Source organism: Saccopteryx leptura, chromosome 1 (genome assembly GCF_036850995.1).
Source record: "Saccopteryx leptura isolate mSacLep1 chromosome 1, mSacLep1_pri_phased_curated, whole genome shotgun sequence".
Lineage (NCBI taxonomy): Eukaryota > Metazoa > Chordata > Mammalia > Chiroptera > Emballonuridae > Saccopteryx > Saccopteryx leptura.
In genome coordinates, this window is record NC_089503.1 from 60,209,429 (window position 1) to 60,281,517 (window position 72,089).

The 72,089-nt window shown below is 39.6% G+C and overlaps 1 protein-coding gene and 1 pseudogene across 1 annotated transcript; both read right to left on the reverse strand.

The window, feature by feature from the left end:
- Nucleotides 1-39,787: 39,787 nt before the first annotated feature.
- LOC136388054 (olfactory receptor 2AT4-like) lies at nucleotides 39,788-45,182 on the reverse strand (annotated as a pseudogene).
- Nucleotides 45,183-50,450: 5,268 nt separating this feature from the next.
- OR2AT4 (olfactory receptor family 2 subfamily AT member 4) lies at nucleotides 50,451-51,422 on the reverse strand. Its single transcript, XM_066360095.1, has one exon. The coding sequence runs from the start codon at nucleotides 51,411-51,413 to the stop codon at nucleotides 50,451-50,453; it is 963 nt and encodes a 320-aa protein (XP_066216192.1). The 5' UTR covers nucleotides 51,414-51,422.
- Nucleotides 51,423-72,089: the final 20,667 nt, after the last annotated feature.

A 72,089-nucleotide genomic window follows, 5' to 3' on the forward strand; every position in this document is an offset into this window, starting at 1 on the left:
CTCGGGGATCAACTCCCTGGCACCTCCTAGAGCATGTGGGAAAGGAGGAAGGATGTCCCTAGGCGCTGCTGATGAGGAGAGGATCATTAACAGCCCTCAAGGGCTCAGCACTTTACTCCAGTGCTATGGCCTTCATTCTCATTATGAATCTGACTGATATACCTGGGATGGATCACCTTGTCTACCTGACTTTGCTTCTTCTTGATGATTTTGGAGAGCTTTTCTGCCATGAATGCTCTTTGGTAAATAGTTACATGGGACACAAATATCTTCATAATTTGTACCCATTCTGAGAGATCAAGCACCTTAACTCTTCTCCAGATTTTCTCTCTACCAGTCCAGTTTCCTTCCTATTACAGAAAAAACCATCAAGTGTTGCCCATAAACTTGTATAGATTCATATCTCTTTTCATTTCATCTTCTAAACCTATCAGACAAAAAGCCAGACAGACGCATTGCCCAAGATTTTTCCCACTGCCCACTGACGGGATTTACCTTCTTTATTTAAAATTTTAATTTTTTGATTGATTTTAGAGAGAGAGGGAAGGAGAAAGGGAGAGAGAGAGAGATGAGAACATTGATCTGTTCTTGTATGTGCCTCATCCAGGGATTGAACTGATGACCTTTGTGTATGGAGGCAATGCTCTAACAAACGGAGCTATCCAGCCTGAGCAAGGCAAGATTTACCTTCTTTTTTTTTTTTTACACAGAGACAGAGAGAGAGTCAGAGAGAGGGACAGACAGATAGGAATGTAGAGAGATGAGAAGCATCCATCATCAGTTTTTCATTGCGACACCTTAGTTGTTCATTGATTGCTTTCTCATATGTGCCTTGACCGCGGGCCTTCAGAAGACCGAGCAACCCCTTGCTCGAGCCAGCGACCCTGGGTCCAAGCTGGTGAGCTTTTGCTCAAACTAGATGAGCCCGTGCTCAAGCTGGCAACCTCGGGATCTCGAACCTGGGTCCTCCGCATCCCAGTCCGATGCTCTATCCACTGCACCACCGCCTGGTCAGGCAAGATTTACCTTCTTGTTGATTATTCAGGGCTCTCCTGAACAGGGCTGTAATGAGCAGCAGTCTACTTTTGCGTGGTCTCAGTATGTTTTGAAAAACTACTTGTAAATCAGGGCTGAATTTTTTTCTTCCTGGGGGGGGGGGGTTGATTATAGGACACATCCTGTAAGGCTGCATATTAGAGTCGACGGAAAGGTGTCAGTGTAGCAAGACTGTGTGTTATGGGAGTCTAAGCCAACTGCTCATGCAATTTACTTGTGCCTTTAGGATCTGCTTGACCTAATATAACATTGCAATTGATGACTGGATGTTTCTGTACATGGCCAATTTTATATTTTGTTGTTCAAATTAATAAATACATAAGGAACAGCCTAAGACCCATAGTCATTGAGAATTCCCTGGTTAGGCATTCAGTCTGCACCAGGATCATAAACTATTTCTCAGAAGGATAACAGTTGTCTACAGAAAAATATATGGTCTGACCAGGAGGTAGTGCAATGGATAGAGTGTCAGACTGGGATGCAGATGACCCAGGTTTGAAATGCCAAGGTCACCAGCTTCAGTCCGGGCTCATCTGCTTTGAGCAAGGCTCACCAGCTTGAGCCCAAGGTCACTGGCTTGAGCAAGGGGTCACTTGGTCTGCTGAAGGCCCATGGTCAAGGCACATATGAAAAAGCAATCAATGAACAACTAAGGTGCCACAACAAAGAATTGATGCTTCTCACCTTTCTCCCTTCCTGTCCGTCTGTCCCTATCTGTCCCTCTCTCTGTCTCAAAAAAGAAAAAAAGTATGGGTTCATGCTAAAATTCTAGGACCAGTGCTGTGATTCTCCTATTCTAGTGTATGTTACCTCAAAAATTCAGATAGGACTTTAAAGTTTTGGCTATGACAGAATAGCTTGTTTGAACTAACCTTCTTGCTGAAAACAACTACAAAAGCTGGACAAAATATAAAAAAATTGTTTGGCCTGACCAGGCAGTGGCGCAGTGGATAGCATGTTGGCTTGGGATGCTGAGAACCTAGATTTGAAACCCTGAGGTCACCAGCTTGAGTGCAGGCTCACCAGCTTCAGCATGGGGTCGCCAGCTTGAGCATAGCATTATAGACATGACCCTATGGTCACTGGCTTGAGCTCAAGGTTTCTGGCTTGAGGAAGGGGTCACTGGCTTGGCTGGAGCCCCCTGGTCAAGGCACATATGAGAAAGCAATCAATGAACTAAGATGCCGCAACTACAAATTGATGCTTCTTATCTCTCTCCCATCCTGTCTGTCTGTCTGTCTCTGTCTATCCCTCTTTGTCTCTCACTAAAAAGTAAGTAAGTAAATAAGTAAATAAATAAAACAATTGTTTGAAGGCTTCAGAGAGCAACCAATGGCAGGTCCTGAAGAGCTGCAGTCTTTGGGAGAAGAAAGGCTTGAGAGGGGAGTTCCACATGACTCCAGCTTCTTACCTGAGGGCATTTCCCAATTTTCAGGACTGGGAAACAAAGCTGAATTAGAAAAGAGAAGGCTTCCTATGCTGAGGAGATCTAGTGTTGAAATGTGGGTAACCAAAGGCATGGACACTGAGGAGCAAAATCCTGGAGAGAAGGATACTGCAGAGCAAGAATATCACTCTGTGTACAAATTCCCTCCAGGTCTTGACCATCTTCTATGTTGTACATGGATAGGGAAAAACTTGGAGAATCTAGAAGAACACAATAGCCAGGAGGCTGCAGAGCTGCAGAAAGATGTGAGTAGCCACATGATTTTGGAGAGTCAGAAGGTAGAATCCATGTCCTGTCTCAATAGATGGACCTCAATATGTCCCCCAGGACTTCAGTTGAGACCCTGAAAATACCAGGCTGTAGGAGTAGTGGCTAAACTTTAAATATAAGGACCAAATTAGAGTAGATGAGGCATAGCACAGTCTACAACCAAGCCACAGCAAGGATAGGCCATTGGTATTCAGTTTGCTAGAAGAATATAACCCTTTTTTGGAGGATGATAAATCATTTAGACCTGTAAAATTTTGTCATCTTCAATGTCCAGTACCCAATCAAAAAGTGTGAGGCATGGTTAAAAAGCTCGATAAGACCAAATGAGAAAAAAACAGAGTAGAAACAGAGACCCAGATGATTCAGATATCACGATTAGCAATAGTCTCCCTCCTCCAAACAAAGAAAAAGACAAAATATAAGAAATGAGGGCCTGACCAGGCGGTGGCGCAGTGGATAGAGTGTCGGACTGGGATGCGGAGGACCCACGTTTGAGACCCCGAGGTCGCCAGCTTGAGTGCGGGATCATCTGGCTTGATCAAAAAAGTTCACTAGCTTGGACCCAAGGTCGCTGGCTCGAGAAGGGGTTACTCAGTCTACTGAAGACCCGCAGTAAAGGCACATATGAGAAAGCAATCAATGAACAACTAAGGTGTCGCAACGAAAAACTGATGATTGATGTTTCTCATCTCTCTTTGTTCCTGTCTATCTGTCCCTATCTATCCCTCTCTCTGACTCTCTCTCTGTCCCTGTAAAAAAAAAAAAAAAAGAAATGAGGGATTACAAGAGAGATTTGGAATCTATAAAAAGGAATAAACGAACATTTCAGAACTGAAAAATATAGTATGTGAACATAAAAACGTTTTGGTTAGCTATAAATAGGAAAGGATAAGAAAAGGAAGGCAGGGTAATAGAAAATAACCAAAGTGAATCATAGAGGAAAAAATAAAGAGAAAAATAAAAAGAACACAAATGATTGCGGTACCTGTTCAATAGATCTAACATGCATGCAAAAGTCCCAGAAGTAGAAGAGAAAAACAATAATGCAGAAACAATTTAAACTGAGATAATGTTGAGAAATCTTCAAAACTGGCAGCAAATCAGCCTACAGATTTAAGCTCAGCAAATCCCAAGCCAAAACACAAAAACTCACAAAGGAACTGCATTGCATCATAGTCAAACTTTTGAAAACCAGTTAAAGGGAAAAACTAAAAAAGTAGCCAGAGAAAGTAAAAGTTTTCTTTTAATGTAGCAACAATAGGACTGAGAGCTGTCTTTTCAATAGAAACTATGGAAACTGACAGACTATGGATGACATTTTAACAGCGCTAAAAGAAAAAATCTCCTAGCCTAGAATTTGATACTCACCAAAATATCCTATAAAAATAGAGTTCATATTAAAGTATCTCAGCAAAAATGGGATATAGAGAAGAACATCCTCAGGTTGATAAAGGGTATCTATGAAAAACCCACAGCTAACATATTTAATGGTATGAAACTGAATGCCTTCTACTGTAAGATCAGGAAATAGACGGCCTATCTGCTCTCAGCACTTTTATTCAATATTGTGCTGAATGTTTGAGCCAGTGCAAAAAGGCAAAAAAAAAAAAAAAAAAAAAAAAGAAAAAGAAAGATAAGGCGTAAATTTTGGAAAGGAATAAATAAAAGTTGTTATATATAAATGACTGATCATATATGTTAAAAACCCTAAGGAACCTAAAATAGCTAATAGAATTAATAAGTGAGTTTAGCAAGAAAATATATAAAATCACTATTCAAAATACCTATTTTATTTTTGTATACAAAATATAAACAATTGGAAATTAAAAATATATAAATGTCATTTGTAATGGTACCACAAATATAAAATAATTGGTGATAAATTTAATAAAATAGGCCCTGGCCGGTTGGCTCAGTGGTAGAGCGTCGGCCTGGCGTGCAGGAGTCCCGGGTTTGAATCCCGGCCAGGGCACATAGGAGAGGCTCCCATCTGCTTCTCCACCCCTCCTCCTCTCCTTCCTCTCTGTCTCTCTCTTCCCCTCCCGCAGCCGAGGCTCCATTGGAGCAAAGATGGCCCGGGCACTGGGGATGGCTCCTTGGCCTCTGCCCCAGGCGCTAGAGTGGCTCTGGTCACGACAGAGTGATGCCCCGGAGGGGCAGAGCATGGCCCCCTGGTGGGCGTGCCGGGTGGATCCCAGTCGGGCGCATGCGGGAGTCTGTCTGACTGCCTCCCCGTTTCCAGCTTCAGAAAAAAAAATACAAAAAAAATTTAATAAAATATATGCAAGACTATAAAACAGTGCTGAAAAAAATTAAAGGAGAATTAAATAAATGGAGAGATAAACCATAATTGTGGACTGAAAGTGTCAACATTGTTGAGAGGTCCAGTATGTCCAAATTACTCTATGGAATCAATGCAATCCTTATCAAATACAAGCAGACACCTTTCTAGACATTGCAGAGTCGATTCTAAATTTATATGGAAATGAAAGGACCTGGGATAGCCAGAACAATTTTGAAAAAGAAAAAGAAATTAGGCGAACATATGTTATATGATTTTCAAGATTCCATATAGAAAAAAGTAAAAATCCTTAGCTCAGACCATGTGAAAATATTAATTCAAAATGTAATGTAAACCTAAATGTTAAAAACTAAAACTATTAAACTTTTAAAAGAAAACACAGAAGATAAATCTTGAAAGCTTGAGGTAGACAAAGATTTCTTAAATAAGACCCTCAAAGCAAACTATGTAAGAGGAAAAAAAGGTGCTGCGTTTCTCCATGTATAAGACGCACCATAATTTTGGGGCCTGAAATTTGGAAAAAAAAATTACATAAAGTTATTGAACTCAAGTTTTATTCATCATAAAATTCATACCATTCCTCAACAAGCATGAAAAAGTGGGAAATGCAAGTAAAAAATCTACAATCACTATATAAGATGCACCTAGTTTTTAGACCCCAAATTTTTCAAAAAAGGGTTTATCTTATACATGAGAAAATACAGCAATTAGGTTTTATCAAAATTAAGAACTTCTACTCTTCAAATAACATCATTAAGAAAATGTAAAAACTGGGAGAAAATAGTATTTATACATATACATATATATATATATATATATATATACTTGTTTTAAAATATATGAAGAACTCATACAACTCATTAATTTTAAAAAACCCTTGTTTAAAAAAAATAGGCAAAATTTGATCAGACACTATGAAAACAAGGTATATGAATGGTCAATGAGTGCATAAAAAGATGGCCAACATTAGTTATCATGGAAATATGAAGAAACCATAATGATCTATGACTACACACTCATTAGAATAGATAGAATTAAAAAGACTGATCATGCAAAATGATGGTGAATATGTGAAGCAACTAGAATGATAATATGGTGATTGTGGAAATATAATGTTTTGAAAGCAGTGGCAGTTACTTTAAAATAAAAGAAACCTACTATATGACCCAGAAGTTTCATTCTTTGTTATTTTCCAACAGAAATTAAAGCTTATCTCCACACATATGCATAAAATTGTTCTTGTAAACTTTATTTATAATAGCCTCAAACTGGAAAAAACCCAAATGTCTATCAACCAGTGGATGAATATGTATATCCATACAATAAAATAATTCCTGTAATAAGAAACATGAAGTATTGATACATGCAATGAGATGAGTGACTTTTAAAATCAAAATGATCATTGCCTGACCCTGTGGTGGCCCCGTGGATAAAGCGTCAACCTGGAACACTGAGGTCGCTGGTTCAAAATCCTGAGCTTGCCTGGTCAAGGCACATATGGGAGTTGATGCTTTCTGCTCCTCCCCTGCTTCTCTCTCTCTCTCTTCTCTCTAAAATGAATAAACAAAATTGGAAAAAAACCATAATGAACAGAATCCAGACACAAACAATTATATACTGTGATTCCAATGATATGAAACTCATTTTTAATTGGGTTTAAAAATTTTTAAAAATTAGTTAATATTCAATATTAGTTTGTATTAGTTTCAAGTGTATAGCAGAGTGGTTAGACAAATACATACTTTATAAAGAGCTCTTCTGATATTTCCAGTACCCAGCTGGCACCACACATAGTTATTACAGTATTATTGACCAAATTTCCTATGCTGTACTTTGTTCACCCATGACTCTTTTGTAACTAACAATCTGTACTTCTCAATCCCTTCACCTTTTTCTTCTAGTCCCTCGACCTCCCTTTCCCCTGGCAACCATTATTCCGCTCTCTGTATCTAGAATTCTGTTTCTGTTTTGTTTATTCATTTATTTTATTCTTTAGATTCCACATATAAGTGAAATTACATGGTATTTGTTATTCTCTGACTGACGTAGCACAATACCCTTTAGGTCCATCCATTTTACTATTGTAAATAGTAAGATTTCCTTCTTTTTATGGCCTAGTAATATTCCACTGTGTAAATGTACCACAGCTTTTCTTATCCACTCATCTACTGATAGACACTTGGGTTACTTCCATGTCTTAGCTATTGTAAACAATGCTACAGTGCAGTGAACATAAGAAGCATATACTCTTTCAATTGAGTGTTTTGGTTTCTTTTTATATATATCCCATTAATGGAATCATTGGGTCATAAGGAAGTTCCATTTTTTATTTTTTTTATTTTTATTTTTTTTGTATTTTTCTGAAGCTGGAAACGGGGAGAGACAGACAGACTCCCGCATGCGCACAACCGGGATCCACCCGGCACGCCCACCAGGGGCAAGGCTCTGCCCACCAGGGGGCGATGCTCTGCCCCGACCAGAGCCACTCTAGCGCCTGGGGCAGAGGCCAAGGAGCCATCCCCAGCGCCCGGGCCATCTTTGCTCCAATGGAGCCTAGGCTGCGGGAGGGGAAGAGAGAGACAGAGAGGAAGGAGAGGGGGAGGGGTGGAGAAGCAGATGGGCGCTTCTCCTGTGTGCCCTGGCCGGGAATCGAACCCAGGACTCCTGCACGCCAGGCCGACGCTCTACCACTGAGCCAACCGGCCAGGGCCCATTTTTTATTTTTTGAGGATCCTCTATGGTGTTTTCCATAGTGGCTGCACCAGTCAGCATTTCCACATCAGTGCAGAAGTTCCCATTATCATTCTCTCACCAACACTTGTTTGTTTATTTATTGACTATAGTAATTCTGACAGGTGTGAGGTAATACCTCATTGTGGTTTTAATTGGCATTTCTCTGATAATTAGGGACATAGAGCATCTTTTCATGTCTATTGGTCATCTGTGTGTCCTCTTTGAAGAAGTGTCTGTTCAGGTCCTCTGCCCATTTTTTTTTTTTTTTTTTCTGAAGCTGGAAACGGGGAGAGACAGTCAGACAGACTCCCGCATGCGCCCGACCGGGATCCACCCCGCACGCCCACCAGGGGTGACGCTCTGCCCACCAGGGGGCGATGCTCTGCCCCTCCGGGGCATCGCTCTGCTGCGACCAGAGCCACTCTAGCGCCTGAGACAGAGGCCAAGGAGCCATCCCCAGCGCCCGGGCCATCTTTGCTCCAATGGAGCCTTGGCTGCGGGAGGGGAAGAGAGAGGCAGAGAGGAAGGAGGAGGGTGGTGGAGGAGCAAATGGGTGCTTCTCCTATGTGCCCTGGCCGGGAATCGAACCCGAGTCCCCCACACGCCAGGCTGACGCTCTACCGCTGAGCCAACCGGCCAGGGCCGTAATGTCCTTTTTTGTCTCTTATTATGGACTTTGTATTAAAGTCTCTTTTATCTGATTTAAGTATGCCACCCAAGCTTTTTTTTTTTTTTAAGTGAGAGTAGGGAAGATAGTGAGACAGACTCCCACATGGGCCCTGAACAGGATCTACCAAGTAACTCCTGTCCGTTGCTAATGCTCTGCCCATCTGGGGCGGCTCACAACTGAGCTACTGAAGCTTTTCTTTCTCATTTACATCTGCATGAAATATTTTATTTAATTTTTTTAATTTATTCATTTTAGAGAGGAGAGAGAGAGAGAGAGAGAGAGAGAGAGAGAGAGAGAGAAAGGGGAGAGGAGCAGGAAACTTCAACTCCCATATGTGCCTTAGACCAGGCGAGTGCAGGGTATTGAACTGGCAACCTCAGCATTCCAGGTCGATGCTTTATCCACTGTGCCACCACAGGTCAGGCTGAAATATATTTTTTCCATTCCTTTACTTTCAGTCTGTGTGTCTGTTTTTCTGAGGTGAGCCTCTTGTAGACGACGGATATGTGCATCTTGTTTTCTTATCCTTTCAGCTAACCTATGACTTTTGATTGAAACATTTAAGTTACTTACATTTAAAGTGATTATTGATAGGTATGCATTTATTGCCATTTTATTCTTTATTAGTGTGTTTCTCTCTTTTCTCTTTCTTTCTTTATTTTAAAGAAGACCTTTTAACATTTCTTGTAATACTGGTTTGGTGATAACAAACTCCTTTAACTTTATTTTTTCTGGGATGCTCTTTATTTCTCCTTCAATTTTAAATGATAGCCTTGCTGTGTAGAGTAGTCTTAGCTGTAGGTTCTTGCTTTCAACACTTTGAATATTTTGTGCCAATCCCTTCTGGCCTTAAATGTTTCAGTTGAAAAATCAGCTTACAGTCTTATTGAAGTTTCCTTGTTGTAACTAACTGTCTTTCTCTTGCTGCTTTTAAGGGTTTCTCTTTGTCTTTAATCTTTGCCATTTTAATGCTGCTATCTATTGGACTCTTTGGGTTCATGTTGTTTGGGACTCTCTGCAATTCCTGGATTTGTGTGTGTTTTTTTCCTTCACCAGGTTATGCAAGTTTTTAGTTATTATTTCTTCAAATAGGTTTCCAATCCCTTGCTCATTCTCTTCTTCTTGTACCCCTCTGATGTGGGGTACATTGTGCTTCATGTTGTCCTAAAGGTCCTTTAAAATATCATCATTTTTTAAAATTCTTTTTTCTTTTGCTGCTCAGTTTGGGTGTTTTCTGCTGCCTTGTCTTGCAAATCACTGATTTGAACCTCTGCTTCATCTAATGTACTGCTGATTCTTTCTAGTGTATTTTTTATTTCAGATGTTGCATTCTTCATTTCTGAGTGGTTTTTTTTATGGTTTTAATGATCTGTTTTATGCTGATTTCTCACTAAGTTCCTTAAGCATTTTTATAACCATTGTTTTGCACACTCTATCTAGTAGATTGTTTGCTTCCACTTCATTTAGTTCCTTTTCTGGAGATTTATCCTAGTCTTTCATTTGGGGCCTGTTTATTTTTTATCTTCCCATTTTGGCTGCCTCTCTGTGTTTGTTTCTGTGTACTAACTAGATTTGTTATGTCTCCCTGTCTTGGTAAAGTGGCCTAATGTAGTAGGTGTCTTGTGGGACCCAGTGGTACAGTTTTCCTGCTTATCTGAGCTGGTGCTCCAGGAATGTTCCTGTGTGGCTTATGTGAGCCCTCCTGCTGTAGTTGAGTGTTGATTGTGTTGCCCTATCCATGTGTGGGGTCGATCCTCAGGCTGGCTAACTTTGAGGATCAACCACAACCACAGCATATGAACTGCTGTGTGGATGCTGACCACATGAAGCAGAATTCACCTTAGCAGGGTCTGATGCTTGCCAAAATCTCTTTTTGGATGTGCTGATTTTGGAGGTAATTGGATCCTGCTCTGTTATTGTCTGAAGTCCGTCATCAGGTGTGTTAATTCCGGGGCCTCTTGGGAGGGACTCCAGTGCAGGTCAGTGTCAGAAGTTGCCAGTGACTGGTCTTGCACAACCTGTTGGGAGCCACAAAGTAGTCCACTTTTTGTGGCTACCTCTGTTGGGCTTGGGTGTATGTGGGAAGGGTCAGGTGCTCACCAAAGTCACCTTCCACCAGAACTAATCCCAAGGGCAAGCCAACAAAAGGCTCAAAGCACCTCTGTCTGCCTCTGCCTGCCAGCTGCCTATTAGCTCAGTCACTGAAAGAGCCTCTGACTGTTTGTGTGTTGAATGAGGTATGTTCTCACTAAGTCACAATGTAGGGACAAAGGATAGTCACCAGATTGATATATTGATAGACTGGAATTCAGTACCAGTTCTGAGGCTGACTCCACTTAGCAAAAGTCTCAGGGTACATCAAGGCCAGCTGCCATCCACTGGGTGTCTTCAAATAGTCATGTAGTGCAGAGTCTCAGGAAGTCATGAGAGAGAGGCTAGGAGAGCTTTTTAGGCCCAAGCAGAATAAGATTATGTTGTGTGAAGGGAGAATTTTGCATGGGTCAAGTGTGTGAGGGAAAAATAGTGCCTGTGATAGAGACACACAACTCAGTCTATCTTGGATTCTTCCTAGACCTCGTTGAGAGTCTGACCTTGCAGAGCTAGTCCACTGGGAGATGTGAAGAGTGGAGTTAATGTATCTCCAATTGGGGGAAGTTTCCAGTCAAGCTCACAGGAAGTGGGGAAGGGCCCCTGTCCAAGAGCTACACACCTCCATCTTCCTGCTTCTTTCCAGAACTCTACACCATGGGCCCAGGAAGCTGACTCCTACTGATGGTGTGAGCTTGGCAGAGAGTCAGGAGGGTAGGGCTATTGCATTGCCCCATGATAGATGCAGTATGGAAGGGATTGCTCAACCCAAGAATGATGGTGTGGGAGAAAGACACAGCTCAGGGACCCTGTCATTTTCCCCTTCAGTTCTCAGCCCAGAGTCATGCAACCTACCACTTTAGTCTGCTTGGATCTGAACCACCCTCCTTCTTCCAGGGGGCCCAGGTTGAATGACAGCAAATGAGATTTTGTATGCTGGCCCTTTAAGAGGACACTTGGATTTCACCAGACTCTTGTTTGTCTCTGGTAGACAGAATCCCTACTTATTTTCATAGCCAGATTTCATGTGACATTCTCTTCCTGGCTCTGGTGCTCTGGGCTAGGGAACCCAGTATGGTATTGAGAACCCCCTTCCTTAGGTGGAGAATCTTTGCAGCTGAGCTATCCCTTTGAATTAATAACCACTGCACATGATGAGGATCAGCCCTTTTTGCATCTCTGTCCTTCCTACCAGTTTCTATGTGGCTTCTTCTATAAATCCTTTATTATAAGACTTCTGTTCAGTTAGCCTTCAGTTGGTTTTCATGTTGATTGTTCTATATTTTAGTTATAATTCCAGTTTGGTCCTGGGAGGAGATGAGTTTATTTTCCACTTACATCTTGGATCTCCTCAAAACTCTTGAAAAAATAAATTTAATCTATAGCAATAGAAATCAGATTAGAGGTTGCCTGGCACTAAAACTAGGAAGAGAGATTGACTAGAAATGGGCAGAAGTAGATTTTGGGTTGATGGTGATAGCCTATTTGATTGTGATGCTGAGTACATGGGTATATACATTTTCTAGAATTTATAAAATTGTATATTTAAAACAGGTGCATTCTATTATTTGAATATTTTATCTCAATAAAGTTGACTTAAAAAATACATCTAGAGGGGAGAAAAGGGAGGTAAAAAAGTTAAGGGTATATTTGGTCTGGGTTATTGAGTGACTGTGGATAGAGTTAATGAGATTCTAAGGATGCAACACCCATAAATTAAGAGTATATGGTGATGAGATAACCTATTTGGCTATTGCCTATAGTCTTTGGGATTATATTCTTACCAAACAAAGATAAATCTTTGATAAGCCTGGTAGCTATTGTTAAACAAATTTCAAGGGAATAAAAAATATATTCAGAGAAATAAGAGTTGATTATTTCTTACAAAGTGCAATTAAAAATCTCCAATACTAGATTGGCCATCTGGAAGTAAATAAGAAACCATAGACCTGTCATTAAATGCTATAACAGAAGAACAGATTACCAGTCCAGAACGTTATAACAGCATTGTCAAATTGCAGCCTGATTGTACTCCCTAAATGTAGTGTGTTTATGGTCAGTGTTAATTTTGTAACTGGCAATCTGACTATTGGAATGTGGATATCTAAGAACAGTTAGAGGAGTTGAGAACACTTCACACTTTCAGCCTGTCTGAAATATATCCTATTCTTCTCTCCCACCTCTCTTATATACAATGCAATCCCAATAAATGCAATATTTTTCTTAGGGTGCCACTTCAGGAGCTATGGTTATAATGCAAAAGTGAGGGAGTAACAATGTGCAAAGAAATTTTAGGGAAGAAAGATGTCTGTTGCCACATCCCAAGAGTTTATTTCTCATCAGGATCTGCAACATTGGCCATTAAGGAAATGACAGTCTCCATCTAGTTGTTTTAGCACTATTTCTTCTTCCTCAGTAAAAATTCTTTGTACCTTTTCTGAAAACTGGTAGTTTTCTGAAAGGAATAGCTATATTAATATCAGAAAAAGCAAGTTTCAGAATAAAGGAAATTTTAGGGATAAAGAAGAACATGATATAATCATAAATTGTGGAATTATGCAAAAAGACATAACAATCCTAAATATATCTGTTCCTACCAACAGAACTTCTAAGTACATGAGACAAAAAATAAAATGAGGGAGAAATAGACAAATCTACAATTATAATTATCTCCTTCTCAGTAATTGATAGAATAATTAGATAGAACATCAGTTAGGAAAGGAGGGCTAAACAGCACCATCAAACAACTAGACATTTATAGAATACTGCACATGGCAGCAGAATATACCTTCAAGTGGACATAAAACATCCACCAAGATAGAACATATTCTGAGCCATTAAGTAAACCTCAAAAGTTTTAAAAGAGTACAAATCATATGAAATATATTCTCAGACCACAATATTAACAGACTAACAGAAAAGTGTACTCAAATTTAAACCTAACAAAATATATGCAAGATCTGTAGGATTAAAAACTATAAAACCCGATGAATAAAATAAAAAAGATTCTAATTAAATGGAAAGATATACCATGTTGATAGAGTGGAAGACTCAATATTGTTGAAATATCAATTGTCCCAAATTTGATATGTAGATTCAACTAATGTGACCAATCATCCTGTTTTAGGGAGGACAGTCCTTCTTTTGTAAGTTCCATCCTCCCTCAAAAAGTGTCCTCCTACATGTTCTCCTTTTTGATATCGGAAGACTAATCTGTGAATTTGATTGATGCAGTTGATCCATTGCATGTGATGTGACATATTTGTATCTAAATGAGTACTTCTTTCTTATAATTATTATTAAAAATTAATAGGTGTGTAAGCATAATTACAATATAAAATATTACAAATGTTTTTATTATGCATTTATCATATTGTAGAGTATACTGTTGCAATGAATAAAATGTTTCTTTTATTTACAATATTGTTTTCTTCAATTTATTTTTGTCCTCTTTTTCATTGTAAAAAAGTTGGTCACCTTAATTCAACACAATCTCAATCAAAACCCCAGCAAGTTGGTTCTAAAATTGATATCAGGAACTAGAATAGCCAAAACAATTCTAAAAGAGAATAACAAATTTGGAGGATTCACACTATCAAATTTCAACACTAACTACCAAGTTACAGCAATCAATACAGTGTGGTATTAGTGAAAGGATAGACATATATATCAGTACAACAGAATACTGAGCCCAGAAATTGATACAAATATAGTCAACTTATATTGACAAAAGTGCAAAGGCAATTTAATAAATAAAGAATAGGCTTTATAACAACTGGATATGTATATGCAAAAATAAGTGAATCTCAACTCAAACTTTACACCTGATCCAAAAATTAACTCAGAATTTTTCTTAGATTAAAATGTAAAATATAAAATTATAAAACTCCTTGAAACTTTCTGTTTTCCATTGGGAAAAATCTGCATAATATTTTCCATGAATATTTAAATGTGATATCAAACAGTGTAATCCATAAATGAAAAGTTAATGAGTTGGGCTTTACCAAAATTAAAAACTTTTGCTTTACCAAAGACACTATTAAGAGAATGCAAAGACCAGCCACTTATTGGGAGATACTATTAGCATATCACATATCTGATAAAGGACTTGTATCTGGAATATATAAAGAACTCTTAATATTTCAACAGTAGAAAAACCAACAATCCAGTTAAAAAACTGGCAAAAAAGCTGAACAGATCTCACCAACAAAGATATTGAGATGGAACATGAGCAACCAAAAGATGTCCAGTATCATTAGTCATAGAGAAACATAATTAAATTAAATTACAATCACAATGAGATGCCACTACATATCTATTAGTATAACTATACAGGGGGTCCTTGGATTACAACACTCCCAATATACCATGTTTTGAGTTTATGACACTCACTTCCATAAAAAACTTTAAAAAATTAAGACATGAGTGTTTTAGCTGTTATGTATGTCTTGTGATGCTATAGGCAGATTTTGGAAGAGAAGAATTCATCAACCTTTTAGGCTAGTCTGAAACAATTCTTTAAGAAGGTAGAGTGATGACATCAGAGAAATGACACCGTGAGGAGTGCTCCTGATATCTCTCCCTGAAACTTCAACAAATTCAACAACTAGAGACAGTAAAACAATCTTAAGAGCATCTGAAATACACATACCTCAAACAAAGGTATGATTGGGCAAAATGGTGGCTGAATACATAACCCACTCTGAAGGAAATAAGATGGAGAACGAAGTATTCTGCTTTCCTCACTGACTGAGCAAGGGCTGCTTTCACTTGGAACTGAAAGAAAGCGAGGGCTGGGGGCACGGAAAAAGCTGGGCTAGGGCAGAGACATTCAAGCCGAAGAGAGAGTGTGCCCGCGGCTCATCCCATGTGGAGCTAACACCAGCGGCAGACCCTAGCAGAGGTGGGCGAGAAGTTGCCTTGTTTACTCCTGGCATCCCAGTCAGCCAGCGTGGGCAGTGTGCGAGTGGATTCACTTGGCACTTCGGGCATGGGTGCCCACATTCCCAGATGGAGGGGCTGGATCAGAGACCATCAGTAGTGACCCTCTGTGTGGGCTGTGACCAGAGTTTTTGAATAATCCCAGCTTCCCAAACAACAGCGTGTGAGAAGAGCACAAAAGCTGGCTTCCCTAGACTCGGACCTGTCTGGGCGCAGCACCTACGCCAGCCATACAGGCTAACAAAGCACACTCCTGGGGAAGAGAACTGCAGAAGTGGTGGGGGGAAGGGTGCACAGGCAGCTTGCAGACAGCCTCTGGAGAGCAGACCTGCAGAGTGCTGAGGCATACTAGACATGCCCAGAGGCTCATAGAAAGACACCTGAAAGGCAATCAGCTCCCAGCCCTGCCTGATTATACTGGCAGCTGTGGCTGGCAAAGCCTTACCCAGAACCCTGCATTGAGTAGGGATAGAGGGGGGGATTTGGCAGCTCTTAGAGCCTTTTGCTCTCCAGGCAGTGGCTGGGGCAACTTCACAGCTGGGTCCCAGGCTGCTGGTTCAGGAAGGAGAGATTTGGGGAGAAGCTCTGGGAAAATGGACTCTCCCATTGTCAGAACCTGCAAATGCTAACAAGCCCCACCTACCAACAGGACTGAGGCCTAGTTTATGTCATCACCATAGCGACACAACAGAAAATCTCTGCCTAAGAGTGCCACAGGGGCAGAACCTGGGGTGCAGCGCCACTGGCCAAAAAGAGAGAGAAGAAAAAGGAAGAAGATAACTTCTCAAAACCAGGAAAAATCCAGTCTTTATAACTTTTTCCATTTTTTTCTTGTATATTTTATCTTTTTCTTTTTCCTTCCACCTTGGTCATTTTATCCTCTTTCCATTTTATTCTTTTCTTTTCATTTTGAATGTTATTACCCATAGGTGTTACATTTTCCATTCTTTTTTTTTTCTATGAGTGTTACATTCCAAAAAACTTAACTCATTTTTTTTCTCTCTCTCTTTTTGTTTCTTCTTTTCTCTTTCACTTTTTCTCTCATTTGAATCTGACCTGCAAACAAATTATTTTATTCTGGATTCAAATTTTTTCTTTGTGGCATTTTATGTGCTTTTTACTTCACTTTTTATCTCTTTAGCATTTCCCCAAACTCCAGCTCTCCATTCTATAGTTTTTGTGCCACTTAATACAATAGAATTTTCATTTTTTACTGTATTTTTTCTTTTTTATCTTTTTCTTTTTTTCTTTTCTCTTACACTATTTCTCTCATTTGACCATTATTTACAAACTAATTATTTTATTCTTGATCCAAATTTTTTCCTTGTGGCATTTTGTGGGTTCTTGCCTCATTTTTTGCCTCTTTGTAACTCCCCCCAACCCAGGCCCTCCATTCTATGTATTTTTTTCCACTTAACACAATAGAATTTTCGGTTTTTCACTGCATTTTCTCAAAAAACTATTTTTAATCAACTATTATTAGTGTTATTAACAATACCACTTTCAAATTCCATTAAAGAAAAAGAAATAGAATATCATGGATACAAAAGACAGTGATGTAGCTCAGATAGATGAGGAAAAATCTATAAAAAATTTTCAATAGCTTAGAAACCTTAGAATTAAATGACAGAGAATTTAAAATTGAAGTCCTAAAAATACTCAGGGATATACAAGAAAGCACAGAAAGGCAATTTAGGGAGCTCAAAAACAATTCAATGAACAGAAAGAATACTTCACCAAGGAAATTGAAACTATGAAAACGAATCAAACAGAGATGAAAAACTCAATTCATGAACTGAAAAACAAGGTAACAAGCTTAGCCAATAGAACAGGCCAGATAGAGGAGAGAATTCGTGACATAGAAGACAGGCAACTATAGGTACTACAGAGAGAAGAGGAGAGAGACTCATGAATTAAACAAAATGAGATAGCCCTATAGGAATTGTCTGACTCCATTAGAAAGAGCAACATAAGAATAATGGGTATATCAGAAGGAGAAGAGAGAGAAAATGGAATGGAAAACATATTCAAACAAATAATAGACGAGAACTTCCCAAGCCTGTGGAAAGAACTAAAGCCTCGAATTCAAGAAGCAAACAGAACACCGAGTTATCTTAACCCTAACAAACCTACTCCAAGGCACATCATAATAAAATTGGCACAAACTAATGACAAAGAAAAAATTCTCAAGGGAGCCAGGGAAAAGAAGAATACAACATATAAAGGAAGGCCCATTAGATTATCAATAGATTTCTCAGCAGAAACTCTACAAGCTAGAAGACAGTGGACCCCAATATTTAAAGTTCTGAAAGAGAGGAACTTCCAGCTAAGAATACTATATCCATCAAAGCTATCCTTCAAATATAAAGGAGAAATAAAAACATTCACAGATACAGAAAAGATGAGGGAATTTATCACCAGAAAACCCCTACTTCAGGAAATACTAAAGGGGGTTTTCTGACCAGACACAAAAAAACAAAACAAAACAAAACAAAACTACAAGTAAAAGCTCCATCAAGATCTCAATAAAAACAAGATTAATCTGTGACAAAGAAACAAAAAAGGAGAGAAGAAAAAGATTAACAGTAGCAAAGGAGGATGGAGTGCAGAAGCAATCATGAGATAATGTACTACAATGAAGATGATGTGTATGCTTTCCATTACTTAATGGTAACTACCCCTGAAAAAACCAACACAGAAGTACATGGCTTGAAAAAAGAAGTAACAGAGAAAAGAAGTATGAATTACAACCAAACAAAAACAAATGATAGAAAAATAAAAGAGTAGAACCAAACAAGATACAAAACTATCAGAAAGCAATATATAAAATGGCAATAAGATACCCTCAAATGTCAATAATTACACTAAACGTAAATGGATTGGACTCACTAATCAAAAGACACAGAGTAGCAGAATGGATTAAAAAAGAAATTCAACTGTATGCTGCCTACAAGAAACACATCTAAGCTACAAGGATAAAAACAAATTCAAAGTGAAAGGTTGGAAAACAATACCTCAAGCAAATAACATCCAAAAAAACTCAGATGTAATAATACTCATATCTAATAATGCTGACTACAAGATATCAAAGGTAATCAGAGACAAAAACAGTCATTTCATAATGATAAAGGGGACACTGAATCAAGAAGACATAACACTTAATATATATGCACCAAACTAAGGAGCACCAAAATATATAAGACAGCTACTGACTGACCTAAAAACAAAAACTGACAAAAATACAATCATACTTGGAGACCTCAATACACCGCTGACAGCTCTAGATCATTTATCCAAACAGAAAATCAATAAAGAAATATTGGCCTTAAATGAAACACTAGAACAATTGGATATGATAGACATCTACAGGACATTTCATCCCAAAGTGCCAGAGTATACATTTTTCTCTAGTGTACATGGAACATTCTCAAGAATTGACCATATGTTGGTCCACAAAAATAACATCAACAAATTCAGAAAGATTAAAATTATACCAAGCATATTTTCTGATCATAAAGACTTGAAACTAGAACTCAACTGCAAAAAAAGAGGTAAACAAACCCACAAAAATGTGGAAACTAAACAACATACTTTTAAAAAATGAGTGAGTCAAAGAAGAAATAAGTGCAGAGATCAAAAGATACATACAGGCAAATGAAAATAACAATACAACATATCAGAATCTCTGGGATGCAGCAAAAGCAGTAATAAGAGGGAAGTTCATATCACTACAGGCCTATATGAACAAACAAGAGAGAGTCCAAGTAAACCACTTAACATCACATCTTAAGGAACTAGAAAAAGAAGAACAAAGACAACCCAAAACCAGCAGAAGAAAGGAAATAATAAAAATCAGAGCAGAAACAAAGTAGAGAACAGAAAAACTATAGAAAAAATTAATAAAACAAGGAACTGGTTCTTTGAAAAGATCAACAAAATTGACAAACCCTTGGCAAGACTCACCAAGGAAAAAAGAGAAAGGATTCATATAAACAAAATTTAAAATGAAAGAAGAGAAATCACCACAGATATCATAGATATACAAAGAACTATTGTAGAATACTATGAAAAACTATATGCCACCAAATTTAACAATCTAGAAGAAATGGATAAATTCCTAGAACAATACAATCTTCCTAGACTGAGTCGTGAAGAAACAGAAAGCCTAAACAGACCCACAAGCAGGGAGGAAATAGAAACAACTATTAAAAAACCTCCCCAAAAATAAAAATCCAGGGCCAGACGGCTATACTAGTGAATTCTATCAAACATTCAAAGAAGACTTGGTTCCTATTCTACTCAAAGTCTTCCAAAAAATTGAAGAAGAAGCAATACTGCCAAACATATTTTATGAGGTCAACATAACCCTCATACCAAAACCTGGCAAGGACAACACACACACACAAAAACTACAGACTAATATCTCTAATGAATACAGATGCTAAAATACTAAACAAAAGACAAGCAAATTGAATACAACACATTAAAAAAATAATTCATCATGATCAAGTGGGATTCATCCCAGGATTGCAAGGATGGTTCAACATACATAAAATCGCTAACGTAATACACCATATCAACAAAACAAAGAACAAAAACCATATGATCTTATCAATAAATGCAGAAAAGGCATTCGATAAAATACAGCATCATTTTATGTTTAAAACACTTAACAAAATGGGTATAGAAGGAAAATATCTCAACATAATAAAGGCCATCTATGATAAACCATCAGCTAACATCATATGAAATGGCATAAAACTGAGGACTTTTCCCCTAAAATCAGGAACAAGACAAGGGTGTCCACTCTCTCCACTTTTATTCAACGTAATGCTGGAAGTTCTGGCCAGAGCAATCAGACAAGAGAAAGAAATAAAAGGCATTTATATTGGGAAAGAAGAAATAAAGCTTTTACTTTTTGCAGATGATATGATCCTGTACATCGAAAACCCCAAAGACTCCACAAAAAGACTACTAGAATAAACCAATACAGTAAGGTCACAGATACAAAATTAATATACAAAAGTCCATTGCCTTCCTATATGCCAACAATGAAACATCAGAAAATGAGGTAAAAAAACCAATCCCCTTTATGGTTTCAACAACAACAGCAAAAAATACCTAGGGATAAACATAACAAAGAATGTAAAGGACCTATATAATGAAAACTATAAAGTATTATTAAGGGAAATCGAAAAAGATATAATGAAATGGAAAAATATTTCTTGTTCTTGGATAGGAAGAATAAATATAGTCAAAATGACTATATTACCCAAAGCAATGACAAATTTAATGCAATTCCCATCAAAATTTCAATGTCATTTTTGAAAGAAATGTAACAAAAAATCATCAGGTTTATATGGAACTATAAAAAAAACCCAAATAGTCAAAGCAATCCTAAGGAAAAAGAACGAAGCTGGGGGCATTACAATACCTGACTTCAAATTATATTATAGAGCCACGATAATCAAAACAGCATGGTATTGGCAGAAAAATAGACACTCAGACCAATGGAACAGAATAGAAAGCCCAGAAATAAAACCATGTGTAATGGTCAAATAATTTTTGATAAAGGAGCCAACAACACACAATGGAGAAAAGAAAGCCTCTTCAACAATGGTGCTGGAAAAACTGGAAAGCCACATACAAAAGAATGAAACTCGACTACAGTTTGTCCCCTTGTACTAAAATTAATTCAAAATAGATCAAAGACCTAAATATGAGACCTGAAACAATAAATTACATAGAAGAAAACATAGGTACTAAACTCATGGCCCTTGGTTACAAAGAGCACTTTATGAATTTGACTCCAAAGGCAAGGGAAGTGAAGGCAAAGATAAATGAATGGGACTACATCAGACTAAGAAGCTTTTGCACAGCAAAAGAAACTGACAACAAAACAAACAGACAGCCAACTAAATGGGAGATGATATTTTTAAACAACAGCATAGATAAGGGCCTAATATCCAAAATATACAAAGAACTCATAAAACTCAACAACAAACAAGCAAACAATCCAATAAAAACTGAGAAGAGGACATGAACAGACACTTCTTTCAGGAAGAAATACAAATGGCCAACAGATATATGAAAAGATGCTCATCTTCATTAGCTATTAGAGAAATGCAAATCAAAACTACAATGAGACACCACTCATACCTGTTAGATTAGCTATTATCAACAAGACAGGTAATAACAAGTGTTGGAGAGGCTGTGGAGAAAAAGGAACCCTCATACACTGTTGGTGGGAATGTCAAGTAGTATAACCATTATGGAAGAAAGTATGGTGGTTCTTCAAAAAATTAAAAATAGAACTACCATATGACCCAGCAATCCCTCTACTGGGAATATACCCCATAACTCAAAAACACTGGCATGTAAAGACACATGCAGCCCCATGTTCATTGAAGCATTCTTCACAGTGGCCAAGACATGGAAACAACCAAAAAGCCCTTCAATAGATGACTGGATAAAGAAGATATGGCACATATACACTATGGAATACTACTTAGTCATAAGAAATGATGATATCGGATCATTTACAACAACATGGATGGACCTTGATAACATTATACTGAGTGAAATAAGTAAATTAGAAAAAGCTAAGAACTATATGATTCCATACATAGGTGGGACATAAAAATGAGACTCAGGGACATGGACAAGAGTGTGGTGGTTACGGGAGTGGGGGTGAGAGAGGGGGGGAGAGGAGGTGCACAAAGAAAACCAGATAGAAGATGACGGAAGAGTATATAACTTTGGGTGATGGGTATGCAACATAATCAAATGTTTTCTCTAAACCTATGTACCCTGATTGATTAATGTTACCCCATTAAAATTTAAAAAATTAAGGAACAAAAAAAAAAAAGAAGAAGGTAGAGAGGCCAGCAACAGATCCTGTACCCTCTACATCAGCTGCTTCTTTAGATGAAACACCTATGGTACAAGTAGAATCATCTTCTGCATGTTCCTTAGGCAATCCTGATTCATCTGACCCAGTATCTCCAGCACCTTCTGCAGGTTCCCCTGCCTCTCCAGTTTCCTCCTCCCAATAGGTCACTCTCTCCCACCTTGCAGTGCCCCTTCCAGTGCGCAAGCCAACCACAGGAATAAAGGTAAGGAATTTTTTTACATTCATTTTTTGTCATTATTTCTGTTACTACACTTCAGTGTACAGTACAGTATATTTATGTCCTTTTCCTTTTTTTGTAGCTTAGTTGTGTTTTTATGTTCTAGATTATGATTTTACAACTGTGTTAGGATAGGTAAGTGACTTAATTATGCTAGGGTATGTTTCGACTTACACCAAAATTCAGGTTACATCACTGTCATAGAAATGAAACTGTGTTGTAACCCAAGGACCCTCTGTAATCACACAATTAAATTGACAATTCTAATCACTGGCAAAGATGCCTAACAACAGGGACTCTTCTTCATTGCTGGTAGGAGTGCAAACTAGTATGGCATCTTGATAAACAGTTTATCGGGACATCTGTATGCCAGGCCAATGCTCTATCCACTGAGCCACCAGCCAGGGTCAGCTGATTGCTTTCTTATTGAGCTAAACATACACTAACACAATACGCAGCAATAAGTTATACTGATATCATTTACCCACTAATGCAATTTGGTAAGGAGGGCACATTACCTCAGTCAACTCAAGACCTACAACCTCAGTCCATTCATGATAAAGTTTCAGACAGTTCAAATTGGGGAATATTCTATAAAATACATATCACCTTTGAAAAAAAGTAAAATCTTTATATTATTAAAAATATAAAAAAATATTTTTATTGCATATATTAAAAAATTAAAAATCTTTAATTCTTAAGCAGTTTTAGGCTCACAGCAAAATTGAGCAAGAATTCCCATATTTTCTCTATACTTTCCAACACACACAACTGCCCCACTGTTGACCTCCTGTGCCACAGTGGTACATGGGTTACAGTCTACGAACCTATGTGACAAATCATAATTATCTGAAGTCCATACTTTACATAAGGGTTCACTCTTGGTGCTTGCTGTACATTCTGTGGGATTAGACATGTATTCACTACTACAGTATCATACAGAATAGTTTCACTGTTCTAATATCCTCACTGCTCCACCTATTTATTCATCCCTCCCCTGGTGACCACTGATCACTTTTTTACTACTTTAAAAAACTCTTTTTTTAGTTATAAAGGTGGTATACAATAGTACATTAGTTCCAGGTATACAATATAGTGGTTCAATTTATATACCTTACAATGTGATCACTACAATAAGTCCACTAACCATCTGTCACCAAACCACTGATCACCATAGCTTGGCCTTCTTCAGAATTTCATTGAAGTTTACTATTACTCTTCAAAAGTGTCAGTCATGAAAGACAAAGTGTGGGGAAGCTGGTATCCCTAGAATTGATAAACAGCCTGCACAAGATGGAGTCAGTGTGTGGACAGGTCTGCTCTGTCAGATCTGGCCATGCATGACTAAGGGAGACAGGCAGGGACAGTATGGATGCTTGCCCACCTTATGTAACCTTCACTTATGTGACCTGTCTGTAATCATGGCTTGGTGCCACTTTTGTGTGATTCACTATAAAACTACTGTGCACTGTGTCAAGCTGCAGCTGCCATACTGCATTTGGCTGTCATCGCTGCTCAATAAAGCACATATCATCTGCCTACAGTTCCGCGTGTTTTCTTTCAGCTCCTGGACCCTTGCACCCCTCCATTCCTTGCCTCTGAACTTGGACCTAACACAAGGAAGGACTAAGAAAATGTCAACTAAGGAAGTATGATAATTAAATGCAATGTGGTATGCTGGATTAGACAGATAAAAGAAAATAGAATGGAACAAGGACATTAATGGAAAAACTGGAGAAATTTGAATCAAGTCTGAATTTAGTTAATAGTATTTAATGTTAATTTCTTAGTTTTGAAAATATACCATGGTTATGTAAGATGTTAACATTGTAGTAAGCTGGTTGAGGGGTAAACATACACTCTCTGTACATCTTTGCAACTCTCTGTAAATAAAATATCATTCAAATAAAATGTTTAAAATGGTCCTGGTTATAGAAATGTGTAATTTAAATCAAACCTATTTTAAGGAAATAAAACTATACCATATTTTTAAAAAGACTACTCAATGAAGTTTAAGGTGTTGTTATAATTTTTCTTGTTTATATCCCTGTTAGGATGTATAGTTAAAGCACTGTTTTCAAGTCACTTGTAATTTTCCACATGGTCGTGCATTAATGTGATAGTCAGCCAGGGCCAAGTGTTTCTGTTTGTTTTAAATATGGGAGAATTGTTTATTTTTCTTTTTGATTTTGTTGAATTCTATAAAAACTGTACAGTCTAAAGTCAGACTGCACATTTAAGTTCATCTAGCTTCCATTCTTGTCTACTCCACCCTGTTTCCTCCAACTCCTTATAGGCAAAATGTCTCATTAGTTCAGAGGTTTAAGTCTTCTAGTTTTTCCTAAAATTTCTGACAAATTAGCTACTTTCTTACAAAAACACTGTTTTGCAGCTTGTTTTTCTCACTTAACCACATGTTCTAGGGATGACACCATATCAGTATATAGACAACTTCTTCATTTCCTTTTTATAGCTGCATTGTACGTTTTTATAGCTTGTTCAATCAGTCCCTAGTGAGTAGCCTGATGAGTTATTGCCAGTGTATCTTTGCAATAGATTCCTGGATGAGATTACTCCAAGGGTAAGTGCATATGTCCTTTTGGTCAGTATTGTGGTAGTTCTGCGCCAATTTGCATTCTCTCAAGCAAGTTATGAGAGCTCTGATTTTCCACATGCATTGTCAACATATTAGATTTTACTAATCTGATTAGATGAAAAAGGACATTTCAGAATAGTTTAAAATTTTACTCTTTTTGTACAATAGACTGAATATCTTTTCATTGTTTAAAGACCATTGCAGTTTTTGGTAACACTGGGGAATAATTTTTTTTTTAAATTTTCTGTTGCATGAGGTTTTAGAACTGTTTCTATATATTTCTGCATCACTGATTCCAAATCTGAAATCCATTTTTTTTGGTGCATGCTCTAGCTTTTATGCAATTTTAATTTCTTTTTGTTACAGTAAATGGCATGCATTATTTTTTAAAATATTTTTTATTTATTCATTTAAGAGAGGGAAGAGAGAGAGAGAGAGAGAGAGAGAGAAGGGAGGAGGAGCAAGAAGCATCAACTCCCATATGTGTCTTGACCGGGCAAGCCCAGGATTTGAACTGGCGACCTCAGTGTTTCCAGGTCGATGCTTTATCCACTGCTCCACCACAGGTCAGGCTGCATTGGTTTTTAAATTGGAGTTAAAGGGCAATGACTCTTGGATTGAACAGCACCACAAGGCAATTAATGTTTTACAAACATTACTTTTACATAATTGTAGTTGTTTTTAAATGTAAAAAATTATCTGATAAAAGCACCTTCTTATTTTGTTTTAAGATTGAATCATGGCTTCTTTGAGTAGGCGTAAATGTAAGAATAGTCCTGACACCTTCTGTTATATATGTGACTGTTACACACTTCAATGTCAAAGGCACAATATTTCATCATTTGTGACACGTGCATATATTGCCTACTTTCAAGTTCCCCTTGGCGATCAAGACAAGAATTGGGCTCCTCATATTGTGTGTCATAATTGTGAGGAAATGCTTTGTGACTGGACAAAAGGAAAACGCAAAGGAATGCCTTTTGGTATTCCCATGGTTTGGCGTGAACCTAAGGACCACAGCAGTGACTGTTATTTCTGTCTGATCCATACAAAGAGCATTGGCAAGAAAAAACGGCATATGATCACATATCCTAATATTCCTTCAGCAATACGACCTATCCCATACTCTGAGATATTCCTGGTTCCAATAGTTTTATTTCTTCTAAGGATGAAGAAAGTGAACATGGTGATCAAGTGTATTTTGATAAGATGCATGAGGAAATGGTTGTAGAATCTGAAGGTCTTCTTCTGATGCCAAGCAGTCATTAACCCCTCAGCAGTTTAGCCAACCCGAAATGAATGACTTGGTAAGAGATTTGGGCCTATCAAAGAAAGCAGCTGAGTTATTAGCCTCCAGGCTTCAAGAAAGAATGTTCTTCACTGGTCAGCTAAAGTATCCCATTTCAGGAAGCATGAACAAATTTTTGTGGACTTTTTTTCCGAAGACAAACACTTTGTTTACTGTCATGATATCAGTAGTCTTCTCAGCCAGCTAGGTGTTACCACTTACAGTCCACCAGAATGGCAGCTATTTCTTGACAGAGTTTGAAATATGTTCTCCCACACAATGGTAATGTTTATGCAGCAGTTCCAATTGGTTACTCAACTCATCTGCAAAAAGATTATAATGACATAAAAATTGTCCTTGACTTTCTGAAGTATGAGGAAACTAGATCATTTGTGTAGATCTTAAAATGGTAAATTTCCTGCTAGGACAACAGAGAGTTTTCACAAGTTATCCTTGCTTTCTGTGTTTGTGGGACAGCTGAGTTCGGGAGAAACACTGGACACAGAAGGAGTGGCCAAAACGTGAAGCTCTGGAAGTAGGGATGCAAAATATTGTGAATGAACCTGTAGTTAATCGAGACAGGATCATTTTTCACCCACTTCACATCAACCTTGGCTTAATGAAGCAGTTTGTTCAGGCTTTGAATAGAGAAAGTGAATGCTTTCAACATATTATTTCTGCTTTTCCTGCCTTGTCTTTCAATAAGATAAAAGCAGGTGTATTCGATGGACCTCAAATTTGAACCCTCATACGTGATGAAGAATTTGTCAGGAAGACGAATAAGGAGGAGAAAGCAGCATGGCAATCTTTTGTGGCAGTTACAAAGAACTTCCTTGGCAACAAAAAAGCAGAAAACTATGAACTTCTGGTTCAAAGGATGCTGTTGGCTTTCCGCAACATTGGATGTAGCATGAACATTAAGATTAACTTCCTGAAAGACAAGATGGCGATGGAGTAGGCAGACATACCAATTTCCACCTCCCAGAATCAAAGTGGATTACAAACTAATTTTAAGAACCATCATCTGGAAAAACCAACTTTGGACTAAACTAAGAGGACTCTTCAACCAAGGAACCCTGAAGAAGGCACACTGAAACTGGTAGGAAAAGCAGAAACGTGAAGAGGGCTGCCCAGCTCCCTGGAGCGAATGGCAGCTGGGAGAGACTCGCGTGGTGGGAAGTGAGTTTAGCAGAGAAGGGAGGGTCCTGAGTCCCAGGAACAAAGCCCCAGCATGCAGCCCCAGAGCCTAGAAGAGGCATATGGACAGTATTTAGCTGGAAACAAGACAGGATACTGTTTGTGAGAAAGAAACTGATTTCGCAGACCCAGGATTCTTCTTAAATGGACGACGCAGAAAACCTCTCTCACAACCACTCACCCGGGGCTCCGGGGGACAGGGAGAGAGGAGAGGACTGGAGTACCAGGAAGAGAGTGTAATCTAGGAGGCACAGGGAGAAACACTTTGAGAGACAGCCACCCTAACCCCTGGGACGAGTCACTCCCCAAATCTGAAGTGAATATTTCCCCTGGAAACAGCAATACCAGCAAAGGGAAGAAGGACACCAGCCAAACAAGCTCTCTGAGGCACTCAGAGCAGAGTCGCTTAGAAGGAGGGAGCTTTCACGACTACAGTAGTGAGTGTTAGGGTCTGAGCTGCAGTGCCCCCACCCATATGGCTGAGGGCTCTCCCAAGGGCAGGCGGCAGCAGGATGTGAAAGTGCGGTTCTGTTGGTAAGGGCAGAAGCCAGCTGGGCACCACTGAGGCCCAGGTGTGAGCTTAGTCTTGCCTGGCTAAGGAGGAGGGGATGTGCAAAAATGGTCAAGCCCAGCTGCGGGCTGCCTGCAATTCAGCCTGTGGGGGAAGGGCAGGAGCCCCAGAAGGGGTGGAGACCCACCCTTGAGCAAAGGCACAGGAGCACAGCCTTGCCCCACCTGCGGAACCGAGGCTTGTGGCCTGACTTGGGAGCCGGCTCCTCCCACAGGGGTGGAGCCAAAGCCCAGAACAGGTGGAGTCCCACTACTGAGTGTGGGCATGCAGTCCTGCCCAGCCTTTGGAGCCAAGGCTTTCAGCTGTCCTATGAGTGGGCTCCTCCTGTGGGGGGGAGGGTGAAAGCCTGAAATCAGGCGGAGACCCGCAGCTGAGCAAAGGCTTTGTACACCCAAGCACGTGACCACAGCCACTCCCGTGAAGGAGAGGCGGAAACCACAGCAACAGCCCCAGTGGGCAGGCACCAGCAACGCCCATACCTGAACACCCTAGGCATCAACAGCAGAGGGGGTGGCGGACCTGCTGACAGACCACACCTAGGAAACACAGAGGCCACACCCAGTGGACTCCGGTGGCCAAAACCTTCTTTTACAAAGACAAAATGAGAAGGCAGAGAAATGCAACACAAATGAATCAAGAGAAAGCCCCAGAAAAAAACCTAAATGAGTCAGATATAACCAAATTACCAGATGCAGAGATTAAAATAATGATTGTTAGGATGCTCAAAGATAGTATAACAACAATAGATGGTCATTAAAAACACCTAAATAAATAGCAAATATAAAAAAGGACATTGAAATAATAAAAAAGAATCAGTCAGAAATGACAAATACAATATCAGAAATGAAGAACACAATGGAAGGAATTAAAAGCAGGATGGATGAAGCTGAGAATCGAATCAGCGAGTTAGAGAACAAGATAAATAAAGAAATGGAAGCAGAGCAGAAAAAAGAAAAGAGACTCAAAAAGTCTGAGGAAATTCTTAGAGAGCTCTGTGACAACATGAAGAAAAATAACATCTGCATCATAGGGGTTCCTGAAGAAGAAGAGAAAGAACAAGGGATAGAGACTTTGTTCAAGCATATCATAGCTAAAAACTTCCCTCAATTAAGACAGGAAAACATCTCACATGTTCAGGAAGCACAGAGAACTCCATTAAAGAGAAACCCAAAGAAATCAACTCCAAGACACATCATAATTAAAATACCAAAGCTAAGTGATAAAGAGAAAATATTAAAAGCTGCTAGAGAAAAAAAGACTATCAAATACAAAGGAGCCCCCCATAAGGATGACTTCCAACTTCTCAACAGAAACACTTGAGGCCAAAAGGGAATGGCAAGAAATATTCAAAGTAATGCAGAACAAGAGCCTACAACCTAGACTACTTTATCCAGCAAGGCTATCATTTAAAATTGAAGGAGAAATAAAAAGCTTTCCAGACAAAAAAAAAACCCTCAAGGAATTCACTACAACCAAACCAATGTTGCAAGAAATGCTAAGGGGCCTGTTGTAAACAAATCAAAGGAGAAAAAGAATATAGCAAAAGAGGAATACAGTTTTAAAGAATAGAACGACAATAAACAACTACATATCAATAATAACCTTAAATGTAAATGGATTAAATGATCCAATCAAAAGACATAGGGTAGCTGTGTGGATAAGAAAACACGACCCTTACATATGCTGTCTACAAGAGACACACCTTAAAACAAAAGATGCACATAGACTGAAGATAAAAGGATGGAAAATAATATTTCACACAAATGGAAATGAAAAAAAGCTGGGGTAGCAATACTTATATCAGAGAAAGTGGACTTTAAAACAAAGACTATAGTAAGAGATAAAGAAGGTCACTACATAATGATAAAGGGAGCAATCCAACAGAAAGATATAACCATTATAAATATCTACACACCTAATATAGGAGCACCTAGATATATAAAGCAGACTTTGATGGATTTAAAGGGCGAGATTAACAGCAATACTATAATAGTAGGGGATTTCAATACCCCACTAACATCACTAGATAGATCCTCAAGAAAGAAAATCAACAAAGAAACAGCAAACTTAAAGGACATACTAGATCAACTTGATTTAATAAATACCTTCAGAACCTTTCACCATAAAGCAGCAGATTACATATTCTTTTCAAGTGCTCATGGTACATTCTCTAGGATAGACCACATGTTAGGGCACAAAAGCGGTCTCAACAAATTTAAGAAGATTGAAATCATATCAAGTACTTTCTCTGATCACAATGGCATGAAACTAGAAATCAACCACAACAGAAAAACTAAAAAATTCTCAAATACTTGGAAACTAAATAGCATGTTATTAAATAACAAATGGGTTAACAATGAGATCAAGGAAGAAATAAAAAAAAATTCCTAGAAATGAATGATAACGAGCATACATCAACTTAAAATTTATGGGACACAGCAAAAGCAGTCCTGAGAGGGAAGTTCATAGCATTACAGGCTACCTTAAGAAGCTAGAAAAAGCTCAAATAAAAAACTTGACCCTGCATCTAAAAGAACTAGGAAAAAAACAGCAAGTAAAGCCCAGAGGTAGTAGAAGGAAGGAAATAATAAAAATCAGAGCAGAAATAAATGACATAGAGGCTAAAGAAACAATACAGAGGATCAATAAAACCAGGAGCTGGTTCTTTGAAAAAGTAAACAAGATTGATGAACCTTTAACCAGACTCACCAAGAAAAAAAGAGAGAGGACTCAAATAAATAAAATTAGAAATGAGAGTGAAGAAATAACAACTGACACAACAGAAATACAAAATATTGTAAGAAAATACTATGAAAAACTGTATGCCAAAAAACTAGACAACCTAGATGAAATAGACAAATTCCTTGAAACATACAATCTTCCAAAAATTAATCTAGAAGAATCAGAAAACCTAAACAGACCAATTACAACAAATGCGATTGAAACAGTTATTAAAAAACTCCCCCAAAAGAAAAGTCCTTGGCCTGATGGCTTCATACGTGGATTCTACCAAATATTCAAAGAAGAACTAACTCCTATCCTTCTCAAGCTATTTCAAAAAATTCAAGTGGAAGGAAGACTTCCAAGCTCCTTTTATGAGGCAAGTATAATTCTGATTCCAAAACCAGGCAAAGACAACACAAAGAAAGAAAATTATAGGCCAATATCCCTGATGAATTTAGATGCTAAAATTCTCAACAAAATATTAGCAAACCAGACCCAGCAATATATGAAAAAAAAATCATACACCATGATCAAGTGGGACTTATTCTCGAGAGGCAAGGCTGGTATAATATTTGCAAAACAATCAATGTGATTCATCACATAAACAAAAGGAAGGAGCAAAACAACATGATAGTTTCCATAGATGCAGAAAAAGCATTTGATAAAATCCAGCACCCATTCATGATCAAAACTCTCAACAAAGTGGGAATACAGGGAACATACCTCAACATGATAAAGGCCATCTATGATAAACCCACAGCCAACATCATAATCAGTGGGCAAAAATTAAAAGTAATCCCCTTAAGATCAGGAACAAGGCAGGGGTGCCCCCTTTCACCACTCTTATTCAACATAGTTCTGGAAGTCCTAGCCACAGCAATCAGACAAGAAAAAGAAATAAAAGGCATCCAAATTGGAAAAGAAGAAGTAAAGCTATCATTATTTGCAGATGATATGATATTGTATATAGAAAACCCTAAAGTCTCAGTCAAAAAACTACTGGACATGATAAATGAATTTAGCAAGGTGGCAGGATATAAAATTAATACTCAGAAGTCAGAGGCATTTTTATATACTAACAATGAACTGTCAGAAAGAGAAATTAAGGAAGCAATCCCCTTCACCATTGCAACCAAAAAAATAAAGTACCTAGGAATAAATTTAACCAGGGAGATTAAAGACTTGTACTCAGAAAATTATAAAACATTGATAAAAAAAATCAGGGAAGATACAAACAAGTGGAAGCATATACCATGCTCATGGTTAGGAAGAATAAACATCATTAACATGTCTATATTACCCAAAATGATTTATAAATTCAATGCAATACCAATTAAAATACCAATGACTTACTTCAAAGATATAGAACACATATTCCAAAAATTTATATGGAACCAAAAGAGAACAGGAATAGCCTCAGCAATCTTGGAAAGGAAGAATAAAGTGGGAGGTATAACACTTCTGGATATCAAGTTATACTACAAGGCCATTGTACTCAAAACAGCCTGGTATTGGCATAAGAACAGGCATATAGATCAATGGAACAGAACTGAAAACCCAGAAATAAACCCATACTTTTATGGACAACTGATATTTGACAAAGGAGGTAAGAGCATACATTAGAGTAAAGACAGCCTCTTCAACAAATGGTGTTGGGAAAATTGGAAAGCTACCTGCAAAAAAATGAAACTGGACCACCAACTTACACCATCCACAAAAATAAACTCAAAATGGATAAAAGACTTAAATGTAAGCCGTAAAACCATAAGCATCTTAGAAGAAAACATAGGCAGTAAGCTCTCTGACATCTCTCGCAGCAATATATTTGCCGACTTATCTCCACGGGCAAGTGAAATAAAAGATAGGATAAACAAATGGGACTATATCAAACTAAAAAGCTTTTGCACAGCTAAAGACAATAAAAATAGAATAAAAAGACAAACTACACAATGGGAGAATATATTTGACAATACGTCTGATAAGGGGTTAATAACCAAAATTTATAAAGAACTTGTAAAACTCAATACCAGGAAGACAAACAATCCAATCAAAAAATGGGTGAAAGAAATGAATAGACACTTCTCCAAAGACGATATACAGATGGCCAATAGGCATATGAAAAAATGCTCAACATCACTAATCATTAGAGAAATGCAAATTAAAACCACAATGAGATATCATCTCACACCAGTCAGAATGGCGCTCATCAACAAAACAATACAGAATAAGTGCTGGCGAGGATGTGGAGAAAAGGGAACCCTCCTGCACTGCTGGTGGGAATGCAGACTGGTGCAGCCCCTGTGGAAAACAGTATGGAGATTCCTCAAAAAATTAAAAATCGAACTGCCTTTTGACCCAACTATCCCACTTTTAGGAATATACCCCAAGAACACCATAGCACTGTTTGAAAAGAAGAAATGCACCCCCATGTTTATGGCAGCATTGTTCACAATAGCAAAGATCTGGAAACAGCCCAAGTGTCCATCAGTGGACGAGTGGATTAAAGAGCTTTGGGACATATATACTATGGAATACTACTCAGCCATAAGAAATGATGACATCGGATCATTTACAACAACATGGATGGACCTTGATAACATTATATTGAGCGAAATAAGTAAATCAGAAAAAACTAAGAACTATATGATTCCATACATAGGTGGGATATAAAAATGAGACTCAGAGACATGGACAAGAGTGTGGGGGTTACGGGATGAGGGGGAGGGGAGGGAGGAGGTTGGGGGAGGAGAAGGGCACAAAGAAAACAAGTTAGAAGGTGACGGAAGACAATTGGACTTTGGGTGATGGGAATGCAGCATAATCAAATGTCAAAATAACCTAGAGATGTTTTCTCTGAACATATGTACCCTGATTTATCAATGTCACCGCATTAAAATTAATTAAAAAAATTTTTTAATGAAAAAAAATTCACTTCCTGAACAGTCACCTTGATAAGTTTCCCAAAAATCTTGGAGCTGTTAGTGATGAGCAGACTACTGTTGGAGCATGAAACAAGATTGTCCTCAACAAGTACACAAACACAAGAGCTACAAACACAAATTTTTGCCTGAATAGAATTTAAATAAGTTTTGCGCAAATTTTATGATTAAAATAAGTGTTTTAATATGTTCTACTTTGAAATTGCAGACAAATTCTGATGCAATCATATCTTTTAGTGTATTAGTGTATTTACTGCATTATATAAATTATTATATTTTCACAAAGATAATACCCAAGAAGACATTCTAGTTCTTTATGTTAAACTAGATTTTGAAATTTTTACAATAAGATAAAAACCTAAAATCTTGAATTGCAAAAAAACTGTAGCTTACAGAGAAAAACTAATGTCAGATTTGAGATCAGCACACATGAATTAGGTAAGAACAAGTGTTTTTGTGGATGCAACAAAAATTTTGTTCCCCAATGTAATCTGTCTTTTTATATATTTTGTTCATTTTTATATTGGCATATTAGACTTGTTCTAAATTTTTAGGAACACTTTTTTTTTCTTAATTTAAAAAATTAAATTTAGCACGGTGACATTGAACCACAAGAGTACATAGGTTTCAGGTAAGCATTTCTATAGCATTTGAATAATTGATTATATTTTATACCTATGCACTCTTATCTATGTCCATGAGTCTCAGTTTTGTATCCTACCTATATGTGAAATCATAAAGTTCTTACTTAGCTTTTTCAGATTTACTTATTTGACTCAGTATAATGTTCCCAAGGTCATCCATGTTGTAAATGACACTATGTCATCATTTCTTATGGCTGAGTAGTATTCCATTGTATATGTGTACCACATCTTCTTCATCCAATCCTCTATTGAGGGACACTGGGTTGCTTCCATGTCGTGGCCACTGTGAATAACACTGCGATGAACATGAGGGTGCATGTGTCTTTAGGTACCAATGTTTTTTAGCTTTTTTGAGGTAGTTACCCAGTAGAGGGATTGCTGGGTCATATGGTAGTTCTAGTCTTAAGTTTTTGAGGAACCATCATACTTTCTTTCATAATGGTTGTACTAATTTGAATTCCCACAAACAGTGAATGAGGGTTCCTTTTTCTCCACAGCCTCTCCAACACTTGTTATTACCTGTCTTGTTGATAACAGCCAGTCTTACTGGTGTGAGATGGTATCTCATTGTAGTTTTGATTTGCATTTCTCAAATAGCTAGTGAAGATGAGCGTCTTTCATATATCTGTTGGCCATTGGTATGTCTTCTTGGAAGAAGTGTCTGTTCAGGCCCTCTTCCCATTTTTTTAATTGGATTGCTTGCTTGTTTGTTGCTGAGCTTTGTGAGTTCTTTATTGCCGGAGTCCCGCTCCAGCTGGTCCAGGGGTCCCCAAAGGAATGGATGGCATCAGTGAGAAATGAGTGAGAGAGCCAAACTCTTCAGTTCATCTGCCAGGCATCTCTGCCAATTGCTAGTATAGCTTTATTTTTATACACTAAGTTATAATCATATGTTATGCAGAATATATTGATTAATAGTTATTTTTGCTTTAATATGGATAAATATTCCAGGAAGAGGTTAGTACATTTCTTTAAGCTATAAATCAGGTGGTAAACCATTCTAAATACAGATATACAATACCTTGGGCAGCAACAACAATATTGGCATCAGCCTTACGCAAGCTTCTAAAAGATCACTATTGATTAATAACTCTGCTTTACCTAATGGCTTATTGTCTAGTAAAATTATGTTTGTCTACTACTTTCATCTACTAGTTAAGTTCTAACTTTATTTTTCTCAGAGCTCTCCACTACCTGAAGGCCAGGTATGTAAGAGGAACAGAAAGTTTTTCCATTCTTCCATAGTATGAAAAGGCTAGGGGGATTAAGCAATCAACCAGGTAAAGGCTGAAAGGTGCTTTTGTGTTTAGCCTCTGTTTTCCACCTATTCATAAGTCACAACCTATTTTCTCATAATGTGATTTTTTAGGAGGGAGTTTTTCTACAGACCTAGCCCTTTTCAGGGGATACCATAGCCAGCCTCCTATGTCTATGGGCTTAGGCAAGGGGGTTATATTCTTTTGCCGGGTTTCTTCAGGGAACTCCTGAGGGGAACAGCTTTGACCCACTGTCAAAGGACAGTTGCCTCTAGCTCTTGTTTTTGGGGTTGTTGGTAAATTATCTTAAAAGGAACACAGGGGGCTTGAGTGGTCAGGAGATATTTATGTGGTTCCTTTTAGAGTAATTCTGGAGGGGCATATTCACAGACTGGTTGACCTCAGGGTCTCAGTCAGCCTGGCAAAGTACAGTATTGTTGGAATCATATGTGGACCCGTCCCAATAGTGAATGCACATAACCCTAATAAGGAAAGAATTGTCAAAGGAAATACCCAGATACAACCCAAAAAACATATGCTGTGCAAATGCTTCTTTCCTGCTGCGACTGTGTCAGATAGCAAGGTTGGATCGGCCCCCAACAATTTATATATTTTGGATATTAATCTCTGATTGTAGCTGTTGTTTGTAAATATCATCTCTTATTTAGGTGGTTGTCTATTTGTTTTATTGTCAGTTTCTTTTGCTGTACAGAAGCTTTTTAATTTGATATAGTCCCATTCCTTTATTTTTGCCTTTACTTCCCTTGCCTTTGGGGTCAAATTCATAAATTGTTCTCTATGGCTAAGGTCCATGAGTTTAGTACCTTTGTTTTCTTCTATGCAATTTATTGTTTCAGCTTTTATATTGTTTTTAAATCTATTTTGAATTAATTTTTGTGCAGGTGGACAACTGTAGTCAAATTTCATTCTTTTGCATGTGGTTTTCCAATTTTCCCAGCACCATTTATTGAAGAGGCTATTTTTTTTTCCCATTCTGTGTTTTTGGTTTCTTTGTCAAAGATGATTTGTCCATATATATGTGGTTTTATTTCTGGACTCTCAATTCTGTTCCATTGGTCTGTAGTCTGTTTTTCTGGCAATACCATGCTGTTTTGATTATCATGACTCTATAGTATAATTTGAAGTCAGGTATTATAATGCTTCTGGCTTTGTTCCTTTTTCTCAGGATTGCTTTGGCTATTCTGGTTTCTTTTATGGTTCTATATAAACCTAGTGATTTTTTTGTTCCAGTTCTTTAAAAAATGACATTGGGATTTTGATGAGAATTGCATTAAATTTGTATATTATTTTTGGCAATATGGCCATTTTAACTATGTTGAGCCTTCCAATCCATGAACATGGAATATTTTTCCATTTCATTGTCTTTTTTAATTTCTTTTGATAATGTCTTATAGTTTTCAGTATTTAGACCCTTTACATCCTTTGTTAAGTGTATTCTTAAGTATTTTATTTTATTTATTTTTTGTTGCAACTGTAAAAGGGATTTTTTTAAAGTTCATTTTCTGAGATTTCATTGTTGGCATATAAAGCAATAAACTTTTGTATATCGATTTTGTATCCTGCAACCTTACTATATTGGTTTATTTTTTCTAATAGTTTTTCAGTGGAGTTTTTGAGGTTTTCTATATACAGGATCATGTCATCTGCAAAAGGTGATACCTTTACTTCTTCTTTCCCAATATGGATGCCTTTAATTTCTTTCTCTTTCCTGATCGCTCTGGCTAAAACTTCTAGCACTTATATTGAATAGAAGCGGAGAAAATGAACAGCCTTTTCTTGTTCCTGATTTTAGAGGGAAAGTTTTCAGTTTTTCACCATTTGGTATTATATTAGCTGATGGTTTGTCATATATGGCCTTTATTAAGTTGAGGTACTTTCCTATATACCCATTTTATTGAGTGTTTTAAACGTAAAGGAATGTTGTATCTTATCGAAAGCCTTTTCTGCATCTATTGATAGGATCATATGATTTCTGTTCTTTGCTTCGTTGATGTGGTGCATTACATTGATTGATTTACATATGTTGAACCATCCTTCTACTCCTGGAATAAATCTCACTTCATTGTGATGTATTTTTTTAAATGTATCATTGTATTCAATTTGCTAGTATTTTGTTTTGGATTTTTGCATCTGTATTCATTAGAGATGTGTTTTTAAATTTTTATTTATTTATTTAATTTTATTTTTTGTATTTTTATGAAGTGAGAAGCAGGGAGGCAGAGAGACAGACTCCATCATGCACCCAACCTGGATCCACCTGGCATACCCTCCAGGGGGGCGATGCTCTGCCCATCTGGGGCATTTCTCTGTTGCAACCAGAGTCATTCTAGTGCCTGAGGCAGAGGCCATGGAGCCATCTTCATCACCTGGGCCAACTTTGCTCCAATGGAGCCTTGGCTGCAGGAGGGGAAGAGAGAGAGAGAAAGTATAGGGGGAAGAGTGAAGAAGCAGATGTGCGCTTCTTCTGTGTGCCCTGGTCGGGAATCGAACCTGGGACTTCTTCATGCCTGGCCAATGTTCTACCACTGAGTGAACTGGCCAGAGCTCATGAGAGATATTGGTTTGTAGTTATTGTGTGTGTGTCTGTGTTGTGCTTGCCAGGTTTTGGTATGAGGGTTATATTGGCCTAATAAAATGTGTTAGGGAGTATTGCTTCTTCTTCTATTTTCTGGAAGACTTTGAGAAGAATTGGTACCAAATCTTTGAATGTTTGGTAGAATTCACTAGGGTAGCCATCTAGTCCTGGACTTTTGTTTTTTGGGACGTTTTTGATAGTTGTTTCTATTTCTTTCCTGCTCTTGGGTCTATTTAGGTTCTCTACCTCTTTGTGACTCAGTCTAGGAAGATTGTATAGTTCTAGGAACTTATCCATTTCTTCTATGTTGTAGAATTTGGTGGCATATAATCTTTCATAATGTTCTACTAGGATCCTTTGTATATCTATGATGTCTTTGGTCATTTCTGCTCTTTCATTTCAGATTTTGTTTATATGAGTCCTTCCTCTTTTTTCCTTAGTGAGCTTAGTCAAGGATTTGTCAATTTTACTGATCTTTTCTAAGATCCAACTTTTTTTTGTATTAATTTTTTCTATAGTTATTTTGTTCTCTGTTTTATTTAGTTCTGCTCTAATTTTTATTATTTTCTTTCTTCTGCTGACTTTGGGTTGCCTTTTTTCTTCTTTTTCTAGAAACTCTTTATATATTATAATTAATTTGGCTTTCTCTGTGACATGTCTTTAATTTGTTTTTTTTTACTTTGCTTATAAAAGTTTTTTGCCATGTTGATTTTTTTAAATTTTAGAAAGAGTTTCTTGAAATATTATGTAGTAAAATTATTATACAACAATTTAAGGTTTCTTATAAAGGTTAACATATTCCATTACACTAGGGGAGAAGCCCTGGACCAAAGTGTGAGAACCACTGTTGGAAATGTCTGCTTAACTGATTTTTCTTTTGCCATACTATATTAACTCATTCTTCTTTTTTTTTTTTTTTAATATGAGAGTAAGGGAGATAGAGAGACAAACTGCCACATGTGCTCTGACTGGGATTCACCCGGCAACCCTGTGGGCCGATGCTTGAATCAACCAGGCTATTTTCAGTACTTGAAGCTGACATGCTCAGACCAACCAAACTATCCTCAGCACCCGGGACCAAAGCTTGAACCAATCGAGCCACTGGCTGCAGGACAGGAAGAGGAAGAGAAAAAGGAGAGGGAGGGGGAGAGAAGCAGATGGTGGCTTCTCTTGGGTGCCCTGAGTGGAAATCAAAACTGGGGCTTCCATATGCCAGGCCAATGCTCTATGCACTGAGCAAACTGGCCAGGGCCTATATAAATTTATTCATTTCACAATATTTATAGAATTCCTAATATATGTTGGGCACTGTTACTTTGTGTACTGAAGGTAGGATTAGCTACATGTAAAGGCCAAGAACTCCTATCCCCAACATGGTCTTGAGATACGGCACTTTGGTAATGGCTGCTTTCACGTCCTTGTGTCTCAGAGTGTAAATGAGGGAGTTGAGAGCAGGTGTGAGGATGGTAAACACCACATTGCCCATGACATGGAAGCCCAGGGGCAGGTCAGCCCTGTAGGCCACATAGGCTATAACAATGGATGAGTAGGAGGTACCAACCACCAGGAGGTGGAAGCTGCAGGTGGAGAAGGCTTTAGAGCGTCCTTCTAGGGAGGACCGATGTGAAGCACCGAGGCCAGGATGCAGGCATAAGAGAGAAGCACCAGGAGAAGGGACAAGAAAAATACTACCATGGCGATGCCCATGAAGGTCTGGGGTGTGGTGTCAGAGCAGGAGGCCTGGACCACAGCTGAGTGGTCACAGAAGCAGTGGTAGGTGTGAGCAATGTTGTTATAAGCCATATGGGAGATTTTCACTACTGCTGGGGTGGGCAGGAAAAAGGCAGTGAACTGGGCAGTGAGCTAGGCTGGCTGCCAGTGCAGCATTGGTCTGTGAGGTTACATAAACAAGGTAGTGCAGTGGGTGGCAGATAGCCACATAGCAGTCATAGGCCACAACCACCAGGATAAAGGCTTCTGAGCATGTAAAGCTTCAGAAGAGGTACATCTGCAATAAGCAGGCAGGGAAGCTGAGGAAGTGGTCCCCAAACAGGAATAGGGACAGCATCTTGGGGACAGTGGTTGTGGTAAAGAGGATGTCCAGAGCAGAGAAAATGGTTAGAAAGAACTACATGGGCTTGTGGAGGCTGGGCTCTGTGACCACAGCCACTGGGATCAGGGCATTACCCATAAGGATGAGAAGATAGACCAGGAGGATAATAAAAAATTCAGGGAGAAAGAGAGACTCTGACAGAGAGGATATACCCACCAGGTAGAAGACTGGTGAGCCATGCACTCACTGATCCATTACAGATAGTGAGACAGAGCTGGATTTCTGGGAAATGGGCAGCTGGAACATCTGGATACTGGGAATATCTGAAAATCATAGAAACAAAGGATTTTAGAATGTGAATGAATAATATTTACTCGATAGTTCATATAAGCACAATTATTTACAACCAACTTTACAAGACTGATGATGGGCTATGGTATTGACTTCTACCATGTGAACCCCCAATTCCTACCTTTCTTCTTTGTTCAAATATTAACTATTAGTTAACTAGTAATCTGCCAAATGGAAGTCATTATACTGCATTCAGGTGACACACAGTGAAGAAAGTAAAGATGGCAGGTAAAGTTCCAACTTCTTGGAGTTTATATTTTACTGGGAAAAGTCAGATCTAAACAGTTGATTATTAAATTATGATGGTGAAGAGTGCTTTGGAAAAGTTTTTTGCTGGTCTTCACCCTAGCTGCTACTGCTCAGCAGGTGTTCCTAATGAACCACTAGCCTGTAGACTTCCCTTGTCCCAGCTGTGAAGGCACTACAGTCAGCTGGCATTGTAGGAGTCTTGTGAGCCAGTCTTCTTGTGACAAATGCCAAAAGCAAAATCTTCTCCCCCATCCCCATCAGAGGCTGTTTTTTTCTTGTCAAGGAAGAGGATATGTGTGCTTCTGTTCACCCACAGACCCAGAGGTCTTCAATTGAGAGAGAATGATGACCCCTCTCATCTAGGACAAAGTCTGTGGTCACGATCTGGAAGCAAGTCCATGGTCATGTTTGTGTCATTGCCTCAACCATGATGATTCTAAGAGTACTCCCTCTCTGATTTTTCTAGAACTGTCCTGTTTCTCTTACTTCTGATAAAACATTTCTCATGCCATTTAAGCAAAAAAAAATATCAAATCTGGAAATGTCCAGCCAGATTTTTTCTTTATAAACAAAAAGGGCAAGGACTTGCCTAAGATTACATGACCAGTCAGCCACAAAGCCTGGACTGGAACCCTGGTCACTGACTCCCAGACCAGGGCTCCTTCTCTATAGCACATTCCCTAGGAAATCTGGAAGCTTAAGTTTTCATGTGGGGAGAGATTGGGGCAAGGGCTTTCATTTTTACCTCTATTTCTAAGCTGATATTATCAGCAAAAACTATAAATTTTAATTTGTTCTTTAGTCTCTCAAGTATGGTGGGTGGCCTGGTTTCGCCTGGGGAGTGAAAGCTGGTAAGTGTCTTTCTAAAAAGACAGCTGGTGGAAATGCAGAATGGTGCAGCCACTATGGAAAGCAGTGTGGAGTTTCATCAAAAATTAAAAATAGAGCTGCTTTATGACCCAGTGATTCCACTGCTAGCGATATATTCAAAGAAACCCAAAAAACTAATTCAAAAATTATATGCACCCCCATGTTCATTGCAGCATATTTACAATAGCCAAGATTTGGAAACAGCACAAGTGCCCATCAGTAGATGAATGGATAGTAAAGCTGTGGTACATTTACACAATGGAATACTATAAAAAGGAAGGAAATCTTACCTTTTGCAATAGCATAGATGGATCTGGAGACTATTAAGCTAAATGAAATAAGCCAATTAGAGAAAGACAACTACCATCTGATGTAACTTTTATGAGGAGTCTAATGAACAAAATAATCTAACAAACAAAACAGAAATTGACTTATAGATACAGAAAAAAGATTGAGAGCTATCAGAGGGGAGAGGTGTTCAGGGCTGGGTAAAAGAGTGAAGGGATTAAGTAAAAAAAACTCTCATATACATAAACAATAGCATGGTGATTACAAGAGGGAAGGGGGTGTGGGGGAAGGTAGAAGAGGGTAAATGGGGAATAAATGCTGATGGAGCGAGGCTTGACTTGTACTGTGGTGAACACACAAAACAATATACAGATGATGTATTATAGAATTGTACATTGAAACTTACAATTTTATTAACCAATGTCACCCCAATAAATTCAATAAAAAAAATGAGACACATGGAACAGACCATTTTGTTGTGAATACTTCTTTGACAGGAAAACAATTGTTCTAGAGGCCAGCCCCCATTACCTAGGTAGGGAAGCAAAATGGTTGCATCTCAACTTAAAAGAATTAGCCCTCAGCTAATCAGACCCAACCTACCTAAGCTGATCATCAGGTTTTTCTCAAACCCACAATGATGCAAATGACATTTTTCTGCATGTTTTTAGAGCTCAAGAAGGTCGATTTTGGACTAAATATCATTGAGTTAAGCTGTCTTGGGGTTGAGGGGCAGCAGTTCAGACCTATCAAGTCCAGTTGTACCTTCCTCCTCCCTCCACTGCCCCACTTCTATTAAAGAGCAGGGAGACAGATGCTGAGTCTGAACTCCAGAAATAGAGTGTTTTCTCAGGTCAAACATGTTCATGGCGGAAGTGAGTCTTGAACTCTGTCCTGGCTTCCATCCAGTGTTCATAAGATTTTTCATGAGTGAAGATGACTGCTCAGCCTTCTTGCATTTTTCTTGCAGTCTGTTTCCCCTTGCTCTAGTCAAATGGCAACGTCTTGCTCTTGCGTATTCTGCCAAACTCAGCTGAAATATTCCCTCTTCCAAGGAGAAGCTCTTGGCTAGCTCAGGGGCCTTTTTTTCTGGCCTTTCCCAGTTTCTGTACTTTCCTTTGTCATTGCTATAATCATACTGGGCTGTCCCTGTCTATTTATGTGTTTATGTCTCCACCAGACAGGGAGCTCTCACAGGACTGCTATGGAGCCTGATCACTTCCATTTAACAACGCACTCAACCCTGTCCAGGACCTTGGTGCTCCAGAGGCAAGAGCCAGAATGCAGCTTTCCCAACAGGCCTCGTTTTGCTGCTGGAACATAAAATCAGAATGAAGGGGTCATTGGCAATTCAATATTTTTACTCTAATCTTGTCTTATGCAGATGGGGGACACAAAAGTGGGCTGTGATTTACCCAAGGTCACACAGTAAGTGGGCCACAGAACCAGAACTAGACTACTGGCCATACTGGGTTATCACCTTGAGCCCAGGATAACTCAGCAATGAGCCCAGGTTACCCCACTTACTTGGGGTCAAGGACAGAGCAACCAGCTGAGGTGTGTGTGCTTACCCTGTTCCTTTTCTAAACTCCTGCTTTGGCAGAGTGGGCTTATGTGACAGACAAAGCATGGGCTTGAGGGGGCAGCTAGATAGGAGCACTGAAACATTCTGAAAAGAATTTAGTATTCGATATTTTTTTAAAAGCATTGCTTTAGCATCATAGTAAAAATCAGAGTCTCTGGACTTCTTTATATTTATTTTGTGGTTTAGATTAACTGACTAATTTTAAACACATATTACAGGGGTGTTTTCAGTGCCTAAGGATACTATATTATTACTATATATTACTATAATACATTACTATATTATTGCCTTGGACAATTCTCCACCAGCCAGTTACAGTGCTGGTGGGGAACAACGACAGGAAAAATAGTCACCTGACTGTCCAACCTGATGCCACACTTGCTGTTATCACCTCCTCTCACCATCCAAACTGCCAGGGAGTGGTTAGGCCCTTGTTCAGAGCCATGGCTGGTGAGGGGTGAGAGCAGGGGTTGTTCTGGAGTCAGTCTACTGCAAACACAGCCCTGCCTGGCAACCAACAATCCTGGCTCCTGGACCAGCTGTGGTTTGGGGGCTCTGAGCCTCCATTTTCCCATCTGTAAAATGAGGGCTTTGGAAGAGATAATCTCTTCCAGCTCAATGAACATTTTAAAAATTGATTTTAGAGAGACAGAGAGAGGAATGGAGAGAAAGAGAGAGAGAGAGAGAGAGAGAGAGAGAAAGAAACATTTGTTGTTCCACTTAGTTGTGCGTTCATTGGTCTCTTCCTGTGTGTGCCCTGACCAGGGATTGACCTGCAGCCTTGGTTTCCAGGATGATGCACTAGTTGTTCTAGTGACTGAGCTAACCAGCCAGGGCCTTCAATAAACATTTTTCAGTGTCACTACTGTGCCTGGCCCAGTGAGGGGTGGGAGATGGATGTCTCATGGCCCAAGCCTCTAAGGAGACAGAGAGTGGCTCTCACATATATTACTTAATTAATTATTATTTAGTAATTTATTAATTACTGCATGCTTGGTTCCTCACAATCATTATGTCATTACACTTCACTACAACTCTCACGTCCATGCCATTTTCTCACAATATTTCTACCATGCTGTGCTGTTCCCCCAGAAAAGGAGCAGGATATGTGTGAATCACAGAGTTCAAGATTGTTAACTTTGGAATTAGAAAGAGCTTGTTTCCATTCTGGCTCCACTACCTTCCACATTCCCTCTCTAAATTGCACTTCCCTCATCTGTGACTCATAAAATTGACGGAGACCTCATTAAACATTCTCATTTCCTTTACTGTCATAGGCCTTACCTTCTTGAGAAAAACTCTCACAAACCCATCAGCCTCTTGCTTGTGACTGCACATCCTTGCCTGTCCTACCAGGGTGTCTGACCGAGGGTCACACAGACCATGTGTACACACTGGGACCCTGATGTTCACACAAACCATGTGTAATGCTGGTGGCTGAGGCCATGCAGGTTCGCACTGAATTCGTGCAGATGGTAGAGGAGCCGCAGAGCCAGACAGCGTCAGGCCATTACCCTTTTATTGGAGGCTCTCAGAGACAGGTGAGCAAACAAAGGAAAACCTGCTTTTTGTAGTGAAAGGACAAGGGATCAGGAAAACCGCACCTCGCAATGGTGGGAGAGTGGCCTGGGAGAATCACCCTCCAGGGAAAGAACCTGTAGTCTTACATAGAAGCACTTGTCAGGCAAGGTGTTTGCCCTGGTAAACCAGCGAGCAAGCCTAACACAGCTGTCTTCCCCACAGCATGTGCGCTCCTGAGATCTGTGCCATGGCGCTCCATGCCCCTCCTACCCTGAGCCTGTCTGTTAAAAGAAAAACAAAACAAAACCCCACACACACATACACACACATGCTTAGAGAAGATCTGGAAGGACCACACCAAATCAGTCAGAGTGATCACCTCTGGGGAGGGAAGGGAAAACAGTATATGAAAAATTTTAAATTGTTTAAATTTTACACATATTAGTGAAAGAGGGACAAAGTCAGAAAGAGAGCCCTGGGGCCATGGGAAAGAGTAAGAAAGAATGAGGCAGGAACCATCAGTGTAGGTAAGGCAGCTCAGTCTTTGCCTGCTTCTGGCCACTCCCTCCTCGGCCTGGCTCACCTGCCGAGCCTGATTGATCCACCTTGGTGTCCTCTGTGGAGTCACTGCATTTGGCCCTGGGGGAGGAGCCAGGTTGGGACTGAGACACAGCACATTAAACCCTGGAGCCAGGGTCTGCTGGGGCCCTCTCCTGCAAGCTGGCTCCTCCATGGGACCTCATGCTCACCCAGGAGCAATTTCCTAGGGTGGAGTTGGGATTGGGTCCTGGGCTTTGCAGATAATGAAAGCAGCATCATTAACAACCCTCCTGGGTTCCAGAACTTCGTCACTAATGAGGAAGTTGGATCTGTCTCACAACAGCCAGGGAAGACAAGCAGAGTCAAGATTGTTTCTTGTATTTGGCACTTAAGAAAACTAGGACCTAGAAGACTGGCCTGGCTTGCCTAAGGTCACGCGAGTGGCTAGAGGCAGAGCTGGGATTTAGACCAAAGGTCCCAGTTCTGGATCCACAGTTCAGCAGCACATGGTCTAATGGCTGAGAACTCAGGTTCTTTCCAGTCATGTCACTTTGGACAGATCCTGTAACTGCAATGAGCCTTCCTTTTCTTAGCTGTTAAACAGGCTTGAACAACGCTGCCGCTCTCACAGACACCTGGGAAGAGTCAGATGCTGTGCCTAGCACCTCCCACATAGTCAACATTTAATAAGCAAGAGCTGTTATTTTAATAAACCCAAATCGTAACCCCTGTTGCACAGATGGTTCCTGCCTCATTCTTTCTTACTCTTTCCCATGGCCCCAGGGCTCTCTTTCTGACTTTGTCCCTCTTTCACTAACATGTGTAAAATTTAAACAATTTAAAATTTTTCATATACTGTTTTCCCTTCCCTCCCCAGAGGCGATCACTCTGACTGATTTGGTGCGGTCCTTCCAGATCTTCTCTAAGCATGCGTGTGTATGTGTGTGGCGGGGTTTGTTTTGTTTTTCTTTTAACAGAAATTGAGTCATTTTGTACCTATTGTGTCCCTTACATTTTAACTTACTAAGTCTTGGAATTTTTCTATATCTGATCTACTTTATTCTTTTAATCTGTTTTTTGTTTGTTTGTTTTTTGGTATTTGATAGTATGGATATGATAGTTTGTCTAAAATTTCCCTGCTGATGGACATTTGAGTTGACTTCAATTATTGCTATTATGAATAATAATTAACATCTTTTAAACATGTGTTTTAGGGCACATGTGCTCAAATACTTCTCTGAGATAGAGCTTTAGAAGTAAATCTTCTGGGCCAAGCAGTGAGCCTTTATTTCAAGCAGAATGGGATGTGTATGTTCAGGGACCATCCCAGCTTCCAGCCGGGAGGCTTTGAGAACAGAGAACCACAGCAGTGACTGAGATGACCCTATCACAGCGAAACCTGATGCTGCACCCAGAACCAGGAATAAACCACACGGGAGAGATTCGTTTCAGCCCACAGTAGAGACTTCCATAATAGATCCCCACTGACCATAAATTTATGACTACAGGATGTGAGATGACAGCCTCTGCTAGCTGACTATGAAACTTCATGGAGACAAAAAACAGGTGGGGGAGACAGGAATGGAGGTGAGAATTCACTAAAAATGCCTTGTTTTATCATTTTGATTTAGAATTGTTATAATTGTGACTTTAACAGTCACGTACGGAGGCCCTCAGTACTATTTGCTGAAATACTCTCTGCTAATACCTTAACTTAAAGTTCTAAAGCTCTACAACTTTCTCACAATTTTCTAAGGAAGAATTTTCTTCCCTTTAATATATGCCGCTGCCGGCTCAGTCCACTTCTGAGAGTGGTTGTCCTTCTGCCTGTTTGGCAGGCACTGTAGTTCTGCCCAACCCTGACCCCTTTTTCACCCAGGGGATTCCTACAGGAGACTAGGTGTTAAAGGTCTTTGGTTTAATCGAGTGTGAACTCTATTTCTTGATGCTAAAAATTAATCCCTCCTGACAGGTAACAAAAGGATGCCACACCACATCCTGTCAGCGCTAGAATAATACCTCTCCTCCGGTGGTAACAGTGCAGGCATCCTTGTTCAATCAGTCCACATCCACCATGTTGTTAACTCCATGAGGACTCCCAAACAAACAGTAGCAGCTGTCGTAGATTAAAAATATTTTTGGAAGATGTTTTACCTTGAATTAAGTATCGTCCTCTGAGCTGGTACCAGGCCCTGTGCTTCCCTTTGAGATGGCACCCAGCACACTGCTGCTTCTGCCCGCATCTGTCTCCCTCACTAGACTGTGAACGAATTGAAGGCAGAGGCTGTCCTGATTTACCTCTATGTCTCTACCTTCTACTGCATGATCTAGCACCTCCCAAATCTTAGTAAGGACTTCTCCAATGAATGACCAAATGGAGAAAATTACACTCAGCAGTTTGTTGCTTACTATGAATGTGAAGACCACCACAATCCACAGTACCCATGGGAAGGCTTGGACCAAACATTCAGAATGACTACTGCAGATGTCCCTAAGAGAATGATGCTTTTTAAGAGTTTATTATGAAATATTATATTCATATAGAACAAAGAGCTATAAAGCCTACAAATTTAATTATAAAGCAAATATTTAATTATAAAGCAAACACCATGTCATCATCATTCAGGGGGAGAATGAGATATTGATGCTCCTTGATGACAATCCTCTCCCTCTCCTGCAGAAATAACCATGATTCTGGTTTTGTAGTAAATATGCCTTCTGTTTTATACATAGTTTATGACACCCACATGCATTAATAAAAGTATAGTGTAGCTTTGCCTGTTTTTACACTATGTATAACTGGAATCCTGCTATAGATATCTATTAGGGTCCTAATTTTCTTTTTTGCTTAAGCTGATGTGAGATTCCTCCATGTTGTTGCATGTATATGTAATTCCTTCATATTATATGGGCATATAGTGGTACATGTTATGAAAATTTCACAAATTGGAAAAATGCTGCTGAGCTAGATCGTAGAGTATGTGTATTACAAGAGACAGATATAGTATTTTCCAAAGTATTTGTACCAGCGAACACTCCCACTGTCAATGTATGAGCTCCAATGACCCACATCCTTGCCAACCTGAGTATCAACAGAACTGGACAGTTTAGCCAGTCTGATTACTTTCTGGTGGTATGTATTTGTTGTTGTAATTTGCACTTTTCTTATCACTAATGAAGTTGAACACTTTTTCCTATATTTGTTGGACATTTGTTTATTCTCTTTTACAACTATTTGGCTTGACTGTCATTTCTAGTTGATTTGGAGTGATTCTTTATACATTTGACTATAAATCCTGAATCCTTTAGTGGTTATCTGCATTGTAAATAACTTTTGTTCTGTAGCTTGTTTTTTCCCTCTTTCTTGTTTGTTTTTGGTATCTTTTGAGGAACAGGAATTCTACATAAAGCAGACAAACTTATACTTTCATTTTTTCTAGGTTTAGAGCTTAATTAAAAGATCTTGTTTAAGAAATAATTCCCCATCCCAAGATCAAGACCACAGTCTCATAGTTTTATAGTTTTACCTTTCCTATTTAGGTCTTTAATGAGATTGATTATGTTCACTTGATGTAAGAGACAAATTTCAGTATTTGACATGTGGATACCTGAGAGTACTGATACTATTTATTATATGTCCATCCTCCACACTGATTGCTGTGTCATTCTTTTTTTTTTTTTTTTTCTGAAGTGGGAAGCAGGGAGGCAGAGAGACAGACTCCCGCATGCACCTGACTGGGATCCACCTGGCATGCCCACTGTGGAGCGATGCTCTGCCCATCTGGGCCATTGCTCTGTTGCAACCTTAGCCATTCTAGTGCCTGAGGTAGAGGCCATGGAGTCATCCTCAGTACCTGGGCCAACTTTGCTCCAATGGAGCCTTGGCTGCAGGAGGGGAAGAGAGAGATAGAGAGAAAGGAGGAGGAGAAGGGTGGAGAAGCAGAGGGGCGCTTCTCCTGTGTGCCCTGGCTGGGAATCGAACCAGGATATCCACATGCCAGGCCAACACTCTACCACTGAGCCAACCGGCCAGGGCCTGCTGGGTCATTCTTTTGTGCATCAATTGTCCACATCCTTAAGGATCTGCTTCTGGGCTCTCTGTTCTGTTTCATTGACCTCTAAATCTATTCAGGACTAAATAACCTCACTGTGTTCTCATCGTTATTACCATTTAGCCTTATTAATATTGAAAAATCTATTCGAGACTTTTAAGAAGACACTTCTTATGTTTTATCTGACATTTTAACCAGTCTAAGTGGTTTCTAGTGGTATCTATTTGTTGTTGCAATTTGCACTTCTATTACTAAAGAGAGGTTGAGCACTTTATAAAATATATATTGGATATTTGTTTATTTGACATTTGTCTTTCTTTTCATAGAAGGATCGACTTCATAACCTAGCCTATCATTAATGGAAATTAAAGTCCCAATGGCATATCTTTGGCCCTGCTATATAAGTCATTCTTTCCCTCAAATAACGTTTTCATGTCATTCCCTGTTCTTAGTGCACTGGTATCCTGGGAGCAGAATTAACTACACTTAAGGTTCAAAGGTCTCCAGATGCCCTGACCCAGAGACATGCCATTTTGGCAATGCCTGTTTTGACATCCTTGTTTCTTAGAGTGTAGATGAGAGGGTTGAGGACAGGAGTGAGGATGGCAAACACCACATTGCCCACGATGTGGAAGTCTAGGGGCAGGTCAGCCCTGTAGGCCACGTAGGCCATGGCAATGGATGAGTAGTAGGTGCCAACCAACAGGAGGTGGGAGCTGCAGGTGGAGAAGGCTTTTGAGCGTCCTTCTCGGGAGCTGATGTGAAGCACCAAGGCCAGGATGCGGGCATAGGAGAGAAGCACCAGGAGAAGGGGCAGGAAGGATACCACCATGGCGATGCAGAAGCCCATGAAGGTCTGGGATGTGGTATCAGAGCAGGAGGCCTGGACCACAGCCAGGTGGTCGCAGAAGCAGTGGTAGATGTGAGCAATGTTGTCAAAAGCCATGTGGGATGTCTGCACCACTGCTGGGATGGGCAGGAGAAGGGCGGTGAGCCAGGCGCTGGCTGCCAGAGCAACATTGGTCTGTGGGGTCATGAGGACGGGGTAGTGCAGTGGGCGGCAGATAGCCACATAGCGGTCATAGGCCATGACCACCAGGATGAAGGCTTCAGAGCAAGAGAAACTGTGAAAGAGATACATCTGCAGGAAACAGGCAGGGAAGCTGAGGAAATGGTCCCCAAGTAAGAGTAGGGACAGCATCTTGGGGACAGTAGAAGTGGTGAGAAGGATGTCCAAGGCAGAGAGGTTGATCAGGAAAAAGTACATGGGCTTGTGGAGGCTGGGCTCTGTGACCACGGCCACCAGGATTAGGGTGTTACCTGCAAGGATGAGTAGGTAGAAGAACAGGAAGACGAAAAAGACAGGGATGAAGAGGAACTCCTGGAGAGAGGGGATGCCTACAAGGTAGAATAGGGGTGAAGAATCTTTTGACACATTACAGGCTGTGCCATCCATGGGGGAACAGAGCTGTGTGACAAGGTGACAGGCAGCCAGAGCACCTGGAAACCAGAGAAACCAGGAGTTTGGAGTGAGAATTCTGTACAGTTTAAATCATTTATGACCAAGTTTAGAGAACTGGTAATGCCCTCCAATATTGATTCTTCCAACTTAACACACTATTCACTCCTTCCTTCTCCTATTAGTCATTTAGGAAGTGCATAAAATGTGCAAGGCTGTGAGAAGGAGGACAAGGCATTCAAGGCCTCTGCTTAAAGCCCACTAAAGGATGGTATGTTTAAAAGCCAATCACACAGCTAATTGCCTAGTTACAACTGTGCTACATGCATTGAGAGAGCTTCTTCCTGGCCCGTGTCTGCTCCATGTCCCACACTATCTTTTGGGCATCAGACCTTAGATGAGCTCTTAAATCCTTACATTACTGTCTTTTCTTTTGCTCCTGCTTAAAGTTCTACTAAGTGATTTCACTATCACCACCAACGAATTGGGAAGGGTTGATTTTCCCAGGATTTTCTGTAACATGCTGCTGCTTGTCTACCCATTACCCGGGGAGTGATTCCTCTCTCATTTTCCAGGTGCAGCAGCTCTGCCTGCCTCTCTCCCTACTGCGTGGTCTGAGTGCTCTCCCACTCAGGTCTCAGTGGTGGGAGGGACAAATGCCTTCTTGTTCCAGGACAGCTCTCTTCCTGATGGAGACCCCAAGCCGCTGGTGGATCTTCCCACCACTCAGGGCACGCCCTGGGCCTATTGTCTTCCTTCCTCCTGGCTTCTACACCCCAGTGGGTGTTTTGTTTAGTTCTTTTATGCCCACTCTGCCCTTGGCTCCTCTAAATACCAACTCAGAATAAGCCAGAAGGAGCTGTCGTGAGAGCCACTGTTGCTAGGAAGGACCCAGAGACCTGAAAGCTGTAACTTCCCCAAAACTAAAGAACCTTAAAACAGAAATTGTCCACTGACTGCGCTGGGGTCAATGCCGTGACTGCTGGACTTGAGCCGAGGGAGTGCTGGCTAGTTCTGACCTCAGGATGACCGCCGATGCGTGGTCCAGGCGGCTTCCCACTTCCATCAGTGTCACTGCTGTTTGAACCCCAGTGATGCCATAAGCAGTTTCCTTTTGAATTCCTTAAAACTGCATCTATCTTCTTTCTTTTCTAGAGCAAATGAACAAAAACACAGCTCTTGTGTCCTAGAATCATGTAATTGCAGAACCAGAAAAAAAAGATATTTCAGTCTTTAATTCTAACCTAATTCCTCCCCCCGCCCCGGCCCCCACTTCCCCATCACCTTTTATAATTTTCCTGGTTTGCTCTGATATTGATTTGGATTGTGCAGTCTGGCTTCTAGATTTGGAAGTGGTGACTGGCAAATGCTTTGTCTAAAACGAGCACAGGAGACTCAACCAACCTGTGTGTGTGCTCCTTGCAGAAAAATCTCAGAACCTTCCCCCCGCCCATGACCTGGGCAAGAGGGTAAGTCTGATTCTCTCCATTTTACGAGGTTATCCCTTAGCTAACCAGAACGCCATTCCAACAGCTTCAGTCACTAGGTTTTTTCTCATATCTGAATGAATGCAAAGTGCACTGCCCTGGACCTTTGTGCTCTCAGAGAGGCAGTCACGGCTGATGGCCCCAGGCGAACGCAGAAACAGGACCAAAGCCAGAGGGGTCCTCAGGGGCCATCAACCTAGCTGCCCCTCTCCTGCCTCCTCTGTCCCACTGCTTTGCAGGTGGAGGTAGGGATGCTGAGACCCGGGTGGAGAGCTGACACGTGCTTTTCACTGCCAGGCAGACTGGCATGTGCTGGGTCACCACAAGGCAGGGGACACCAGCAATACTTCCTGAAAGAATTTCACGTTTGGTATTTCAAAGCACCATTCAACTGGATCAGAGCACATTATCTGAATTTGGCTTGATTTTCTTACACTTATTTTATAGGTTAGGGTCCTTTTTAAAAAAAATGACATCTGTGTAATGCAGCCCTGTGCTTAGGGACTAAAGGAGGCATTCAGTCTTTCTGAGTTCCTGACCCTGGCTCTATATGTCCCATCCCCACATCTTGTCCCTGTCTCTCCACTCTGGTCTTTGCTGAGATTTGGCACTTTACCCCCAGTCCACTCACTTGCCAAGCCCTGTCCACCTTGGTGTCTCCCATGGTGTCCCTTTTGTCTTTCAATCTGGCCTGACAGAGAAGAGCCAGGCAGGTGCTGAGCTGTGGCCCATCAAACCCTCTAACCCCTTCTTACAACTGGTTCTGCTGTGGCCCTCTCCCTCTACATGGGGCTCCTTGGGGACAGCACGTACCCCCCTACACACACATACACCTTCCCCCATCACCCCCCTGTCACCCTGGATCAACTTCTTGGTCTCTCCTAGAGCATCTCCTAATTAGGCTCTGGGATATGCTGATATGAGAACAGCATTGTTAACAACCCTCAGGGGCTCCAAAACTTACAATCAATAGGGCAGCTTCTATTGGCGTTATTCTATCGGTCCTCAGAACAGCCAGCGGAGACAGCAGCCCAAGAGGAGAAAAGTAAGATCCAGAGAAGTGAAATGACTCAGTGCTGACGCTGATGTTTAGATCAGAGCTGCAAGTCAAGGCTTAGTCCCAGGCCTGTGCTCGGCCGTATTTCATCGTGAGTAAGGGCAGAAGGTCTAAGGTAGGGTGTTGGATTTGAATACCAGTTTTAATATATTTTAGCTCTATCACCTTAGGTAATTTAGTTAACCTCTGAGTTTCTCCAGCTGTAAAATGGAACATAACAATATTACCTATCTCTGAGAGTTTTGGGGAGGATTTCATGAGGTAAGGGTACTTGGGGTGAAACATGATTATTTGGAAATGACGCCAGGAGTTTTGTTTGTATACGATATTACCTGGCAATAGCCAGAGGAGATAAACTTTTTGCTTATATTCAACTTCCCAGGGGACTGCGGGTGTCCATCTCCTGCACAAGAAGATGCAACTTTTATGGATTCTTATGGTCTCTAGATGCCAGACAGCAGGGTTACCAGGAACTGTAGTCAACAGCTGGCATCTAAGTTTGGACTGCTTAGTATCCAGTGGTTGGTTTGTCTGCTTATGAAGCTACTCTCCTTCTCCTTCTCCCCAAAAGGAAAGCAATAGGGCTCGTGCCGGTATACCTGTATCTCAGGATGTATGTGTGTGACTGTTAGCAGCCAACGCTCAGCTGCTGGAGGGCAGGCCACCAGCTGTGTCTACTACAGTCTATCCCTTGAACCTTTCAGATTCATTTACTTATCACAAGAAGTTCACTCCATTTGAACAGAGGGTTTTCACAATTTGAAGGCAAATCTCTAAAAGAAGGATTAATGGGATTAACTATTGCCCCTGATTCTACGGTCAGTTCCAAGGCTACAAATGATACTCATCGTCTCCACAACCCATTCTAGAGTGTTCCTCTTTCATTCCCCACTCAATCATTTGACTCAGTGTTCTTTGTTGCTAGATTTCCATTTATTTCCAAGAATGGGTTAAGCCGCTGCTGGGGCTCTCTGCCTGTCTCAGTCTAACCTGGGTACCCTGTGACCTGCCTTTGAATTCTGTCTTTTGGTCATATTTAAAGGCCAACCATCCTGACTTGCCCAGAACTGCCTAGTTTGAGCACTGAAAGTCCCATGTCCCAAGGAATCACTCAGTTTCTGACAAACCCAGATGTTGGTCACTATAGAAGGGTAGAGGTATTAATAGTACACGCCTTTAGTAGAAGGACTCATTTCCCAAATGGAATCCAAGTTGAAGATGGATTCTCCCCCTACTGGGAAGAAACACTCCTGGTACCTCCCATGTCACTCCACACATCCTCCCTTCGCCCGGTGGCTGTAGCTTGGCAGGTGCCACAGTTTAGCCATTTCATCCCCACATCCTGGAGCCTTGCTTCCTTGGCCCCAGCACAGAGGGCACCACAAAGGACTGAAAAGTCTCAGAACCAGCGTCAGGAGAGAGGGCCAAGCACTCTGCAGGGAGCTCCTCTGCTCCCAGAAGCTGGTGCAAGTCAGCATGCATCCATAGTGGTCCCAGACTCCCGAAGTGAGACTTTGCAACCCACAGAGCTGAGCTAAGGGAAGTGTTGACTTACTTTTTACATTGACTAAGCAATCCAGGGCCAGGTGACATTGACATTCAGATCACTGCCTCTCTGCCCCCACAAACCCTGGAGCTGTTCTGTTTGGTTCTTCAAAGCCACCTCCAGGGTCACCCTCTTCTAACAAAATCCTTCTTATATCTCAGAATGTGAAAGAATGGAAATGGCCCTGTGGAGAGTTCAGGCCATGAGTCTTTCTTCACAAATGAAGAATCAGGCCAGGTTGGGGATGGGGGACAGCCCCGGGTCAGCAGCAGGCCAGAAACCAGCCTCCTGGCTCTGGCCTGGGACTCCTCCCGCCAAGCCAGGCCACCTGGACAATTCGGAAACTCTGGTTTCCACCTGGGGAAAAATTAGACCAAAGCTTTTATTTTCTGTTCTCCATTTCTTATGCTGATGCCAGATACAACTACAAATTTCTGTTTTGTTCTGAGGGTGTTTTCAAATAGTTTCAGATTGACTGGCTGCTAAATAGAAGTTCTCATGGCTAGAGAAAAAATTAATGTTCCTTTCAAGAAATGACTTAAAGCAAAGATGGGTTGGGCGCATCTGCATGGAACACGGTCATGGCAGCCAGGCCCACGTGCCGGGCAGCAATGTTGTACACCTGCTGCCCGGTGAACCCAGCTCATAATGAACCCTCAACAAACACGTTTAAGTAAGTGAATTAAGGAATGAATGAGTTAACCTAAGTTAAACTGGACTTTCCTCCATAATGGACTAGTCAGAAAGAATTTTTCGTTCCTTTTACGTTAGCATCTCGATTGATACAAATCACCTCTCCCTGTGAGGCTGCTCCCCACACTGGCTGGGCTGGGGAAGCTGGTTATGCAGTGTTTGCTGGGCAACCACAGAATGTCAGAGCCAGAATTGTCCTTAAAATGCAAGAAATGCTGTCCAGCCCCCACTTTCCCCCATTTTTCAAATAAGAAAAGCTTAGGGAAAGGAGTGACTTGCTCAAGGTCACACAGGGAGTTGTTGGCAGAGCTGCACTAGAAGCTGGACTCCTGGCTCCTTCCCAGGGCTCCAAGGAGCCCCTTACGGGAGAGGCGCTGAGGTGTCCCTGTCTGGCTGTCCAGATCATTCTGAGTGTTGTCAGCCTGTTTCCTTCACCTGCCTGGAGGTTCCTCGGGGCTAGAGGTTGGCTCTAATTCCTTTCTTATAAAACCAGAGTCTCAGTGGGGCCCAGCACTTGCTTCTCAGGATTCATACAGCCAGAGACTGGAACATGGCTGTCCTGACAACCTCAGGTCATTTTCTCTAGCATTCCTGCAGAAGCAGACCATACATGATGTTGTGAAGCATTCTGGTCCTGCTCCCTCATTGTGGCTGATAGGGTGAGGGAGGCAAGAGGGGAGCAATGACCTGGCCAGCATCACACAGTTAGCAAGTCTGTAGCGGAGCCACCCAGGCCAGAATGCTATACTTGGAGCAGAAATATTTTAGTCCATCTCCCTTCTCTTAGAACCTCTGTCATAGTGGGGTAAGTGTCCTTCACTGTCTGTCCCCTAAATTCTGCCCTCCCAGAACCTTGTCTCTCACTGGGCTCTACTAACTCTGGGCGCTTTCTTTGTAGACTTCATACCTGAGACCTCTGCAAGCTGGCCCACCTCACCTGCACCCAGGCCACTCCAACTGCTCCCTCCTCTCACCAAGACAGTGCTGCTTCAGTGGGTGGGACCAGGTTGGGGCTGAACCTGGTCCCATTAAACCTCCAGGTCTTGCCCATCCTTAGCTTGCTGGGGCCCTGCCCCCTGAGGTCCTCTTTTACTGGGGCCCTGAGTAATGTTTTTCTGGGGATTCCCAAGTGGCTAGTTAGCAGCTACCACTTAGCTTTGCTGTTATTAGAACAAGACTGATAGTCCTCAGTGGGGCACAGCACACTGTGGTCTACGGAGCTTTTCCCACCTACTGAGCAGCAATTGGAATCCCTGTGTGACAGACAAGGAAACCAAGGCTCAGAGGTGAGTGGGTTTGCCCTTGTCACACAATAAGCCAAGGACAAGGCAGGATCTGAGATCTCAGATTTGCTAACTCTCAGTTTAGCCACAGAGCCAACCAACCACACAAATGGAAAGAAAAAAAAGCTATGAAAATTCTCTATGTAAATGTAACATGCTATGTGATTGGCCAGGGGATGATGGTGCTGGTAGGGACCCTTTGAGTGTTTTAAAGCTAGAGGAACAAGTGTGACAGCGTGAAGAACCACTCAGTTTCCCAAATCTTCACTCACTTGTCCTTTCTTGCCCACTCTCATTCTTTCATAGATATCTTATAACTCTAAAGCCAACCTCTTCCAGGAAGCCTTCTGTAACTTCACTATCCTCCAGCCCCCAGTACTCTTGCTCTCCTTTGGATTAACCAGACCTGGCTGCATAGCCTGCCCATTTTAAAGATTAAGGAAATTGAGGCTCGTCATTCATTCCACAGTGAATGAAACTGGCTTTTTGCTGGGTGCCTGATCACTGTGAATTGACACAATCTAGAGGGAGAGCCAATGAAAAAACTGATTGCCAATTATATTCAGTGTGATCTGTGCTACTGTAGAGTTGAAGGGCTCAGAGGAAGGAACAGAGTGGGCTTGGATCATGGAAGACATCTTTCATGTAAGTATGAATTATAAGCAGATGAGAAGAGCACTCTAGACCAATAAGGCAGGGACAAAGTCAAGAAGGGGTAAAAAAAAAAAAGCAGTAGGTGTACTAGAGGGCAGATACAAATGTGTTTGGGATGCAATATTGAGGGAGAGACTGGGATTCTCAAAGGATGAGACTAAAGAGGTTGGCAGGGTCCAGAGTGATCAGGGTCTCAAATTCTAAGCCAGAGAATAAGAACTTAGGATAAGGACATTCGAGAGCCAGGGCCAGACTTTAGGCAGAGGAATAATAGTCAGCTGAATGTTTCAAAAACATCACACTCACTCCTACATGCAGAATGGATTTGAGTGGGAGAGGTTAGAGACAGGGAAACTGGGCAGGGAGCTGGATAGCAAGGAGAGGAAGAGGGAGAAGTAATAATGATAATGATGACAGAAGCCACTGCCCTTTACTGAGTGCTTACTTGTGCTAGTGACTGTGTCCAGGTAGTCACAGATGTTATTTCAGTCCATCTGAGCAGTGGTTTTTATGACTCTTACTTTTATAGACGAAGAAGTTAAGAGAAGTTAAGTAACTAAGCCTATTTTGGTCCCACCTCTGGGCCAACATAAGTTGCTGTTAGAATCCTATCTACTTCCAAGGACCACACTTCTTAACTATCAAGGTTTAGAGAAATTTTTGAGGCAGAATAGTCAGAATTTGATAACTGCATGTGGAAGCATCCAAGATGGCACTCAGCATTCCAGTTTGGCTAACAAGGCAGATGGTGGCAGTACTGACTGAGATGGAGAACATGGTGGTGGGTGGTGGGCAGTGTAAATGGGACGAAGGGTTAGGAAGAAGACATTGAGTTTGGCTTTAAACATGTGGCATTTGAGGAGCCTGTGGGGCATCCAAGTGGGGATTTCTGGCAGATATTTGTGAGTCTCTGTCTGAAGCTCAGGAGAGAGCTGAGTTACAGACAAAGACTTGGGATGTCTATGTTCTATGGAGCTTAGAGAGACTGTAGAGTGAGAAGAACAGAACCTTGGAGGAAACTGGGATAAAACTGAGGCAGGAAAAGAAGTGTTTGCAAAAATGCTGAGAAAAAAATTGTGGGAGAGAATAAAGCAAAGCCGGGAGAGTATGATAGCACAGCAGTGCTGATAATAACCTGATGGGCCTTCCTTTATATGTTATGTTCAGTAACTCCAAAGCTGCTGATAGGAAAGAGCAATATAATAATAATGGGTATATCAGCTGAACCTGTGGTGGCACAGTGGATAAAGTATCGACCTATAACACTGAAGTTGCCAGTTCAAAACCCCAAGCTTGCCTGGTCAAGGTACATATGGGAGTTGATGCTTCCTGCTCCTGCACCATCTCTCTCTTTCCCTCCTCTCTCTCTAAAAAATTAAATAAATAAATAAAAATCTTAAAAATAAATAAATAAATAAAATAATTAATATATCAGAAGAAGAAGAGAGGGAGAAGGAAAGGAGGAGCTTATTCAAATAAATAGTTGATGGGAACTTCCCAAGCCTATGGAGAGGGTTATAGCCTTGAATCTAAGAAGCAAACAGAACAACGAGTTACCTCAACCCAAACAAACCTACTCTAAGGCACATCATAATAAAATTGTCAAAAACCAATGACAAAGAAATAATCCTCAAGGGAGCTAGGGAAAACAAGAACATAACATATAAAGGAAGGCCCATCAGGTTATTATCAGACTTCTCAGCAGTAACTCTACAAGCCAGAAGAGAGTGGACCCAAACATTCAAAGTACTGAAAGAGGGAGATGACGTCAGAGTAATGGCGGGGTAGGAAGCGATACTGATAAATCTCCCCCAAAACTCAACAAGATCTTCAACCAGAAACAGAAAAACCTATACTTGGAGCTTCCAGATGCTTCGCAATACACCCAAAGGTATGATTGAGTGAAAAATTGGCTAAATATATAACCAAACCCCGAAGGAAATAGGGAGTAAGAAATGCTCCGCCTTCCTCACTAACCTAAACAGGGCGGCTTTCTCTGGTAACTGTGAATATAGAAACTGAGGCGGGCAGAGGGGGTGAATACATCCAGGCCGCGACACAAACGGCCGAACCAGGCTGTGGCACGGAGATCCAAGCCGAGGAAAATCTGATCCTGTGGCAACCCGGGCAATACAAGCTAACACTCGCGCCAAACCCAAACAAAGAAAGACAAGCGGCGCGACCATTTTACCCGGTCTCCTGGTCGGTGCGCAGTTAGTGGGCGAGAATTTCTTCCTAGGCCCCGAGAGTGGGTGCCCGTGTTGCCCCACGGAGAGGCAGGGTCAGAGGCCTTTCTGTGGGCCGAGGGCAGAGTCTCTGGGCAGCCCCAGCGCCCTGGGAAGGCCACGCACGGGAGGGAGTGAGAGCTAATTCCAACGGTGGAAATTTTCTGTGCTGGAGGGTGTTTCACTCAGAGGGAAACGCGGCCGGCCTCATATCCGGGTTTGCGCGCGCAGATAAGGAGTGAGCGATTTCTCCGAGTGCCTCGGCAGTGCGCGCCCGTGTTATCGCACAGAGGGGCAGAGTCAGGGGCCTTTGTGTGGGCCAAAGCAGAATCTCGGGCCGCCCCAGCGCCTTGCAAAAGCCGCGCACGGGGACGGAGCGAGACTCAATTCCAACGCTGCAACTTTTCCCTGCGGTTGGGGGTTTCACTCAGAGCGTGAGACTGCTGGCCAGATATCCTGGTCGCAGACAGTGAGTGAGAGTTTCCTCCAAGCGCCCCGGAAGTGGGCGCCCGCTTGTGTTACCGGACAGAGTGGCAGAGCCAGAGGTCTTTGAGTGGGTGGAAAGCCCGCCTGATTATGCTAGCAGCTCTGACTGACTGAGCCTTACCCAGAGCCCTGTGCTGAGTGGAAATAGAGTGGGGAGTTGCCAGCTCTTTGAGCCTCTTACTATCCAGGCAGAGGCAGCAGCAACCCCATAGCTGGATTATCAGGCTACTAATTGAGGAAGGAAAGACTAGGAGAAAGGCTCCAGGAACACGGACTCTCTCACTGTCAGAGCCTATAAATGCTAATGAGCTTCGACTGCCAACGAGACTAAAGCACAATACATGACATTGCCATAGAGACTTATCAACTGCAAACCTCCACCTGAGCGTGCCAAAGGGGCAAAACCCGGGGTACAGAGTCACCGACCAGGAAGAGGGAGAGAAAAGAAAAAGCAAGAAGATAACCTCTCAAAATCAAGAATAATCTGCAGACTTTATAACCTATCCCATTTTATTATATTTGTTCGTTTGTTTCTCTTATCTTCATTCTTGATACTTTTTTTTTTCCTCCTCCAATTTGGCCGATTAACTCTCTACCGGTCTTACTCTCTCCTCTCCTTGAACTACACTACCCATAAGTGTTACATCTCCCATTATCTTTTCTCTTCTCTTCCTTTCTCTCTATGAGGGTTGCACTCCAAAACCCTTAATTCTCTCTCTCTCTCTCTCCTTTCTTTTTTCTTCTTTTAGTGGTTCTCTCTTTTTTTCTCTCTCTCTCTTTCTTTTCTCCCTCTATATTAGTTTCTTCCTTTCTCCTTTACATCTCCTCTCATTCAAACCTCAATAACAAACAAATTATCTTATCTGGGACTCAAACTTATGTTTGTGGCATTTTGGGGGGTTTTTACTTCACCTTTTTAACTCACTAGCAGTGCTCCCATCCCTGGCTCTCCATATTATCTAGTTCTTGTTCCACTAAATACAATAGTAATTTTTTAATTTGTCCCCCCATTTTTCCGTTTTCCTCTTAATCCTCTCATCATAACTCTTAGACAACCAACACCTAAAAGCAAATCATTTTATTCTTGACCCAAATTTTTTCCTTATTTGCTTTTTGTGGGTCCATACACTCTTTTTTTTCTTTTTTTTCTTTTTTTTTTTTTTTTTTTTTTGCCCCTTTATTACTTTTCCCCAATTCAGGCCCTCCATCACAGGCATTGTTTGTTATAATTCACAGTCCACCACAAGATTTTCTCAAGAAAGAGGGGAGAGGAGAGGAGAGGAAAAAAGGAAGGGGGGAATAATTTCCTTTTTTTAAAAAATTTTTATTTTATTTTATTTTATTTTTCTTTATTTCATTATTAATTTTTTTTAAAAAAAACAACTCTTTTCGATTTTTTATTTATTTTTTATTATTTTTTTAAACTTTTTATTCTTTATTAAATCTCATTAATACTATCAACAAAACCACCCTCAGATGCCATTAAGGAAGAGAAAATCGAATATCATGGCTACAAAAGAAAGAGGTAACACAGCTAGATGAGGAAAAATCTATGGAGAAAAAATTTAATATATTGGAAACCTTGGAGCTAAATGACAGAGAATTCAAGATAGAAATCCTAAATATCCTCCGAGATATACAAGAAAACACAGAAAGGCAATTTAGGGAGCTCAGAAAACAACTCAATGAACACAAAGAATATATGTCCAAGGAAATTGAAACTATAAAAACAAATCAAACAGAGATGAAAAACTCAATTCACGAGCTGAAAAACGAAGTAACAAGCTTAGCTAATAGAACAGGTCAGATAGAAGAGAGGATTAGTGAAATAGAAGACAAGCAACTTGAGGCACAACAGAGAGAAGAAGAAAGAGACTCAAAAATTAAAAAAAATGAGATAGCCCTACAAGAATTATCTGACTCCATCAAAAAGAATAACAAAGGAATAATAGGTATATCAGAGGGAGAAGAGAGAGAAAATGGAATGGAGAACATACTCAAACAAATAATAGATGAGAACTTCCCAAGCCTGTGGAAAGAACTAAAGCCTCAAGTTCAAGAAGCAAACAGAACTCCGAGTTTTATTAACCCCAACAAACCTACTCCAAGGTATATCATAATGAAATTGACACAAACCAACAGCAAAGAAAAAATTCTCAAGGCAGCCAGGGAAAAGAAGAATACAACATATAGAGGAAGGCCCATTAGATTATCATCAGATTTCTCAGCAGAAACTCTACAAGCTAGAAGAGAGTGGACCCCAATATTTAAAGTCCTGAAAGAGAGGAACTTTCAGCCACGAATACTATACCCATCAAAGCTATCCTTCAAATATGAAGAAGAAATAAAAACATTCACAGATACAGAAAAGATGAGGGAATTTATCATCAGAAAACCCCCACTCCAGGAATTACTAAAAGGGGTTCTCCAATCAGATACAAAGAAAAAAAAAACAGAGCCTCAAGTAAAAGCTCCAAGAAGAACACAATAAAACCAAATTTAAACTGTGACAACAACAAAAAGAAAGAGGGGGAGAAGATGGAGATTAACAGTAGCAAAGGACGATGGAGTGCAAAAGTACTCACAAAATAGTTCGCTACAATGAACAGGGTAGGGACCCTTTTCATTACTCAAAGGTAACCACCATTGAAAAAACCACCACAGAAGCACATGAGATAAAAGAGATAGCAACAGAGGAAAGACGTATGGAATACAACCAAATAAAAACAAAAGATAGAAAAACGAAAGAGAAGGATCAAACAAGACACAAAACTAACAGAAAGCAAGATATAAAATGGCAATAGGGAACTCACAAGTGTCAATAATTACACTAAATGTAAACAGATTAAACTCACCAATAAAAAGGCACAGAGTAGCAGAATGGATTAAAAAAGAAAATCCAACTGTATGCTGCCTACAGGAAACTCATCTAAGTAACAAGGATAAAAACAAATTCAAAGTGAAAGGCTGGAAAACAATACTCCAAGCAAATAACATCCAAAAAAAAGCAGGTGTAGCAATACTCATATCGGATAATACTGACTACAAGACAGGAAAAGTACTCAGAGACAAAAATGGCCATTTCATAATGGCTAAGGGGACACTGAATCAAGAAGACATAACAATTCTTAATATATATGCACCAAACCAAGGAGCACCAAAATATATAAGACAGCTACTTATTGATCTTAAAACAAAAACTGACAAAAATACAATCATACTTGGAGACCTCAATACACTGCTGACGGCTCTAGATCGGTCATCCAAACAGAAAATCAACAAAGATATAGTGGCCTTAAATAAAACACTAGAGCACCTGGATATGATAGACATCTACAGGACATTTCATCCCAAAGTGACTGAGTATACATTTTTCTCCAGTGTACATGGATCATTCTCAAGAATTGACCATATGTTGGGCCACAAAAACAACATCAGCAAATTCAGAAAAATTGAAGTTGTACCAAGCATATTTTCTGATCATAAAGCCTTGAAACTAGAATTCAACTGCAAAAAGGAGAAAAAAAATCCCACAAAAATGTGGAAACTAAACAACATACTTTTAAAAAATGAATGGGTCAAAGAAGAAATAAGTGCAGAGATCAAAAGATATATACAGACTAATGAAAATGACAATACGACATATCAGAATCTATGGGATGCAGCAAAAGCAGTGATAAGAGGGAAGTTCATATCACTTCAGGCATATATGAACAAACAAGAGAGAGCCCAAGTGAACCACTTAACTTCCTACCTTAAGGAACTAGAAAAAGAAGAACAAAGACAACCCAAAACCAGCCGAAGAAAGGAGATAATAAAAATCAGAGCAGAAATAAATGAATTAGAGAACAGAAAAACTATAGAAAAAATTAATAGAACAAGGAGCTGGTTCTTTGAAAAGATCAACAAAATTGACAAACCCTTGGCAACACTTACCAAGGAAAAAAGAGAAAGAACTCATATAAACAAAATCCAAAATGAAAGAGGAGAAATCACCACGGACACCGTAGATATACAAAGAATTATTGTAGAATACTATGAAAAACTTTATGCTACTAAATTCAACAACCTAGAAGAAATGAATAAATTCCTAGAAAAATACAACCTTTCTAGACTGAGTCAAGAAGAAGCAGAAAGCCTAAACAGACCTATCAGTAGAGAAGAAATAGAAAAAACCATTAAAAACCTCCCCAAAAATAAAAGTCCAGGCCCTGACGGCTATACCAGCGAATTTTATCAAACATTCAAAGAAGACTTGGTTCCTATTCTACTCAAAGTCTTCCAAAAAATTGAAGAAGAAGCAACACTTCCAAACACATTTTATGAGGCCAACATAACCCTCATACCAAAACCAGGCAAGGATGGCACAAAAAAAGAAAACTACAGACCAATATCTCTAATGAATACAGATGCTAAAATACTAAACAAAATACTAGCAAATCGAATACAACAACATATTAAAAAAATAATACATCATGATCAAGTGGGATTCATCCCAGAATCTCAAGGATGGTTCAACATACGTAAAACGGTTAATGTAATACACCATATCAACAAAACAAAGAACAAAAACCACATGATCTTATCAATAGATGCAGAAAAGGCTTTCGATAAAATACAACACAATTTTATGTTTAAGACTCTCAACAAAATGGGTATAGAAGGAAAATATCTCAACATGATAAAGGCCATCTATGATAAACCATCAGCTAACATCATATTAAATGGCACTAAACTGAAGGCTTTCCCCCTTAAATCAGGAACAAGACAGGGTTGTCCACTCTCTCCACTCTTATTTAATGTGGTACTAGAGGTTCTAGCCAGAGCAATCAGACAAGACAAAGAAATAAAAGGCATCCATATCGGAAAAGAAGAAGTAAAGGTATCACTTTTTGCAGATGATATGATACTATACATCGAAAACCCCAAAGAATCCACAAAAAGACTACTTGAAACAATAAGCCAATACAGTAAGGTCGCAGGATACAAAATTAACATACAGAAGTCAATAGCCTTTCTATATGCCAACAATGAAACAACTGAGAAGGAACTCAAAAGAATAATCCCCTTCACGATTGCAACTAAAAAAATAAAATACTTAGGAATAAACATAACAAAGAATGTAAAGGACTTATATAATGAAAACTATAAACCATTGTTAAGGGAAATCGAAAAAGATATAATGAGATGGAAGAATATACCTTGTTCTTGGCTAGGAAGAATAAATATAATCAAGATGGCTATATTACCCAAAGCAATATACAAATTTAATGCAATTCCCATCAAAATTCCAATGACATTTTTTAAAGAAATAGAGCAAAAAATCATCAGATTTATATGGAACTATAAAAAACCCCAAATAGCCAAAGCAATCCTAAAGAAAAAGAATGAAGCTGGGGGCATTTCAATACCTGACTTCAAACTCTATTATAGGGCCACGACAATCAAAACAGCATGGTATTGGCAGAAAAATAGACACTCAGACCAATGGAACAGAATAGAAAGTCCAGAAATAAAACCACATATATATAGTCAAATAATTTTTGATAAAGGGGCCAACAACACACAATGGAGAAAAGAAAGCCTCTTCAATAAACGGTGCTGGGAAAACTGGAAAGCCACATGCAAAAGAATGAAACTGGACTACAGTCTCTCCCCCTGTACAAAAATTAACTCAAAATGGATCAAAGATCTAAACATAAGACCTGAAACAATTAAGTACATAGAAGAAGACATAGGTACTCAACTCATGGACCTGGGTTTTAAAGAGCATTTTATGAATTTGACTCCACAGGCAAGAGAAGTGAAGGCAAAAATTAATGAATGGGATTACATCAGACTAAGAAGTTTTTGCTCAGCAAGAGAAACTGATAACAAAATAAACAGAAAGCCAACTAAATGGGAAATGATATTTTCAAACAACAGCTCAGATAAGGGCCTAATATCCAAAATATACAAAGAACTCATAAAACTCAACAACAAACAAACAAACAATCCAATAAAAAAATGGGAAGAGGATATGAATAGACACTTCTCCCAGGAAGAAATACAAATGGCCAACAGATATATGAAAAGATGCTCATCTTCTTTAGTTATTAGAGAAATGCAAATCAAAACGGCAATGAGATACCACCTCACACCTGTTCGATTAGCTGTTATTAGCAAGTCAGGTAATAGCAAATGTTGGAGAGGCTGTGGAGAAAAAGGAACCCTCATACACTGTTGGTGGGAATGTAAAGTAGTACAACCATTATGGAAGAAAGTATGGTGGTTCCTCAAAAAACTGAAAATAGAACTACCTTATGACCCAGCAATCCCTCTACTGGGTATATATCCCAAAAACTCAGAAACATTGATACGTAAAGACACATGCAGCCCCATGTTTATTGCAGCATTGTTCACAGTGGCCAGGACATGGAAACAACCAAAAAGCCCATCAATAGATGACTGGATAAAGAAGATGTGGCACATATACACTATAGAATACTACTCAGCCATAAGAAATGATGACATCGAAACATTTACAGCAAAATGGTGGGATCTTGATAACATGATACGAAGCGAAATAAGTAAATCAGAAAAAAACAGGAACTGTATTATTCCATATGTAGGTGGGACATAATAGTGAAACTAAGAGACATTGATAAGAGTGTGGTGGTTACGGGGGGAGGGGGGAATGGGAGAGGGATAGGGGGTGGGGAGGGGCACAAAGAAAACTAGATAGAAGGTGACAGAGGACAATCTGACTTTGGGTGGTGGGTATGCAACATAATTGAACGACAAGATAACCTGGACTTGTTATCTTTGAATATATGTATCCTGATTTATTGATGTCACCCCATTAAAAAAATAAAATTATTAAAAAAAAAAAAAAAGTACTGAAAGAGAGAAATTACCAGCCATGAATACTATATCTATCAAAGGTATCTTCAATATATGAAGGAGAAATAAAATACTTCTACAGACACAGAGAAGCTGAGGGAATTTATCATCAGAAAATGTCCACTGCAGGAAATACTCAAGGGGGTTAGTCTACTAGATGCAAAGAACAAAACAAATAAAAACTATAAGTAAAATCTTCAACAAGGTCACCATAAAAACAAGGATAATTCATGTCAACAATAACATAAAAGGGGAGAGGATAAAGATCTGCAGTAGCAAAGGAGGATGGATTGCAGAAGCAATCATAAGACAAAGAACTCTTTGTACATATGTCAATTTTTTCTCTTAATAACCTAATGGTAACCACCCGCAGAAAAACCACTACTGAAACACACAGCTTAAAAAAAGAAGAAATGAGAAAGAAGTATGGAATACCACCAAACAAACACAACCGATAGAAACACAAAAGAGAAGAACCAAATGAGACACAGAGCTACCAGAAAACAAAATATAAAATGGTTATAGAAAATCCTCAAGTGTCATTAATTATCCTAAATGTAAATGGACTAAATTCACCAATAACGAGGCAGAGAGTAGCAGATTGGATCAAAAACCCAAACATATGCTGCCTTTAAGAGACACATTCAAGCTGTAAGGACAAAAGTAGGTTCAAAGTGAAAGGTTGAAAAACAATTCTCCAAACAAATAACATCCAAAAAAAAGCAAGTGTAGCCACATTCATATCTGACATTACTGACTTCAAGACAATAAATATAACCAAAGACAAAGATGAACATTTCATAATAATAAAGAGGACATTGTATCAAAAAGACATAACACTTCTTGATATATGTGCACTGAACCAGGTAGCACCAAAATATATGACATCTATTAAGTGATCTAATAATAGAAAAAGACAAAAATATATTCATACTTGGAGATCTCAACACATAATTGACAGCTTCAGATAGATCATCCAAACAGAAAATCAATGAAGAAATATCAACCTTAAATGACACACTAGGCCAAATGAACATAATAGACATCTACAGGATATTCTATTCCAGAACATCAGATTATAAATTCTTCTCCAGTGTGCATGAAACATTCTCAAGACTAGACCATATGTTGGGCCACAAAACTGACATCAACAAATTCAGAAAGATTGAAATTATACCAAGCATATTTTCTGACCTTAAAGCTTTGAAATTAGAATTCAACTGCAAAAAGGAAGTAAAGAAACCTGCAAAACTGTGAAAATTAAACAGCATACTTCTAAAAAATGAGTGAGTCAAAAAAGAAATAAAAGCAGAAATCAAAAGATATAGACAGACAAACGAAAATGACAATACATATAAAAATTTCTGAGATTCAACGAAAGCAGTAAGAAGAGGAAAGTTTATATCATTGCAGGCTTATATCAAGAAACAAGAGAGATACCAAGTAAACAACCTAACATCACATCTTAAGGAACTAGAAAAAGAAGAACAAAGACAACCTAAAGTCAGCAGAACAAAAGAAATGGTAAAAATTAGAGCAGAACTAAATGAAATAGAGAACAAAAAATCTATAGAAAAAAAATTAAAACAACAAAATGCTGGCTCTTTGAAAAGATCAATAAAATAGACAAATCACTGACTAGACTCACTAAGGAAAAAAGAGGGAGGGCTCATATAAACAAAATCTAAAATGAAAGAGGAGAAATTACCACAGACATAAGTATACTAAGGATCATAGTAGAATATTATGAAAGATTATATGCCACCAAATTCAACAACCTAGAAGAAATGGATAAATTCTTAGAACTATACAATCTTCCTAGACTGAGTCAAAAGAAGTGAAAAACCTAAAAAGACCTATAATCAGGGAGGAAATAGAAATATCTATCAAAAACCTTCCAAAAAACAAAAGTCCAGAACCAGATGGTTACACTAGTGAATTTAACCAAACATTCAAAGATTTGGTACCTATCCTTCTCAAAGTCTTCCAAAAAAAGGAAGAAGAAGCAATACTCCCCTGCACATTTTATGAGGCCAACATAACCCTCATACCAAAACCTGGAAAGGACAACACAAAAAAGGAAAACTACAGACCAATATCTCTAGTGAATACAGATGCAAAACTCCTAAACAAAATGCTAGCAAATCAAATATAACAACACATTAAAAAAATAATACATCATGATGAAGTGGGATTTATTCCAGGAGGACAAGGATGGTTTAACATATGCAAATCAATCAACATAGTACACCATATCAACAAAACAAAGAACAAAAATGATATGATCCTATCAATAGATGCAGAAAAGGTATTTGATAAGATACATCAACTTTATATTTAAAACACTCAATAAAAATGGAATTGAAGGAAAATACTTTAACATAATAAATGCCATATATGACAAACCATCAGCTAATATCATACTAAATGGTGAAAATATGAAGGCTTTTCCTCTAAAATCAGGAACAAGGCAAGGCTGCCCACTCTCTCCACTCTTGCTAAACATAGTTTTGGATGTTTTAGCCAGATGATCAGGCAAGAGAAAGAAATAAAAAGCATTCATATCAGAAAAGAAGAAATAAAGGTATCACTTTTAGCAGATAACATGATCCTGTATATAGAAAACCCCAAAGACTGTACCAAAAAACTATTAGAAATAATAAACCAATACCATGAAGTCAAAGGATACAAAATCAATATACAAAAGTCTATTTCTTTTCTATAAGCCAATGTTAAAACTTTGGAAAATGAACTAAAAAAAAATATTCTTTTTATAATTGCGACAAAAAAATAAAATACCTAAGAATAAACTTAAAGGATATAAAGGACCTATATACTGAAAACTACAAAACATTTTTGAAAGAAATTGAAAAAGACACAATGAAATGGAAAAATATTCCATGTTAATGGATTAGAAGAATCAACATAGTTACAATGGCCATATCACCCAAAGTAATATACAAATTTAATTCAATTCCCATCAAAATCCCAATGTCATTTTTTAAAGAAATAGAACAAAAAATTACCAGGTTTGTATGGAACCATAAAAAACCCCAAATATCCAAAGCAATCCTGAGAAAAAAGAACAAAACTGGAGGTATCACACTACCTGACTTCAAATTATACTATATAGAGCCATGATAATCAAAACAGCATGGTATTGGCAGAAAAACAGACCAACAGACGTATGAAACAGAATGGAGAGCCCAGAAATAAAACCACATGTATATGAGCAAATAATCTTCGACTGAAGGAACCAAAATTATACAATGGAGGAAAGAAAGCCTCTTCAATAAATGGTGCTGGGAAAATCAGAAAGCCACATGCAAAAGAATGAAACTTGACTACAGTTTGTCCCCCTGCACAAAAATTAATTCAAAATGGATCAAAGCCCTAAATATAATATAAGATCTGAAACAATAAATTACATAGAAGAAAACGTAAGTACTAAACTCATGGACCTTGGTCATAGACAACAATTTATGAATTTGACCCAAAGGCAAAAATAAGTGAATGGGACTATATCAAATTAAAATGCTTCTGCACAGCAGAAGAAAGTGACAAAACAAATAAGCAGCCAACTAAATGGGAGATGATATTTTCAAACAACAGCTCTGATAAGAGGTTAATATCCAAAATATACAAAGAACTCACAAAGCTCAGCAACAAACAAGCAAACAATCCAATTAAAAAGTGGGGAGAGGACCTGAACAGACACTTCTCCCAGGAGGACATACAAATGGCCAGCAGATATATGAAAAGATGCTCATCTTCACTATCTATTCAAGAAATGCAAATCAAAACTACAATGACATACCACCTCATACCTGTTAGATAGACTATTATCAACAAGACAGGTAATAACAAGTGTTGGAGAGGTGGGATATAAAACTGAGACTCATGGACATAGATAAAAGTGAAGTGGTTACCAGGGGGAGGGGCTAAGGGAGGGTGTGAAGAAGGACAAATATAAGGTGATGGGAAATGATTTGACTTTGGGTGATGGGTATACAACATAATCAACAGTTCAAATAGTATAGAAATGTTCACCTGAAACTTATGTACTCTTATTGATCAATGTCACCCTGTTATTTAACTTAAAAAATTTAACTTTATTTAATTTTCTAACTAAAAATCTTAAATAAATAAATAATAAAATAAAATAAGATGAAGCTACTGATGAAATCAGAAAGATGAGAAGTGACAAGTGTCCACTCTTCCAGCAAAGAAGAGGTCACTGGTGAACAGGTCCAGTGAACAGTGTGTATGGGAGGTTAAGGATGAGTAGGTAGAGAATACATGTCAAGATGTCTGTGAAGAGAATTGGATGGTTTAAAGAGAATGAAGGATCAGGGAGAAT

Bases quoted from the DNA above. Each gene is read 5' to 3' on its own strand.
- OR2AT4 (XM_066360095.1), bottom strand. From the start codon at position 51,413: ATGGATGGCACAGCCTGTAATGTGTCAAAAGATTCTTCACCCCTATTC.